The 70,562-nt window shown below is 49.4% G+C and overlaps 3 protein-coding genes across 4 annotated transcripts; 2 read left to right on the plus strand and 1 right to left on the minus strand.

The window, feature by feature from the left end:
* Positions 1 to 10,570: 10,570 nt before the first annotated feature.
* On the plus strand, positions 10,571 to 19,707 carry LOC100273036 (uncharacterized). The gene is made up of 7 exons (NM_001147485.2): positions 10,571 to 10,794; positions 10,973 to 11,124; positions 16,491 to 16,584; positions 16,676 to 16,747; positions 18,585 to 18,696; positions 18,949 to 19,091; positions 19,375 to 19,707. The coding sequence occupies exons 1-7, from the start codon at positions 10,726 to 10,728 to the stop codon at positions 19,423 to 19,425; spliced, it is 693 nt and encodes a 230-aa protein (NP_001140957.2). The 5' UTR covers positions 10,571 to 10,725; the 3' UTR covers positions 19,426 to 19,707.
* A 301-nt stretch (positions 19,708 to 20,008) lies between these two features.
* On the plus strand, positions 20,009 to 20,970 carry LOC100281148 (uncharacterized). Its single transcript, NM_001174200.2, has 3 exons — positions 20,009 to 20,254; positions 20,370 to 20,522; positions 20,638 to 20,970. Exons 1-3 carry the CDS (start codon positions 20,085 to 20,087, stop codon positions 20,729 to 20,731), a joined length of 417 nt encoding a protein of 138 aa, NP_001167671.2. The 5' UTR covers positions 20,009 to 20,084; the 3' UTR covers positions 20,732 to 20,970.
* Positions 20,971 to 24,629: 3,659 nt separating this feature from the next.
* LOC103649923 (DNA excision repair protein CSB) lies at positions 24,630 to 30,072 on the minus strand. Of its 2 annotated transcripts, none has more exons than XM_008675604.3 (7): positions 29,713 to 30,072; positions 29,421 to 29,613; positions 28,810 to 29,343; positions 28,312 to 28,714; positions 26,539 to 27,995; positions 25,751 to 26,185; positions 24,630 to 25,663 (listed from the first exon to the last, which is right to left on the minus strand). In XM_008675604.3, exons 2-7 carry the CDS (start codon positions 29,511 to 29,513, stop codon positions 24,989 to 24,991), a joined length of 3,597 nt encoding a protein of 1,198 aa, XP_008673826.1. In that variant the 5' UTR covers positions 29,514 to 29,613; positions 29,713 to 30,072; the 3' UTR covers positions 24,630 to 24,988. The 2 variants fall into 2 exon arrangements, with proteins under 2 accessions (XP_008673826.1, XP_035822069.1); XM_035966176.1 differs by having other exon boundaries at positions 29,810 to 30,011.
* Positions 30,073 to 70,562: the final 40,490 nt, after the last annotated feature.

Here is a 70,562-nt window from a genome sequence, read left to right on the forward strand (position 1 = left end):
GTGGCTTCTCCACAATCTTCTTGGAGAACTCGACGAAGACAATCACCCAAGCCGTCTAGGAGGCGGCAACCTCCAAGAGTAACAAGCCAATGACGCTTGCTCGGTGTACCACCTAGTGCCTCAAGAATCACCAATGGATGCAAATGCACTAGGAATAGGGATAAAAACGGTTTCGGAATTTTTCGGTTTTCCGAAAATCGTTTTCGATTTTTTTCGATCCGATTCACCGGTAACAGTATTTTTCGAAAACAGAATCAGTTATCAAAATTTTAAATCGGAATCGGTATCGAAATCGGTTTGACACTTTACCGTCCGTTTGCTTCGGTTACCGATTTTAATCGGAATTTACCGACTTTAGATCTCGGAATTTACCAAAAATAAAAATTAAATTAAATTAGTTTAAATAAAGAGTTGAAGGCCCACACTTGCTTCCCGCTCTAGCGTCCTTCGTCTCCTTATATAGATGAGCTTGTACCTCCATGTTGTTTGGCTCGACGAGGTGGAACTAAATGAATGTTGGACCTATGCACCTGTGCCTTACGCTAGACGCTACTGCCGAGCGCTTAATGGGCCATGTCCTAGCTGCTTAATGGGCCATGTCCTAGCTGCTACCCGTCGTCCCGCACATTTACAACGATCTTGCTTCCTTTTTTATTCTCACTAGCCTTCCACTGCTAATTGCTTGTTGGCTATTGCCTCCTATTTATTGGTTGGCCCATGTTTGATATGTGTCGTGCGTGTGTCTATATATATAATATATTATGTATTGTATTTGTTTATAATATTGAGCTACTTGAACGACTAGATACTTTTTAACATAGTTGGAGCAAGAAAAGGTTGAACCTTGACTTTGTGAACTTGTGATCTTCACGAACTTGTTATATTGTTTACTTATTATATTCAAATTGTGGAGTTGCCTCTTTGATGTATTGTGAACTTGTTATATTGATATCATGATATGTTTATCGATCGTATTTTAGATTCCGACCATTACCGATGTATTTTCGGCGCCGAACTTCCGTTTTCGATGTTTCCGAAATACCGATATCGTTTCCGTTTCCAGAGTTACCGTTTTCGATTTCATTTCTGATAAAAAAATATGAAAACGGAAACGATTTTACATTTACCGATTGTTTCCGACCGTTTTCAACCCTAACTAGGAACACTCAATCTCTCACTAGAATGCAATCTCAAGCAAAGAGTGTGAGAGAGTGAGTTGGAGGATCACAATTGAGCTCAATGTATGCAAGGAATAGCCAAGAGAACTCTCACACATGAGCTCCCCTTCTATTTATAGTCCTCCACTCAAAACCAACCGTTATGAGCAAAAGACACAAGTTCTGCGTACACGCAAACGATCCACGCCCTAGGGCCGGACGGTCCGCCGTACACATAACGACTATTTTTCCCGTTTGAAATCTGTCAGAGCTATCAGAAAAGTAAGGTCCGAATAGTCCGCCCACCTTGGCTGGACCGTTCGTGACTTGGCAACTTGGAGCACCCAGAGCTCTGACCAAGTGCAGTTAACACAAGCGGACCGTCCGCCTACAAGGCCGGACGGTCCGAGACCTGGAGACAGTACTGTCCGGGCTTATCCTCCGGACAGTCTGTAGTACAAATCCCAAAAACCACACAGTCCCTGCCCAAACCAAATTTGGCACCTGCGGACGGTCCGCCCATCAAGGCCGGACGGTCCGCACTATAATTCAGGGACTGTGCCGAGAGCAGCCTCCTCTGGTCAGGACTGTGGACGGTTTGGCCCTAAGGTCCGGACAGTCCACAGTGCAAATGAACAGGACCTATCCGAAGTGGACAGACTTCGGACCCCACTGGAGGATCGCGGACGGTCCGCCCTCAAGGCCCGGACGGTCCGCGCATCCCAAGACTTTGCACTTTTCAAACAAGCTTTTGAAAGGATTTTTAACTCATGAAATTTGAAGCGTTGTTAGTCCTCATGCAAATGCAACCACTAGATGCTCTATGAGGCACTAAGTTTTACACAGATCAAAGTCATTTACCCCTCTTAATAGTACGGCTATCTAACCTACTAATCCGGTCAAGTATCTTCTCTAAACTCCTGAAGACCGGCAAAACAAAACCTATGTTATACCTTTGCCTTCACTTGATCCACAACCAATGCTTATGACTCTCCAAGATTTCTTGTTCTATGTGGTCCAACCCTGTATTCTTATTTCTCCAAGAATCGTTAGTCCACAAACAGTTGTCATTAATTACCAAAACATCACTAAGGGGCCTAGATGATTCACAGTCTCCCTCTTTTTGGTAATTGATGACAACACTACACAATATATTCAAGAGAAGTTTTGTTTTTCCAAATCTCCCTCATATCTTGGGTATAAGAAGGATTTTGGAGATGAGTTTCATAAGACTTATCTTGATTTGAAGTTCTGTCCGAGAGATAGATAAATCTTAATAAAACTCAGAATGTAAGAAAAACTCCCCCTATGTGTGTGCATGATATTTTAAGCTGAAGATACAACACACATAATAGATCAAAGTTTTGATGGAGACCTTCCTACAGTCATGGTTATCGAGTCGTACAAGAGATAATATGTAAAGTAAGCGCAACAATTATAATCACTCCTCGATTAACCATTCATAGAGTAATTTGAACTAAACATAGTTCAACCCATAGAATATTACAAATAGTTGTCCACAGGCATAAGACATAGAGTTCAAAGTTCAAATAGTAGTCAATACCAAGTGCATAAGACATAAAATAATGCATGTGACATAAAATGGTAAACATGCAAATGCATGGTCTCAATGTCCACATAAACAAACTCCCCCTGAATATGACAACTTCTCTTCTCTTTCTTCTCTTCTCTCTCCCTTTGGCATCAATTGCCACAAAGGAGAGGTTTCACTGATCACTTGGTGGAGGATGCATGTTATAGTAGTGAGTGCTGAAGGTGTCAAAGAGAGAGGAGAACTGTCCAAAGTCTTGTTGGAGTTGCTGCTGCCTCTCACTGATCTCTTGCATGTTGTCATTGGTAGAGAGATTGTCAAATTGACTAGACAGAGCTCCCATGTTGTCCTGAAAACTCTGCTGCATGTTGTTGAGTCTGTTCATGATAGGATCAGTGACATTATTTTGAATGTGATTGCGAAATTCAGAATACTCAGTGTTTAGCGCATCCCAGTTATTATCAAAACTAGATTGCATGGCATACAGGCGTTGGTCCATATGTGTCACCATTCCCTGGAAGCGGCTATCCATGTGGGTCTGAAGCCCTTGCTGCATGTTTTGAAAATATGGGTCAAAGTAGCCTGGACCAAGCTGCCAATACTGCTGAGGCTGAGGAGGAGGTGGAGGAGGAGGCATCTACTCTGCCTCAGCTTCAGGAGCTTCTCCTGCATCATAACCAAGATCTTCCTCATCATCTGGGAAGGGAGTGAGTGGCCTGGTGAGGAACCCAATTTCATTCTTGAAGGGTCTAAAGGGTGTATGAACGATCTCACAGAGCCCCTCAAATCTTGTCTTTGCTTTGATGAGAGCCATAATGTAAGGAGCATAGGCTAAATTCTGGTTTTTGTCCATTTTTAGATCATTAAACTGTCTCATCATGAAAAGCAGAATATTCATTACCTCACCATTCATGACATGGTGGATAATGTTCCAGAATTTGTCTCGAATTTTGCTCTTGTCCCCACTCTTGGGAAGAATTGTGACTCTTGCAATTTTGTTGATCACAGCAGGATGATGCCTCAGTCCTGCTGTCTTTCCAAACCTCCTAGGTATGCCCAGCCTTGCTGGATCATAAAATTGCATAAAGTCTTCAAAGTTATCTTCAGTGTAGAGATCAATCCCAGCTGAAATAGTGCCATAATTCAGACTATTGGCAGCTGCAAATTCAGTAAATGTTGCAGAATATCTTTTGAAACCAGTCATCCAAGTGATGGATTCCTCATCTATATCAATCTCAGTTGTGGCCAGGAATTGCTTTACTGCCATCTCACTGAAATCAGTCCTCTGACCCATAAAATGGTACAGACCACATGTCTCAAACTTTGGAATCAGGTCCTCCATAACTGATTGTCCCAGCATGAAAGTCCAATCAATCACCTGATGTTTATGAAAGTTGGTATCCATCAATGTGCCACAAAAACATCAAATTGGAGCTGAGTGTGAAAGAATTGAACATTTGTGTCTGATGGCAGAGTATATTGATTGACAGTTCTCCTGGAGCAGTATTCTGCCATAGAGAACCTCCTCTTTGGAAATGTCCATCCTGTTATGTTAATTGGATAGTCAGGATGAGTATGCGGAATGTCTTCTGTGTCCATAGATACACTGCCCCCAGCTAAAGATTGGGCCTCTGAGTCAGTGGTTGGAGTGTAGTCGGCATCGTCTGCACGAGGACACTTTGACTTGAAGCGACCGGCAAGCTTCTTTCGAAGACCACCTAGACCACTACAATAAATGTGAGAAACATCCATAGGTGAATAGTTGATAACGCCACAATCATAGAGAAAGGAAGTGCAATTCTCTGTCAGGGTCCGGACTGTCCGCGCCATAGGTCCGGACGGTCCGCGACCGTCCAGGGGCGACTCTCTAGAACCCTAGTCGCCTCAATCATTCAAACGATGATTCCGCAGAAAATATCCATCCAAACTCGTTCAAATTTTTGCACAGTATCCATAGTGAGTAGCACTAATAATCCCACCAATCAGATTTGTGAATCTATTGCTCAATTCTAGATCAGAGAGAAAATCCGAATAATCCCCAAATTTGAAGAAAGTTGATAAAATCCATGAGATTATGAAATACCGGGATGAAGACATGTTTGTTGAACTTTCCACAAGCTTTTGGACTGTCAGTGCGCAACTTCTCTTCTCCGTCCGCGCACAATCGACGAAAGTGACTTTTTAGCGAGTGGAGAGCGTGAGATGAGAGGCAATGAGTAGAAATGACAAGTTGACTGCCTCTGCCCGTCTTATCTGCCTGTCGCGGACGGTCCGCGCCCTGATAACTTCAGACGGTCTGCGCTTCTGACCGAATTGTCCAGATCCTGTTACTGCAGACGGTCCGCGGCCTAATACTCAATTTTTCAAATTCTGTCCACTTTCTGATGTTGAATTTCAAATCTGATTTGATGCTCATATATGGACATTTCGACCAATCCAAGGGTTAATATGCATGCATATAAACATTATGTATTTGAGGAATGCAAATTTTCATATCAAACTACTTAGATCAATCTAAAATGAAAAATCCATCAAAAATACCCAATAAATAGCGTAGAGAGCATATTTAGAGCCGAAATGCAATACTACACATGTGCGATCAACCTCAAGCCACATTTGAGAGATCGGTCACATTCATCTCACTTCTTAGAGTACAAAATCTCGTTTCATCCAATGGCTTTGTAAAAATATCGGCTAATTGATCATCCATACCAATGGAATATATAGAGATATCTCCCTTTCCAACATGATCCCTTAAGAAGTGATGTCATATATCAATATGCTTAGTTCTTGAGTGTTGGACCGGATTTGTAGCCAATTTTACCGCACTTTCATTATCACACATGAGAGGCACATTCTTGAAAATAATCCCATAATCCAATAGAGTTTGTTTCATCCATAATAGTTGAGCACAACAATTTCCGGCCGATATATATTCCGCCTCGGCGGTAGAGAGAGCAACAAAATTTTGCTTTTTAGAAGACCATGAAACAAGAGATCTACCAAGAAATTGACAACAACCGGAGGTGCTTTTTCTTTCAACTTTGCACCCCGCATAGTTCGAATCCGAATATCCAATTAATTCAAATTGAGCACCTTTGGGATACCATAGACCAATATTGGGAGTATACTTCAAATATCTTAGAATTCTTTTTGCGGCCTTCAAGTGAATCTCTCTAGGTGAAGCTTGAAATCGAGCACACATGCAAACACTAAACATAACATCGGGCCTAGATGCGGTAATATAAAGTAAACTACCAATTATTGAGCGATAAAGTTTTTGATCAACCATAGTACCTCCCTCATCTAAGTCTAGATGACCATTTGTTGCTATAGGAGTCTTGATAGGCTTTCATTTTGAAAGTCGCCTAGAGGGGGGTGAATAGGGCGAATCTGAAATTTATAAACTTAAGCACAACTACAAGCCGGGTTAGCGTTAGAAATATAAACGAGTCCGAGAGAGAGGGCGAAAAACAAATCGCAAGCAAATAAAGAGTGAGACACAAGGATTTGTTTTACCGAGGTTCGGTTCTTGCAAACCTACTCCCTGTTGAGGTGGTCACAAAGACCGGGTCTCTTTCAACCCTTTCCCTCTCTCAAACGGTCACTTAGATCGAGTGAGCTTCTCTTCTCAATCAAACGGGACACAAAGTCCCCGCAAGGACCACCACACAATTGGTGTCTCTTGCCTCGGTTACAATTGAGTTGATCACAAGAAAGAATGAGAAAAAGAAGCAATCCAAGCGCAAGAGCTCAAATGAACACAAGTCACTCTCTCACTAGTCACCATTTGATTTGGAATGAACTAAGGACTTGGGAGAGGATTTGATCTCTTTGGTGTGTCTTGTATTGAATGCTATAGCTCTTGTAAGGTGTGGGAAGTTGGAAAACTTGGATGCTATTGAATGTGGGGTGGTTGGGGTATTTATAGCCCCAACCACCAAAAGTGGCCGTTGGGAGGCTGTTTGTCGCATGGCGCACCGGACAGTCCGGTGCGCCACCGGACACTGTCCGGTGCGCCTGCCACGTCATCCCGCCGTTGGATTCTGACCGTTGGAGCTTCTATCTTCTGGGGCACCGGACAGTTCGGTGGTGCACCGGACAGTCCGGTGGTGCACCGGACAGGCACTGTTCAGTGTCCGGTGCGCCACCCGTCTCTGCTCTGACTCTGGCGCGCACTGTAGCGCATTCAATGCGTTCTGCAGAAGATCGTTGGCGCGAAGTAGCCGTTGCTCCGCTGGCACACCGGACAGTCCGGTGCGCCACCGGACACTGTCCGGTGCTACACCGGACAGTCCGGTAAATTATATAGTGGAATGGCCTCCAGAATTCCCGAAGGTGAGCAGTTCGGAGTTGGAGTCCCTGGTGCACCGGACACAGTCCGGTGGCACACCGGACAGTCCGGTGCGCCAGACCAGGTCACACTTCGGCTGACTTTTGCTCTCTATATGTGAATCCTTTTTCGGTCTTTTTATTGGTTTGTTGTGAACCTTTGGCACCTGTAGAACTCATAATCTAGAACAAACTAGTTAGTCCAATTATTTGTGTTGGGCAATTCAACCACCAAAATCAATTTAGGAAAAGGTGTAAGCCTATTTCCCTTTCACATTTTCTAAGCCAAACTTCTTGAGCATGTCCTTCAAATATTTTGATTGGCTTATAAAAATTCCATCTTTCAATTGTTTGATTTGAAGACCAAGAAAGAAGCTCAATTCTCCTATCATTTACATTTCAAATTCTTTTGACATCATTTTTCCAAATTCCTCACAAAAATAATTCATTAGTAGATCCAAAAACAATATCATCAACATAAATTTGACAAACAAATAAGTCTTTACCAATTCTTTTAGTGAATAGGGTAGTGTCAACCTTCCCAATTTTAAAGTCTTTAGAGAGCAAGAAATCCCTAAGCCTTTCATACCAAGCGCGTGGAGCTTGCTTAAGCCCATAGAGAGCTTTAGAAAGCTTGAACACATGGTTAGGTCTTTTGGGGTCCTCAAAGTCGGGAGGTTGTTCAACATACACTAGTTCACTAATCTTAGCATTTAGAAAGGCACTCTTTACATCCATTTGGTAGAGCTTGATATTATGTGCACAAGCATAAGCAAGAAGAATCCGGATTGCTTCTAATCTTGCCATGGGAGCAAATGTCTCCCTAAAATCCAATCCCTCTATTTCAGTATATCCTTGTGCAACTAATCTTGCCTTGTTTCTTACTACTACCCCATCTTGTCGACCGTTAGAGCTGGCCAGTCCAGTGCACTCCGGACAGTCCAGTGCACCCAGCCGACCGTTAGAGCTGGTCACGTGTCGCGCGTTGATCGCGCGGACGACCGTTGGCCGCTAGCGCAGTTGGCTCACCGGACAGTCCGGTGCACCACCGAACAGTCCTGTGAATTTTAGCCACGTCGCCTTTTTCATTTCCCGAGACCGACGAGTTCGTCGCGGATGACTCACGAGACAGTCCGGTGAATTATAGTCGTACGACTTTGTCGTTTCCCGAGAGCGGCCGGTTCACCGTGGGCCAGCCTGGGGCACCGGACACTGTCCGGTGCGCCACCGGACAGTCCAGTGTGCCAGGCCGAGCTGGAGAGCCAACTCTTTCCCATTTCTTTTCTCCTTCTTTTGTCATTGTTTCTAGCACTTATACAAACACATTAGTATTCAAAAACAATGTACTAAGTCTAGAACCATACCTTGTAATATGATTTGTATTTCTCTCTTTGTTTAGCACATAAGAACTTAATCAATCGTGTTGGGCATTTAATCACCAAAACATTATAGAAATGGCCCAAGGGCACATTTCCCTTTCACAAACCCCCTCACTTTGATGGGGAAGATTATTCATGGTGGAGTCATAAAATACAAAATCATTTTTTATCTCTTCATCATAGCATTTGGAACGTAGTTGAGAATGGAATGCAATGCATAGATAGTGATGATGAGAATTTTAATGATATTCATGCTCAAGAAATGATTCATACAAATACCCAAACCACTACTGTGCTTTTAGCCTCTATATGCAGGAATGAATACAACAAGGTTAGTGATTTGGACAACTCAAAAGAAATATCGGTTCCCTCAAGATCTCTCATGAGGGCAACCACGAGCCTGTGTTGAGGAACAACACACTCCTCAGGTATCACCTTACAATCTAAGCAAGCACATCTATCATCCCTCCTTGCAAGGATAAAGTCGTCTGGATCGAGTGTTGTCCATTGTGAAAGGTCATTATATGTGATTCCCTCTTCATAAATAAGGTATTCGCAATCAACAGGTCATAGGCTAACACAAAGTTCAAAACATCCTCCCCTCTTAGTTCCTACTACCATACGTAAACCCCCCGTGCACTCGCTTGTAACCTACATTAGTCGCACCCACATGACCGTTGAGGTATCCTCCTATGAAAAGTCTCTCACTAATAGGTAGAATACTAACAATGCTATCCAGATCTTCCTAAAATTGTTTTTTGGTGCTCTCACTAAGACCTACCTGCGGGGCATAAGCACTGATCACATTCAAAGTCGCATCTTCAACTACCAGGCAGACTAGGATAATCCGATCACCTTGCCTCCTAACATCAACGACTCCATCCTTAAGGCTCTTGTCAATCAAGATACTGACACCATTCCTACCCCCAATTGCCCCTCCATGTACATAAGTTTGAAGCCAGTATCCTCCATCTCCTTCACCTTCTGACCTGTCTATTAAGTCTCCTGAATGCATAGAATATTTACATGCCTCCTAATTGCTACGTCCACTAGCTCCCTTAACTTACTTGATAGGAACCCTACGCTCCAATCGCCTACACGAAACCTAGTTGGTTCGACTAGCTTCCTTAACCTTCGCACCTGTCGAGAGAGACGCGAAGACCCTTGCACACTTTTCACTACACCCGGACTCCGATGTAGCGCGCCACTAAGGAAATGATGACTGAGTCCTTGCTCACTTAACATCGTGCCCAGACCCCGACATGACGTGTTCCCAAGGGGGATACGACCCGACCCTTGTCCATTTAATACCATACCCAAGTTTCGATATAGCGCGTCGCTAAGAGGGTTACACCCCAACGAATTTATCATGGGTTTCATTTCCATAGAATGGCTAAGTAGAGGTTGGCTCGCCAAGCCTAACACCCTCTCCTTTACTAGGGCTTGGGACCTGCTACGTTGAAACAAGTTCAACATAGGCGGAGTTTACAACTTTTTAATACTAAAATAACATACTTAAAAACATAGTTTTGATGTATAATGCTATAAAAATTATTTTTGCCTCAAAAGGGCCATATACTCATTTCAAAGAATAGTAGTAGGTGTCGCTTGTTAGACCGTTTCCAGCATTTCATCCACTGTAGACTGTACTGTTCGTAGAATAGAATTTGAATATATGTGTGGGAATGAATAAGGTGCTTAAGATAGCCTTTAAGAGGAACTCCAAAAGAACGTGTAAACTAACCCCAAAACAGATATTAGTCAAGAATAGTGTTTTTTCTTACTCCAACAGCTCCCTCATTCTTCCCCCAAAAATTAGCGTCTCGCATCCACAACCTCCTCTCCCTCATATTTTGGTGTATTTCATCTCTCTCTAATTCATTCTTCAACGTATCATTCATCCACAATCTCCCGACGACCGTACAGATTGCACGACATGTCACATTTAAAAAACTGTTGGAGTACTCATCATAATAAACTCTTAAAACTTTTTAGTCTACTCTTAATAATCAGTTTTAGGGATAAAATTTTTAATATCCTTTTGGAGTTGCGCTGAAGACATTTGGATGACCTGCCTTGCTCCGTTCCGGTTTGGCCCAATTTAAAAATGCTGGCCCGAGTGGCTGGCCCACTACCAACGGGAAGTTCGGCCGATGCATGAAAACACACACGGATGAAATCGTTTGATTGGTAGCCCCCTGTCAACATCTCGATTTCGAATTTCACCCAGCTCCGCACGCGCCTCAACCCTTCCTCTCGGGCGGCGGCGCCGGCAAGGCGGCAGCCAACCGGAGCGGGAGCTGCGATGAAGAAGATCTTCGGCGCCAAGAAGGACAAGGGGCCGCCCCCCTCCATCCAGGACGCCACCGAGCGAGTCAGTCTTTACTCTACCAATCCGCTGCTGTTGCAACCCTGCTCCTGTTGCCCCCTTCTCTATTGTAGCAGTAACCAGTAACTGCATTGGTTCATGGGCAACGGGCGGTAACCTAATTTAACCTTATTCTTCTGATGATCTGTTTCTCCAATGCCCTATGCATCATTCGATCCGTTAGATAAACAAGCGGGGTGAGACGGTGGACGAGAAGATCAAGAAGCTGGACGAGGAGCTAGCCAGGTACAAGGAGCAGATCCGCAAGACCCGCCCCGGCCCGTCCCAGGAAGCCATCAAGGCACGCGCCATCCGACTCCTCAAGCACAAGCGCATGTCCGTACCCTACTCTGTCTCCCTGTTTCGGCCTGAAAGAGTGGGTAATCACGTTGATGTATTTCCTTGAGCAGGGTTAGATTATATGTAGGCCAGCCTCTATCCGTTTATAGAAGTAGATCGGAAGGGCTCAAGGGCAGCCAATATTACAGCCAAGATTACAGCCAGGATTACAGAGGCAATAACTAAGATGCTATCCTGAGAATATACTGTCTAACACCCCCCGCAGTAGGAACATCGGTGGAACAGACGTTCATGCTGGACCGAAACTCCAAGAAGACACTCGACGTCAGGCCTTTGGTGAAGATGTCGGCGAACTGCGAGGTGGTCGGCACGTGGAGGACGCACACAACACCAGCGGCGACACGTTCACGAACAAAGTGAAGGTCAATCTCGATGTGTTTGGTGCGCTGGTGTTGCACCGAATTAGTCGAAAGGTAGACGACACTCATATTGTCATAGTAAACGACAGTGGCACGTTGGAGAGGCTGGTGAAGCTCGAGTAGAAGCTGACGAAGCCAGGTCGCCTCGGAAACGCTGTTTGCAACGACGCGGTACTCGGCCTCTGTGCTAGAGCGAGAGACTGTCGGCTGACGCTTGCTAGACCAGGAGATGAGGTTGTTGCCGAGGAACACAATGTAGCCTGACGTGGAGCGACGAGTATCCGGGCATCCAGCCCAGTCGGCGTCAGTGTAGACGGTCAGCGTGTGTGGCGAGGAAGCACGAGGTAGGAACAGCCCGAGGTCGACGGTACCGCGCAGATAGTGAAGGATTTGCTTGACGGCGGTGAGATGTGGCTCCCGGGGATCGTGCATGCAGAGGCAGACCTGCTGAACCGCATAGGTGATGTAGGGCGCCGACCAGGCTGCGTTACAATGTCAAGTCTAGAACCGGTGAGCCGTCGGAGGATAGCTTGGCTTGAGTGTCCACCGGGGTACTGCACGACTTGCACTCAGTCATGCCCGCGCGCTCGAGAATCTCGAGGGTGTACTGCCGCTGAGAGAGAAGCATCCCGACAGTGGTGCGAGTAACAGCGACCCCAAGAAAGTGCTGGAGGGGGCCAAGATCCTTCATGTGGAAGGAGTTTTGCAGAGCCGTAATCATCTGTCGAAGCAATGCAGCGGTCGAGGCAGTCAGGACAATGTCATCCACATACAACAGCAGGAAAGCAGTGTCCGACCCGTGCCGAAGGACGAACAAAGAGGTGTCGGACTTGGCTTCAATGAAACCTAGGGACTGTAGGTGAGCGGCGAAGCAACTGTACCATGCCCGGGGAGCCTGCTTCATTCTGTAAAGTGACTTGTTGAGCCGACAAATGTGGTCGGGCCGAGCCGGGTCAACAAAGCCAAAGGGCTGAGTGCAGTAGACTGTCTCAGAGAGGGTGCCATGTAAGAACGCATTCTTGACGTCGAACTGATGGATCGGCCAGTCACTGGAGAGAGCCAAGCTAAGGACGGTGCAGATGGTGGCGGTTTTGACAACGTGACAGAATGTCTCATCGTAGTCAATGCCAGAACGATGAGTGAAGCCGTGGAGAACCCAACGAGCCTTGTATCGATCCAGAGTACCATTAGACAACAGTTTGTGCTTGAAGATCCATTTGCCGGTGACGACGTTAGCATGCGACGGGCGGGGAACAAGTGTCCAGGTGTTGTTCTGGATGAGAGCCTGAAACTCATCGTTCATCGCTGCACGCCAGTGCGGATCATCGAGAGCGCGACGATATGTTGAGGGCACCGGGGAGACAGTGGTGGCTTGAAGTAGTCGAGGTTGAACGAAGCCACTCTTGGCGCGAGTGCGCATGGAGTGATTGTTGACGACAGGCGGTGTAGGGATGGCACCGACCAGGAGGTGCGTTATGCGCATGCCAGCCACCGGCTAATGGCCACTACGCCACGACAGGGAGGTAGAGCCGCCAGGTGGGCCAACATGTGTTGGCGAGGACGACCCAGGTGGCCTGGCTGGCGAGGATGGACCAGGCGGGAGGTCCGGCTGAGGTGACCAGTCCGCTGAGTGCCCGGTCAGTTGGGGTAGCCCAGCCGGCGATATCGGCCTGCCAGGGGAGCCAGTAACTCCAGTAGGCAGCCCAATAGCTCCAGTAGGTGACCCAACTGACTGGGATGAGCCGCCAGGATGGCTAGGAGCGCCATGGGTCATAGGATGTTGCTGAATGACCTGCACATAATCTTGATAGTGAAAGTTATCCAAGAAATCAAGGTCAGTGCTGACCACCTGTGGTGTGTCAGCAAACGGAAAGGAAGACTCATCAAAGATCACATGGCGGGAGATGATGACACGGTTCGTGGAGAGGTCGAGACATCGGTATCCTTTGTGATCCGATGAGTAGCCGAGAAAGACACAGAGAGTGGAACGAGGAGCAAGTTTGTATGCAGCGGAGGCAGAGGTGTTGGGGTAACACCGGCAGCCGAACACACGCAGGTGGGAATAGGACGACGGGCACCTGTAGAGAGCATAGTTGGAGTGGAAAACTTGAGAGTCTTCGAGGGGTGGTGATTAAAAAGATGGGTGGCAGTGTGGAGGGCTTCCACCCAATAGGGAGGGGGGAGATGTGACTGAAAGAGAAGGGAGCGAATGATGTTGATGGTGCGCAGGACACGCTCAACCTTGCCATTTTGCTGCGAGGTGTAGGGGCACGACATGCGGAGGGCAACACCATGCGTGAGAAAGAAGGTGCGAGCGGTGGAATTGTCAAACTCACGACCGTTGTCGCATTGTACACTTTTGATGGTGGTGCCGAATTGGGTGGCAACAAAAGCGAAAAATTGTGCAATAGTGGAGAATGTATCGGATTTAAGACGGAGAGGAAAAGTCCACAAGAGGTGAGAGCAGTCATCAAGAATAGCAAGGTAATATTTGAACCTTGAAATACTGGACACCAGGGAGGTCCATAAATCACAGTGAACAAGGTCAAATTTTTTTAAAGCTCGAGATTGCGAAAGGGAAAAAGGGAGACGGACATGGCGACCGAGTTGACAGGCATTACAGAGGTCGACATGTGAGTCATTATTACAGGTAATAGCAGAAGAGCTAGCAAGCCGAGAGAGAGCTTCATGGCCGAGGTGTCCAAGGCGACGGTGCCACAACTAAGATGATGCGCTGGCGAGGAGGCTAGGTGGGGATGTGGAGTCCGGAGGAAGCAGCAGGTAGAGCGGGCCGGAGCTATTGCACATGCTGATCACGTGTCGTGTCCTGAGGTCCTTCACAGAAAAGCCAAAAGGGTCAAACTCGACAGAGCAATTGTTGTCAGTTGTGAATTGGCGAACGGAAACAAGATTTTTGATGATGTTAGGGGAAACAAGAATATTGTTGAGGTGGAGGGAGCCAATATTTGTGGAGCCGATGAACACAACGGGAAGGGCAGAGCCGTCCCCCACGATTATAATGGAAGGCGTGGAACTGGAAGAGGGACAGGAGAAGGAAAGTATACCGGAGTTGGAGGCCATGTGTGCGGTAGCGCCGGAGTCCATGTACCACTCACCCGTAGAAGGGGGAGTGAGGGTCATGGTGTTGAAAGACCTTGCCAGGTCCTGATAGTCCCAGCCCGTCGAGACTCCCTGGAGCTGCCCAACATTTGTGCCAGCCTGGGATGACATATTGGGGGCGCTGTTCGGCCCACCAGGAAGCGTGCCAACCCAGGATAGGGTACTGGGCGTGCTGGCCCAGGGAGCACCGGCCCAAGGAGCGCTAGCCCAAGAGGGAGTTTGGGGAGGCAGGCCATTGCCTTTGGCCAACCCATTCGACCCTGGGGCGGAAGGCCAGGCGAGTGGCTAGACTGCCTGAGCGCATGACGAGAACGACGACGGGGCGACACTGCCGTCGGGGCCACCGAGGAGGGCATGGGGCCGAGGAGTGGCGGCGATCGGCGGGCGCGGTCCGGGCCACATCTGGATCGTGCCCGTCCATGGGTTGAAGAAGTTGGGCCAGCCGATGTTGGTGGTCGGAGGAGCGCCGGAGTTTGGGCGTACGCTGCTGCTGGCATCGCGACCCTCGCTCTTGCGGCGGCGACGACCCCCACCCGAGTGTGGCGCAGGGTGTGGAGGGCCGACGGTGAGAGACGTGGGAGCCGATGCCATGGAGTTGCAGGGAGGCGCGAAGGCGGATGGAGCACCGATTGAAAGCTCCTCAAGTTGGAGCTCGGAGCGAACCTCGGTGAAGGACGACAGCGGGCGCTGGCGCTTGATGTAGGAGCGGAGGTGGGCGAAGCGGCCGCTGAGGTCACGGAGAACGTTGATGATGAGGAGGCGGTCTGAAATCGGCTCGACAAGGGTGTCCGCGAGCGTCTTCATTCGACGGCAATAGTCCGTGACGGAGATCGTACCTTGTGTCAAGGTGCGGAACTTGGTGTCGACGTGAAGGACCCGAGTCTCGCGGTTGCCGACGAACTGCTCCTCGAGAGAGAGCCAAGCGCCGCGAGCGGACGGTTCGACGGTGGTGACGATCTCGAAGAGCTTGGGGGTGATGGAGCCGTAAATCCACGAAAGGATGTGGAGATCCATGCGAACCCAGTGGGGAATGGTAGGAAATGTGGCATCGCACAAAACATGGTCGGCGAGAGCGTAATTGCCAAGAGCTAGGAGGAGCCGACGCCACTTGGAGAAGGATGGTGTGGCGAGATCGAGCGTGGTCGGCACCAGGGCGCACACGTTGAGGATGGCGAGCGCTTGGGCATGCAGAGCAGCGACGCTGGTTGCGTCGGCATCGGCGCCAGTACCTCCTCCGGCAGCAGCATCGTTGTCGTCGGCAGCAGCCTCCTGGAGATGTCGGCCAGGGCGCGCTCGTGACGAGCGACGTCGTCCTGCAGCCTACGGCGTTCGGCGGCCACGGGGCGTCGCGCTTCGCTTGGAGGGCGACTGCTGCTTTGGCATCGCGGCGTCGCGCGGCATCAGCCTGCTCCTGCTCGAGGCGGCGGGCCTCGGCAGCACGGAGTTCGGCGGCGTTGGCGTCGGCCATGGCTGCAGCAGCAGCGGTGTTCATGGCGGAGCGACGGGTATGAGCGGAAGGTGAGAGAGGATCCTCTGATACCATGAAAGAGTGGGTAATCACGTTGATGTATTTCCTTGAGCAGGGTTACAGTATATGTAGGCCAGCCTCTACCCGTTTATAGAAGTAGATCGGGAGGGCAGCCAAGATTACAGCCAGGATTACAGAGGCAAAATAACTAAGATGCTATCCTGAGAATATACTGTCTAACACGGCCCTCTTCAATTTCAACTTTCACTTTTGTTATTTGCCTGTTCCCAATTCTTATTATCATGCTAGTTGTCATGTCACCGGAAATAGTGGCAGCAGGCAGCCATTATTCCATGAATACTATACCAGTTCGAGGTTGCTCATTTGCCTCTCAGGTACGAGGAGCAACGCAACATGTTGTACAACCAAACCTACAATCTCGACCAAGTTGGCTTTGCTGCCGATGGCCTCAAGGATGCTCAGCAGACTGTAATGCCCTTAAATCTCTCATCGAGCAAGTTCATTCATATTCACAATGCCCATGTCTATATGGAGTGTTTTTTTATTTCCTCTTTCATAGATGAATGCAATGAAGGCAGCAAACAAGGAGCTCAAGGGAATGATGAAAACTGTCAAAATTGATGAAATTGATGTATGTGTTGCTACCATTCTTGTGCTCCCACTACTTTCAGATTTTGATTTATCCATTTCTGATTCATTGTGAAAAATTTCACAATATTGCTAGATGAGCACTGTTGCTTTCCTTCTTTGTTCTCAGCACTTTCAGATTTTGTCATATCCATTTCTGATTCATTGTTTAAAGTTTTCTAAAATGCTAGATTGATTAAGGGGAAGGATGTTGTCTAGCTTTATAGGGGCACATCCTGCAGGCGTAGCGTCAAATAACTGAATAAACATATATACTACATGTAACATGTGCCCTGAAATATAAAGGCTTTTGAGTTTGTCCTATGCAACTATACCCGTCTACTTTTAGATTTTGTTATTATATCCGTTTCTGAATTCAGATTGATTGTCAAAAGTTCTTGGAAATGCTGGACCAATACTGTTGGTGTCCTTTCTATTGCTCCCAGCGCTTTAAGATTTTGTTGTGTTCATTTCTGATTCATCGCCAGAAGTTTCTGAAAAAGGTTAGATGGGGTAAGGGGACGCGGTTATTGTTTAGCTTCGTTTGAGCATATAATGCAGGGCACATCGAGTCTCTACTACTATTAAGAACGGAATGTGGGTACCTGGTGCTACCACAACTTCACCCCGCGCTGACACACTGGGCCCACCCCACACGCCCCCTGCCTCGGCGTCGTGCCTTGTTGGCCCCATGCTCAGCATGCTCTCAGCTACTGCCCTATGGACCCCAGCGTCTGCACAACCACCACCAGACCGCACGTACCTTAGTGTTTAGAAGTAAACAATAATTATATAAAAAAATAGTGCAAAACGAGCATTTGAACACACACCCCCTACTCTAGAAATTTAGGGCTAACCAACAGACTACACATACCTTAGTGTTTAAAAATAAACAATAATTATATTTGAATAAATATCTCAATACCTATTTATATGTTATATTTAGGATCCGTAGCAAAAGTACGGGCAACTGGCTAGTAACATAATAATTTATAACAAACTCGAGGATCCTTCTATACTTGGAGTTAATGATATGAATTGGTTATTTTAGGATCAGATGACTGACAGTGTCCATGTAAACAAAATAATTTTGAGATTCTTTTGTTCTCTTTTTTTGAGAGAACAGAATTTATTAGATTGCCTATCACTCTTAAGTTTACAGTCAACTGTTTCTTTGAAGCTTTTTAGGTGATTTAGTATCTATATAAAAAAACGTACAGTCGTTGAAGCCTGTAACATCACCCAGATGGTCTGTTTGCAAGGGTTCTTGCCCTGTTTTTCATTCTTAATATAATGATACACATTTGAGATTTTTTTATACTCTTCTTTTGATCAAAGGCAGAACAAAATTTATTAGGTTGCCTATCAACCTTAAGTTTACAGTCAACTGTTTCTTTGACGCTTTTTAGGTGATTTAGTATCTATATAAAAAACGTACAGACTGTAACATCACCCAGATGGTCTGTTTGCAAGGGTTCCTGCCCCGTTTTTCATTCTTAATATAATGACACACATTTTGAGATTTTTATTGTACTCTTCTTTTGCTCAAAGGCAGAACAAAAATTATTAGATTGCCTATCACCCTTAATTTAAAGTCAACCTTTTCTTTGAAGCTTTTTAGGCGATTTAGTATCTATATAATAAACGTACAATTGTTGAAGCTTGTAAAATCACACGGATGGGTGTGTTTTATAAGGGTTCTTGCCCCGTTTTTCATTCTTAATATAATGATACACAACTCTCCTATGTGTTAGAGAGAAAAAAGTACACCCAGATTATTGTGACTTACATCCTTTTTTTCAGTATCTTGAGTTGTACTTACACATTCCTGCTATTCATAGAATATGCAAGATGAAATGACAGATCTGATGGACGTGAGCAATGAGATACAAGAAACTCTTGGTAGAAGCTACAACATCCCTGATGACGTTGACGAGGAAGAACTGATGGGCGGTATGGAAGTCACAATTTCATCTTTGCAATATGACATCTATTTCTGGATTTAAGTCTTCCATAGTTTTTGGCACATCACTTGGTAATATGGTTATTTGCTAATGGTCTAAAACTCCAATTGTTCACATATATTTATACTCTATAAATGGCCTAAATTTTCTTCCTTGCCATCTAGCTAGTGATTTATCGTCTAATTTTTGGAGATGATTCTCGCTTTACTGTTCTTATTATTTGTTTCATTTGACGTTGCAGAGCTAGATGCTTTGGAGTCTGATATGGAATTTGACTCAGCTGCAGTCCCCTCATATCTTCAACCAGATTCTGACTTTGATGCTGACCTCAACTTACCTGCTGCACCAAGTCGCCCTGCAATGGTCCCAGCAGGCGGGCTGCAGGTGATTTATTTGCACAACATTCTTAACTTAGTGTGGTTCTGATTTTTTTTACCCATTGGGAACGAACCAACATTAAATTCAAAATATCTCTGACCTGATGTAGTATTGGTTTGAGTAAAGCACACCATGTAATTTACCAAGATTTATTTTGATGTTTCATTGCATTTGCCATCAAGAATTTGCTTGTTTGCCTAAAAAAAACACGCTTTACCACTTTATTCGGCTAGAAGTTTGCTTGGCTGAGGTGGTAATAAGGGTTATTTGCTTCTTATCTGATGTGCAGGAGGATGAGCTAGGATTGCCAGCGGTGCCTCGGGCATCACTTCGCAGTTAGAAATAATCTTGTGTTTCGATTTTAAGTTGGTGTGAAAACTCTGTAGTTTGTGTCTGAGTCTGAACAATCTAATGCTTTTCGTCATGGTAATGCTTCAGTTTATTGCACTTCCTGTTGCTGCTGACGTTTCAGGTTCCTTTTTTTTGTCATTCTGGAATTTTTCATCTGTCACCTGTCACTTGAGCCGTGTTTGTTTGCAAGTACACGTCACTATACAGCAATTATTCCAGGGGAAAAAATCACTGTACACACCAGTAATTCTCCAAGACAAGTCGGCAGAGTGAACAGAAGACTGAGGGGAAAATATCTTGGAGGCTGTTGTATTCTTGCAATGCAGTATCCTTTTTGCTAGCAATAGCACTCCCTTTTGTTTACAATAATTGAGGCAAGATAACTATCAGGATCAAAGGTGGAAATATCTTTTCCAAGGGGTTCAAAATATCAGGCAACAGGGGTGAGCGGGTCCCCCTTCTCCTTGGTCCAAGAACACCGGTAGAGGGGTACCACATACCAGAATCTTATCCAGAGCAGGGAACCCCTCCTGGCCCTGCAGTATATAACGGAGGGGGTCACCACACAAAATAGATAAGCGTTCCAGATCGTACTGGACCAATCTGCCACCACACTTTGATCACACACAGGAAGTTGAGATCAGAAAAATGCAGGCTGCCGCTACTGCCGCCGGGTTCTCGGCCGTGCTGCCCGCCAAGGGCAGGCCGGCGGCGAGGAGCAGGGTGGTGGCCCGTGTCCCCGCCACAAGGAGGAGCGTCCGTGTAGCTGCCGTCGTCGCGACCGAGGCCGCGCAGATCGACTACAGCTCAAGCGTCTCGTACGTGTTCCCTGGCCTTGATCAACAAACAACCAGTCGGTGTAGAGCTAAGTTCTGGATGGTATGGTTAGAATTTGGGTCGGTGACACTGACACGCATGTTGGTGACGCTGCAGGGTGTTCCCGATGGAGGCCTGCGACCTGCTTGGTGGCGACGCGTGCAACGGGCCCATGTTCCCGGAGGCCAAGCCCGCCTCGGCGGCGGCGGCGGCGAGCAGGAGTGTGGTCGGGGTGGACAGGGACTACCTGTCCTACGACGAGCCAAAGACGTAAGCAGCAGCTAGCAACTAGCATAGGATAACCCAGCTTTTAGCACCATCTGTTCTTGGTGATTCGTCGAGGCAGCAAACTAACTGTGGCCATGGTGAATCCACTGGACTGCAGGGTGTTCCCGGGCGAGGCGTGCGATGACCTTGGCGGCGAGTTCTGCGAGGCGCCGTACCAGGACGGCGTCTCCAAGGAGCTGGCGCACGCCTGAAGACCCTGATCCATCCATTTCTGTCCACCACGCTATGTACGTATGTGTAGCAGATGGTTTACATCTACGTGTTAGAGCCCGGAGAGCTGGAGAAGCTAGCTAGCGTGCTTACAGAATAACAGCAGCCAAGCAAAGCCAAGGGTGTGTATATAATAGGCATGCCTTGGGTTGTGTCAGCTGCGACTGTATGTATAGTTTAAACCAAGATGAAATGGTACTGATGGTGATATTCCGTGTTTTACGATACAAAGGCTAGAAAATAGATTTTGCCTGGATATCAGATAGCTTTCAACTACCACAAAATATTATTTCTACCTGAAACATTGACCGCGTTGATTTATTTCAACTACTGCACAATATTATCCTACAAAAAAAAGGTAAGCGCAGAACTAGGTTAGCTGTAGCCTGTGCCCTGTGGCCACCAAAGCATGAATTTCAGTACTGAATTACTAGCTCCAAGCAATGCCCAACAATACTGAGTTAGCTAGCTATTCGTTTTGTACATGTCAGCAATAGTCTTAATTATGTGGCAGAAAGAGAAAGCAGAAAAAAACAAAGAGCTAGTGAGCACTCCGTCGCTCGTCTCGCACAGAAAAAGAGGGCCAAATCGTTAATCTTATCGCTTGCTACTATCTATTTGGCACACGTTCTTGCTGCTTGAGTTTAGATCCACTTTGGACAGAGCCACCTCCCACCCTGCCTGTTGCGAACTGCTCCAGTGTCGTATTAGTTATCCTTTAGTACAGCGATATGTCTTCAAAATATAACTTTGACCAATTATTTTGTTAAAACCCAAATAAACTCTTAATACAATTATACTTTTATAACCTTGAGCCCATTAGAGGTGCGACTAAGTGTCACGCACGTCTCTAACCTCTATTTTAATAGCAGACACCACCACATTAGGATTTGAGTTTTGATTAGATCATATCTGTCATCGAACATTTCGTCGTTCATCGGTTTGTGAGACCTCAACTCGTAATCAACACAGTTTTGGTTGTGTTCTATCTGTTCTTGCTTGTGTTCTTGATTGCGTTTGCAGGGATAAGCCTTCGTGGCGAAGTCACTTATGTGTAACGGGTGATAACCAACGGGGTCGTGGTGTAGTGATTGCGAGGATTCGTTCGCTCGGAGCCTTGGATCATCAGTCGAAATCTCCGCCCAATCAAGTTATCATACCTCACGGAAGATCGTGCCTCATCCTCTATCAGGAGAGGCTAGGGACGACGTTTGAGGGGGCCAGGTCAGTAGCAGCGAGTGAAGTTGCTAGGGCTGCGGCTTCCGCTGCCCGGGAGGTGGCCAGGCCGTCGCCGGCAGTAGCCACGCCTGGGCTGGTCGGGGCGACAGTTAGGGTGGCAACGCCCACGGCCAGGGCCGCGTCGGCGTTCGGGCCTGTGGGAGAAGGGGAAGGGCTGGCATGACGAGGAGCAGCGGTGTACCGACGGGGAGGTATGGCGGCGGCTACCGGGGCCGGTGGCAGGAGGGAAAGGAGGGCCAGCAGAGGGGCAACGACGACTAGAGGTGAGGAGGGAGGGAGGCAGAAGAGAAAAATCTAGCTTTTATACCATGTGGGAAACCCTAATCCTATATTAGGTTGGATGTTGTATTAATAAACTTGAGTTAACTGGGCCTGGCCCATTACATGTGGATGAGGGAGTAATTACACAGTAAAAACCCCAAACCCTAAATGAGTATTCTAACATATAGTATATCTTGGTGTTGTCTATGCACTTGAAACATTAAAAACTACCTTCTAGACAATATACAGTAATGCTAGCCTTTTCTGGTAGCTCCAAGAGTGACGTTGGATCTTTCTAGCTAGCAGTTAACTAGGACCATTAATCACATCCTTATAAACCCAACAAAATACTTCCATTAGTTATTTCGCATTCTGTTTTGTCGGTTAAGACACAATGTAGTGCACGATCAGATTTAATATAGATAGTCATACAATTAAGATGTGAGTTTAATTGAACAACTTGGTCATCTAGTGCCACTAGATGCTAAATTTATATGCATCACATATAAGCGGCACACGTGAGAGCAAGTAAAAAAGGTTTATTGAGAACACTTTGAAAACACTAACTTGGCTCTAACATGTTTGGCAAAAAAAAGAGTTAGATGAGAAAGTACCATCGATGCAAATTTTCAAAGTACACCAGTGAGACACTGGATATGAAAATGGCCCAATTTTAGTTCACATCTTTCGGCCGAGCACCATGGTGTCTGTTGTGCACCAGATAGGATGTACCAGAGGTATTCGATGAGGCACTAGATGGCCTATCGGATAGGGAACTCAGAGAACATGTTGAACACTTAACTTTAGCCTTATAAGGCGCTAGCCGTGTTTAGTGTGGCACGAGGTATCACACTGGATAGGGCACTTCAAGACCATGTTCTTTTGTGCGGATCAGTCCAACACTCATTAGATGTGTCCGGTGAAGTATCCGATGAGTGCACCAGATATCTGACAAGTTTAATACTAGTTCGATTGAAAGGGCGCCGACACATCTGGTGTAGAGACCAATGAAGCATCAGACAAATTTGGGTCCCTAATCTCTATTTTCCAAATCATAATGACAGATTCCTTTATGAGGTTATAAGTAGATGGCATGGCCAACCTTAGCTGGCATCCTTCGACCACTAACACTTGCATATATTTCTTGAGCCTTGAGAAACACCCTCCACTCACTTGCAACACATAGTTCATGACTTGAGTGAGATTGGGACACTCCTAGTGGGACCAAGTAACTCGGTCCTAGTCGGGGAACTCAGACTCGGATTGGTCAACTCAGATTCGGTTGAGTAACTTGTACTCGGATTCCGGGAGACTTGGCCTAGATGTCAGAACTAGATCAGCGTACGTGAACAAATAAGGGAAGATATTGTTTCCTAATAAGAGTTATCTCTTTATGATACATGTACGTCCCGATTTATAACCCACATGTAAAGATAGATATAGATCTCCTAGATTATAGAGAGAACAAATTTATACAGATGTCGTTATGTGGTACAATACCAAATAAATTTCCTGTTATCGTCCCTTTCCTTGGACTATAAAGTGAGGGACGAGACGCCTCAAGAGGACATGAAAGAACATTAGATCATAAAGCAATAGCCACAAATATACAAGACGTAGGGTATTGTCTCGCGTCGAGAATCTAAACTTGTCTAAATTCTCATGTTTCATTGCGTTTGCCTTCGATTCTCGATTTCGTGATTCACCCGTATAAATTCACTACCGAAAAATCCTCGACAATATTATCGAGTTCTTCTATCTTGTGACACTAATTGAGTTGGGATGGTTACACACCTATTAGTCTTGGTGATTGTCATTGCCTTGATGACCCAAAGATTGTGGGATCGTTGACCGACAGTGTTTACATGTCCTAGTGGTGGCATGGTAGCGCGCGTAGGCACGGCTGGTGGCAGCGTGATAGCACGGTCGACGGGCGTGGATAGGCACATGTAGTTGCTGCTGGCACAATTTTTTCTCATTTTCTCATAAACTACCTAGATTCAAATAGCATCTACTTCTAATTAATTCAACATAATCAATCTATAGGTTTAAAGTAACACCGGTCGAATGGCAAGAGAAATTCGAAGGATAACATACTATAGTTAATGAGAAGCGATAGAGCGTGTTGATAATGTGTTAAATAATGATATCATCATATATTCAAATTCGGACGGCCAACATAACCCTCTTGTCAGCAATGAATGCACGAGGAAGATGTAGATCTGTTCCTAATTTTCTTCCCACAGCGGCGCTACCCTAAAGAGAGTCATGGGAAACAATTGTAGAGAAACTATTCTCTTATTATTTTCTCCTATTTAGATCCTCCATGGATCAAGTTTAGCAACTAGTTGTTAGTCTAGTTAGCCCATGATCCAGACATGCCAAGAATGACCGATCTTATATACCAGCTTCTGCTAAACAAGCACAAGATTCCAGATGGAAACGAATACTGGCCAACTAATCCAGAAGTAAGAAGCTACTAAAAAACTTGAGCACCAACCTTTGTGGCCTGCAAAGAATCTGCTATCCTTTCTCCAAGATCATAGCATGTTGGGATTCCTATTCTTGTATTCACAACACCAACACATCGCCTAAGATTTCTTCGTGTTAAGTCTCCTTAGAAAAAGAATCACTCAGTAAGCCACGAAAAAAAGATCTCCCTAGCAAAATTAAAAATAAAACCCTATCGAAAACGACTCCTATACCAAAATTTTGTTCCTGTGAACTACAGTTAAAAATCACGTGTAATCAGGTTTCAGCACCCACACAGAACCTTCCGCGCCTCTTTGCAAAGTTGCTATCTCCTTCAGCAGGTTCTTGAAGAGAAGCATATCCTTGGACTGAATGCGACTCTTGAAGTGTTCCGTTATGCTCGTGGAGGTGGCAGACCCACCGTTATGTTGAATGAAGGTGCACAACTGGCGGATCAGGACTTCAGGTTGCACGATCATGCTTCTGTTAGGAGGGTTAGATGCACGGCCACCATTCCCAGATGGACTTGATACAAGATTGGAAGATGATCCTACGTTGAGTTGATGCTCCAATGCATCTGAAGCAGATGCCTCTCGGGTTCCACGAATCTTAGCCAGAAGTTCAGCAGATGACAGTGCCTTGCCACTCAGAGCACCCACTGGAAGACTTCGATTCCTGCTGCTGGACGTTTCTGATGGCTGTGAGGAAGGGATCAACTGGCTGTTAACTGTGGACCCAAACTTCCTGCGAACAGAGGAGGGTGCCCCAGCAGCACCAGATCTTCCGGTCCATGTGGGAACAGCAAAACTGTCATGGCTTCTGAGCATTCGCGATTGACGTAAAGCTTCAGCTGCCCTTTGTGCCACTTGTGAAGCTTCTGCTTCTAAGCGCACTTTCTGGTCATCGTTAGCATCCATTATGGCATCATGATTGATCGCACTCTGAGTGAGATCAGAAAACAGGATGTTAATTCAGAAAACTGAATCACCGCATAAAAAAAATGTTAGGGGTGAGAAAAGGATGCTTACATGAATGCCTTGAGCACCAAAAAGACTCTTCAAAATGCTCGATTCTTCGTCTGCTTGGTCAGAGTTATCATCCACTTTACTGTTCCCACCATTAGATGGTTCAGCTTCACTGGTGCTTGACAAAGCCGAAGCAATATGTACCTGATGCTGTTGACCATCATTTGGAACTCCAACGTTCACATCTTTGGACAATTGGCCGAAAATATTTGACGTTTCAGTTGAACCATTCCCTTCATCATCTTGTAGTGTGAATAAATCCTTCATGTCTCTGGCTTTAAAGAATCTCCTCTGCTGAGGGTTTTTCAGTACTTTGTTGGTAAGGAAATGCTTGTATATCTGTCGATGATAGACTTTCTCCTCTATTGTCCCACGTGTGATCAGTCTGTAAACCATTACATCTCTAGTTTGCCCAATTCGCCATGCACGTTCTCTGGCCTGCATCACAAAAAAATTAATCAGATAAGTGCTGGTCAGATATTGATGCAAGCTTGCAGAGCACTTTATGAAGGAATAATGAAAGCGTGCACATAGCTTAGGAGTTAGGACATAATAAATGAGATATTATGCTTGTAAGACTATAAGCAGATAATGATTCAAAATTGTTCCTCTCTAAAGTCATCACTCAACTGGCATCCAGATTTTATGTCAGCCTTTTTAAGGTCCAGTACAACAATTGTACTGATTGTCACACTAATTGATGTACACAAATAAGTTAAAAGCTAATATGTAGTACACACCTATAAGAAGTACAAATAAGCTAGACACAAGATACTCAGAATAAACTGCACCTGCATGTCTGTTGAAGGGTTCCAGTCGGGGTCATAAATAATAATCCTGTTTGCGCCAGTCAAGTTTGTACCCAAACCACCAACTTTTGTGGTCAGAATGAAAACAAAGATTTCATCTGTGTTATTGAACTCGTCAATTAGTGCCATCCTTTGTTTTGCAGGTGTTAGTCCATCCATTCTTCGGTATTGGTAGTCACAGGCCGTCAGGAAGTTCTCTAAAATGTCAAGCATTTGTTGAGTTTGAGTGAACAGAAGAACTCGGTGACCTTGGTCCTTCCAGACTTTGAGAACTTGCTCAACTACTTTCATCTTTCCACTTCTTTCAGGATTCCCATAGTCAGGATTCTGAGCAGCATGTTCTCTCTCGAGTAGATCAGGATGATTGCATATTTTCCTTAGGACATCTATACCATACAGTGAATTTCTATTGCCATCAAATATTTGTTCCACCTCTGAACTAGCAAGAAAAGCACGATAAGTAGAACGCTGCCCTGCAGTTAGACTACAAAAAAGAACATGCTCTGTTTTCTTGGGGAGCTGTGCATTGACATCAACTTTCATCCGTCTAAGAAGATATGGCATGATAAGATCACGAAGAACAATAGCGCATCTGTATGCTGTTGACACTTGCAATGGTGTCGCATTAGCATAACCACCAACAGTAATTGGCACAGAAAATTCAGTCTCAAATACAGGCAGCACACCTAGTTTCCCTGGGAACACGAAATCGAAAAGAGACCAGAGCTCAGAAAGTTTATTTTGAATAGGTGCACCTGTCATGATTATCCTGTGCACAGTTTGCAGTTGCTTGCACACCAGCGTTATCTCAGCGTTAGGGTTCCTTATACGATGACCCTCATCCAACACAGCATATCCCCATTCTATATCAAGCAACTTCTCCCCTAAGATTCTTAGCTGCTCATATGTGGTTAAAAGCAAACCTGATCCCGAATTTACTACCCGTGAAATCAAGTCATCCCACTTCTTTGCAGGCTTTGCACGTCTAACCTCTTCCTGATCACTATCCCAAGAACCTTCGCTGTCAGAATCACTATATGCCTTGCTCTTTTTACTCGAACCATTTGCAGAATCATGTAAGATTTCCACCTTGAATTTTGGATACCACCTACTGGCCTCCCTTTGCCACTGTTGAAGAAGTGTTACAGGACAAACAACGATGCTGGGCTTGTACATGCCGCTGTTATGCAAAGAACCAAGAAATGATAGAACTTGCACAGTTTTTCCCAGGCCCATTTCGTCTCCAATAATTCCACCGGCTCTTTGACAGTGTAACTCCCACAGCCACTGCACTCCCACTTTTTGGTAATCAAATAGCTGTTCATAAATTGTGCCAGGAATTCTCAAACCACCTTCAAGAATAACAGGAGATAATCCACCTTCTGCTGCTTGATCATCATCCTCAGAAACTGATGTCGCAAAGTCCCCAACATCCTCACCTGTGAATACACAAATATTTCATTAGGAGATGTGTTCTATTCTGTTGAGTCATAGGGAACAACAAGAAAGGTATGGCGAGATAATCATTGATGATTTATTTTCAAAAGTTTTTTTCCCTTCCTGGTGGTGGTTTTGGGTTACCAATAAATAATAGGAAGAGGTTGCCAGGGCATGGAGCAATGAGTTGCCCAGGGGACTTATATAATAAGAAAACAACAAGAAAGATTACATCATTTGGTATATGCATACAGATTACAGAAATAGAATAATAGCAGAACCTACAGTCTAAGAAACTGTAAACCAAATTTGGCATACCATCAGTTTCCAATAGTGATTCCTTCCTTGAATTGGCTTTTCTCCATTTCTTGTCAGGCAAAGGCCTCTTGGTCTTATTCCTTTGTCTCTTCCTTTCCCGTCCTTCTGAACTAGGAGGTACAGGGCGTTTTAGGGGTCTTCCAAGCCTTTGAAATGGAGCAGTAGGTGCGTCCAGCCTAGGTAAAGATTCTGGATCAAGCAATTTTGTTGTAGGGCGACTTTGTGCAATTTGCTGCATTGACTGAGCGACTCTAGCAATCCTGGAAGCTTCAATTGCTTCTTCAGCTTGTTCGGAGGGATCATTTTGCCTATGAGAAGGTCCAGGTAATTCAACACGCTTCTCAAAGCCCTTCAATTTGTGAAATGGTGTCAGCAAGCCCTTCCTGATTAGTTCTTCCCTTTCCTACAGCAAACATAACATAACATCAGAATTAAAAGGCAGTGAAACATGGCAAATAAGACCAAAAAAAGAAGTAAGAAACCCCAAGGATAGCTCACTGTTTCCATAAATCCTGCAGAAGCCCCATCAAGCACTGCATCGAAGTCATCGTCGTCATCATAACTCATGGTTTTCAGTCTAGGAGCTGACGTTTTCTTAGGCCCTCGAGCCGGCATTAGCGACTTCTTCTTACGCCTTGGCTCCTCTTCAACCAGCATGGCTAGCATTTTATCTTTCCTGTTGTCCGAGCCAGATGGGTAGGGGTCCGACTGCAATATCTCTTTCTGAATCTGAGCTTTAGCTTTCTTGAGGCTTTTAAGGCGCTCAGTGGCAAGAGCCTGCTGGAGCGCTCCTCCATGAGGTTCATCCTGAGAAGTGTGATTGGCTTGTTTCTGCTTCTTTTTATCTTGTCCATCAACGCTGGCGTTCTTAGCTCTTTTAATGGTGGAAGCTACGGCATCGATCTCGAGTTGCACGGAACGCAGCTTCTGGTGCAGATTGGCCTGCGCATCAAACTCAGGCGCAACACTACTCCCGCTGGGGTCATCGACGGCTGCTCCTGGCTCGTCATCGCGCTTCGGTTCAGTTTGGACCTGCACACCACATACAGGAGGGCAACTTGAGCAACTTGGTGGTGCGGGGATTACTCAAAGCTGCGAGAGGACTTTGCCTGCGAGAGGATTTTCTTCTCGATGTCCTCGATGTTGGCGGACGTGACGCCGAGGCTGTGCAGCAGGCGCTGGTCGTCGTCCTCTTCGTCCATGGCGTCTGCCGGAGACGAGAGGCACAAGGCTCTCGCGGGCGAGCGCGTAGCAAGGGGCAAAGTAGCGGCCTTGTAGCCCCAGCACCCAGGCTTTGGGGATCTGAATAGCGAGGGGGCAGAGTAGGAATCCAGTCGAATTTGTCAGATGATATGCGCCAACCAAGCGAGGGCCGACGGATGGGTGGGATGGATTACTCACCACCAGTAACCCAATCCAATCCAATCCGTGTCGGCCGGCGGATGGGGGAGGGACGCCACGGCGGGGTAACAGCAATTCAACAGAGACGGCGGAGTACCGGCGTCCTCGCGTGCTGCTTAGTAGAGGCCGCGGCGGAGGAGGCTAAGAATTCCAGATGCCTCCCTCCAGTCCGCCCGTCCCTCCCCCTCCTCCCCGGGGCGAGCGCGATAGGGTACGGGGCTTCTTCCCCGTCTCAGCCCTCTCCGATGAACAGACCCCAACAGTAGCGGGGGCGGGGGATTCGTCGTTGTACTTGTATCGGTCGTGTACAGACGCCGCGCCGCCTTTGTGTTGGGTTTGGGTGTGTGACACACCTCTCACCACGTGCTTGATCCGGTGTCCGTTTAAATTAATAACACGATCTCAAATTTATAAAATATAAATAACTCGTTTAATATTTTTATACTTTTATAAGTATTTCATCTGTTCTTTTTTTTTCATGGTTTAGTTCAAAAATAAAAGCGATAAATATTCGAGAATGTAGGTAGTTATTTGTAAGACAAATAAGTGCATATAAATATTAGGGTTTAAAATTAAATAACAAGTAGTTATTTGTAGTTAAAATTTTATAAGTTTGATTTGAATTTTGTCCAAAATGACAAATAATAGGACATAGGAGGGAATATGCGGCAAGTTTAATTACTAGTAAAAACGTTGTCGGGTACCGTAATTAGGGGTACCCCCAATGCTTCTAAACGCGGCTCGAAAACATCTTTAGAGCAAACCATACACGACTGATAAGCACGATTCAAGTCAGGACCTCGACTACCAAGGGACGCGACCTCATCCGAGCCCAGCCTCGGCCTCGGACAGTAGTCTCGGCCGGATTCACGCCTCGCCCGAGGGCCTCCTCAGGCAGTAGGCGCACCCTCGGCTCGCCCGAAGCCCAGCTTGGGCAAACTTTGTCGTACAGCGACCTCGACCGGATCGCGCTATCAACCGACCGTATCGCATGCGCATTTAATGCGGGGATCGTCTGACACCTTATCCTGACACGCGCGCCTCGGTCGGCAAGGTCGAAGTGACTGCAGTCACTTCACCCTTTCACTGACCGATGTGACAGGAAAACAACGCTATTCACCCCGTTCCGACTGCTGTGCCAACCACCAGGGTAAAGCTGAGTCACGACCTCCCCCGAGTTCAGCCTCGGGCGCAACAGGGAGCTCCGCCTCGCCCGACCCCAGGCCTCGGCCTCAGGAGAAGTCTCCGCCTCGCCCGACCTAGGCCTCGGACCGACTACGCTACAGGGGATACATCATTACCCTACCCCTAGCTAGCTGCCTCAGGCTACGAAGGAACAAGACCGGTGTCCCATCTAAGGTTACTCCGGTAACAGGTAATGATGGTTCCCCGCGTGTGCCCATGACGTCAGTTGCTCTCAACCCCCTACGGAAGCAAGGAAACGTCAGCAGGATCCATGCCGCACCGCGAGCTATGCTTCTACAGGGCTCAAGGCACTTCTCCGACAGCCACGTTAGCACACGTACAGGGCTCAAGGCGCTTCTCCGCCAGCCACGTTAGCACATAGCTACACCCCATTGTACAGCTGGGCATCTCCGTGTATCTATAAAAGGGGATGTCCAGGGCCTTCCTAAGGCACGTTGAGACGTTGAGACGTTGAGAATAAGGGGAACGCAGAGACGCGGGGCAGACGAGACAGGCAGAGACGGACGCACGCAGGGACTCTCTCTCTCTCTCGCTCTCGTCCTCGCTCTCTCGCGACGCTTGTAACCCTACTACGAGCACCCCGGTGCAAGATAATATAAGCCTCATTCCCCCGCTTGTGTTCCATCTTGCATCAACACATCTGGGCAGGGGCACGCAGCAACAAATTCACTGGTCGGTTGACGGTCCTCGCGGGTCCGAAACGCCGACAGTTGGCGCGCCGGGTAGGGGCTCGCTGCGTGTTAACAAATACTTTCCCGTTGAGTTCCAGATGGGTAGCCTTCAGTAGCCTCTTCAGCCGGGGACGGTGCTCTGCTTCGGGAGTCTCGAGTTCATGTCCCGCGACGGCAGCTACGACATGGTACTCCTCCCCTCGCAGCGTGACAGCAACGACGGTCGTCGGCTCGCTCGGCGGCGGCGAACTCAACGACGACTTCCCCCCATGGCATAAGAGGAACACCCGAGTTTGCCCCCGCCACCCTCCTCGCCGGAGGAGGAGAAGACGGGGCAACCGTGGCCAGGCAGGAGGCGGCACCTCGTCGGCTGTCGGACCAGAGCGAGTCGACAACGCCGGCACCCCTGCGGGGGACATGTCAGGTGTTGTCCTCGCACCTGAGACAACGACAGGTGTCGCTTCCCCGCAACACGCCAACCCCAAGCGGACTGATGCCGCCAGCACCCTCACGAAGGACTTGCTGGGCGTTAGCCTCGTACCTGAGATGACGGTGCATTCCGTCCCTGACGCGACTTCACCACCGTCCATCAACCAAGAGGTACCATCCGTTTTCCACCCTGTCCCTTTTAGATTCAGCTTCGATCCACCAGGCGACCCTGCTTCGGTGAGAGCTTTCGCGCAAGGGCATATCCTGACCTTCCAGGGTACCATATGTGGTCATCTTGGGACCGACTGACGGCCGTCTCAACCTCCGGACCCATGGGTTCCGAGGAAGACGACGACCCCGACTTCGGTTGGGATTTCTCCGGACTTCGTGATCCTAGTGCCATGCGAGACTTCATGTCTGCATGTGACTACTGCCTCTCCGGCTGCTCTAACGATGACCATAGCTTTGACGACGAGGGTTACGACCTAAGTCGCGAGTGTTTCCACATCGATTAGGGGGGATCACGACGAAGACAACCACCTCGGCATGCTGGAAGATCACAACCCCATGTGCCTGCGTCTCGCGTTGAGATCCCGCGGGAGCTAGCTGTGGTCCTAGTCCCTGCGGGGGGGGGTCAGGACACACAGCTCGAGCAACTCCGTGAGATGCAGGCCAAGCTCGACGAAGAAGCGGGGCGACTTGTGCAGCTCCGACAAAACATCGAGCAGGAGTGGGTAGGACGAGCACTTGCCGAAGGAGCGCGTCATCAGGCCCGGGACGTCCAGCGCCGTATCGTTGACGATGCCAGGGCAGGGCTGCCCCCGGCCTTCAGCGGGGCCGGCCAGAACCTAGCTGCAGCAGCGATGCTACTCCGAACAATGTCGGAGCCATCCACCACCGAGGGGCGGCGTATCCAGGGCGAACTCAAGAATCTCCTGGAAGATGCCGCAGTCCGATGAGCCGAGAGCTCTGCCTCCCGAAGGCAAGGGTGCCCCTCGGAGCATCGCGCAATGCCCTCCCGACGCATACGGGAGGCCTCGGTCCGCACCGAGCGCACACGGGACGGGACGGGACGCCTGTAACCCCAGACCGCCTCGGCAGCGAGCAGTGCCGCCGCGACCGTTGAGCCCGCCTCGAGGAAAGGGTGCACCGAGGCTACCACCCCAGGCACGGAGGCCGCTACGACAGTGAGGAGGATCGGAGCCCCTCGCCTGAACCGCCAGGTCCGCGAGTCTTCAGCCGGGCCATACGACGGGCGCCGTTCCCGGCCCGATTCCGAGCCCCGACCACCATCACCAAGTACTCAGGGGAGACAAGGCCGGAGTTGTGGCTTGCGGATTACCGATTGGCATGCCAGCTGGGAGGGACGGACGACGACAACCTCATCATCCGCAACCTCCCCCTTTTCCTCTCCGACGCTGCCCGGGCATGGCTGGAGCATCTACCTCCTACGCAGATCTCCGACTGGGACGACCTGGTCAAGGCCTTCGTGGGAAACTTCGAAGGTACATACGTGCGCCCTAGGAACTCATGGGACCTCCAAAGCTGCCGCCAGCAGCCAGGGGAATCCCTGCGAGAGTACATCCGGCGGTTTTCCAAGCAGCGCACCGAGCTGCCCAACATCACCGACTCGGACGTCATCGGGGCGTTCCTCGCCGGCATCACGTGCCGGGACCTGGTGAGCAAACTAGGGCGCAAGACTCCCACCAAGGCGAGCGAATTGATGGACATCGCCACCAAGTTCGCCTCTGGTCAGGAGGCGATTGAAGCCATCTTCCGGAAGGACAAACAGCCTCAGGGAAGACAGAAGGGAGACGCCCCCGAGGCGTCCGTCCAGCGTGGCACGAAGAAGAAGGCCAAGAAGAAGGCACAAGCAAAACGCGACTCTGTTGACGCAGATCTCGTCGCTGCTGCCGAACACAGGAACCTTCGGAAACCTCTCGGAGGGGCCAACACGTTCGACAAGATGCTCAAGGAGTCGTGCCCCTATCACAGGGGTCCCGTCAAGCACACCCTTGAGGAGTGCGACATGCTCCGGCGTTACATCATCAAGGCTGGACCCTCGGCAGAAGGTGGCAAGGACCAAGGCGACAACAAGAAGGGGGCGTCAAGGAAGAGGAGTTCCCGGAGGTCCACAACTGCTTCATGATCTACGGCGGACAAGTGGCGAACGCCTCGGCTCGACACCGCAAGCAGGAGCACCGGGAGGTCTACTCGGTGAAGGTAGCGGCGCCGGTCTACCTAGACTGGTCTGACAAGCCCATCACCTTCGACCAAGGCGATCACCCCGACTGCGTACCGAGCCCAGGAAGGTACCCTCTCGTCGTCGACCCTGTCATCGGCAACGCTAGGCTCACCAAGGTCCTCATGGACGGAGGCAGCAGCCTCAACATCATCTACGCCGAGACCCTAGGGCTCTTGGGGATCGATCTGTCCACGATCCGGGCCGGTGCAGCACCTTTCCACGGGATCGTCCCCGGTAAGCGCGTCCTGCCCCTTGGGCAACTTGATTTGCCCGTCTGCTTCGGAACTCCCTCCAACTTCCAAAAGGAAACCCTCACTTTCGAGGTGGTCGGGTTCCGAGGGACCTACCACGCGGTGCTGGGAAGACCGTGCTATGCCAAGTTCATGGCCGTCCCCAACTACACATACCTCAAGCTCAAGATGCCAGGCCCCAACAGGACCATCACCGTCGGATCCACGTACCACCATGCTTACGAGTGCGACGTGGAATGCATGGAGTACGCTGAGGCCATCGCCGAGTCCGAGGCCCTCATCGCCGACCTAGATTGCCTCTCCAAGGAGGCGCCTGATGCGAAGCGCCGCGCCGGCAACTTCGAACCGGCCGAGGCGGTCAAGTCTGTCGCTCTCGACCCCAGCAACGACGCCGGCAAGAAAGTCAGGGTCGGCCCCGAGCTCGACCCCAAATAGGAAGCAGTGCTCGTCGACTTTCTCCGCGCAAATGCCAAAATTTTTATGTGGAGTCCCTCGGACATGCCAGGCATACCGAGGGATGTCGCCGAGCACTCGCTGGACATCCGAGCCGGTGCCCGACCCGTGAAGCAGCACCTGTGCCATTTTGATGAAGAAAAGCGTAGGGCCATAGGCGAGGAGGTCCACAAGCTGATGGCTGCAGGGTTCATCAAAGAGGTATTCCATCCAGAATGGTTAGCTAACCCTATGCTTGTAAAGAAAAAGGTGGGAAATGGAGGATGTGCGTAGACTACACTGGTTTAAACAAAGCATGTCCAAAGGTTCCCTACCCTTTGCCTCGTATCGATCAAATTGTGGACTCCACTGCTAGGTGTGAAACCCTGTCATTCCTCGACGCCTATTCAGGCTATCACCAAATCAAGGTGAAAGAGTCCGACCAGCTCGCGACTTCTTTTATCACACCTTTTGGCATGTATTGTTACACTACTATGCCATTTGGCTTGAGGAATGCAGTGCAACCTACCAAAGGTGCATGAACCACGTGTTCGGAGAACACATCGGCAGAACGGTCGAGGCTTATGTCGATGACATCGTTGTCAAGACAAGGAAAGCCTTCGACCTCGAAGTAACTTTCGGGTGCCTGCGTGCGAAGGGTGTGAAACTCAATCCCGAGAAGTGTGTCTTCGGAGTCCCCCGAGGCATGCTCCTGGGGTTCATCGTCTTCGAACGAGGCATCGAGGCCAACCCAGAGAAAATTGCAGCCATCACCAACATGGGACCCATCAAAGATTTAAAAGGAGTATAAAGGGTCATGGGATGCCTTGCGGCTCTGAGCCGCTTCATCTCGCGCCTTGGCGAGAAAGGATTGCCCTTGTACCGCCTCTTGAGGAAGGCCGAGCGCTTCACTTGGACCCCCAAGGCCGAGGAAGCCCTCGGAAACTTAAAGGCACTCCTTACTAATGTGCCCATCTTGGTGCCCCCCGCTGCGGGAGAAGCCCTCTTGATCTACGTAGCCGCAACCACTCAGGTGGTCAGCGCCGCGATCATAGTCGAGAGACGAGAAGAAGGGCATGCACTGCTCATCCAGAGGTCGGTCTACTTCATCAGCGAGGTGCTATCCGAGACCAAGATCCGCTACCCACAGATCCAGAAGCTACTGTACGCAGTAATTCTGACATGGCGAAAGTTGCGACACTACTTCGAGTCTCATCCGGTGACTGTGGTGTCGTCCTTCCCCCTAGGAGAGATCATCCAGTGCCGAGAGGCCTTGGGTAGGATAGCAAAATGGGCAGTGGAACTCATGGGTGAAACACTTTCATTCGCCCCTCGGAAGGCCATAAAATCTCAAGTCTTGGCGGATTTCCTGGCTGAATGGGTCGACACCCAATTGCCGACAGCTCCAATCTAGGCCGAACTTTGGACCATGTACTTCGATGGGTCGCTGATGAAAACAGGAGCAGGTGCTGGCTTGCTCTTCATCTCACCCCTCGGGAAACATGTGCGCTATGTGCTGCGCCTCCATTTTCCGGCGTCAAATAACGTGGCTGAGTATGAGGCCTTGGTTAATGGACTGCGCATCGCCGTCGAGCTAGGGGTTCGCCGCCTCAACGCTCGTGGCAACTCGTAGCTCGTCATTGACCAGGTTATGAAGAACTCCCACTGCCACGATCGAAAAATGGAGGCCTATTGCGACAAAGTTCGGCGCTTGGAAGATAAGTTCCATGGGCTGGAACTCAACCATGTTGCTCGGCGGTACAACGAGACTGCGGATGAGCTGGCTAAAATAGCCTCGGGGTGGACGACGGTTCCCCTGGACGTCTTTTCCAGGGACATATATCAACCATCCGTCAAATTCGATGACGCGCCCAAACCCGACGAGACCTCGGCCCAGCCCGAGGTACTCTCGGTCGCCGAGGGTGAGGCCTTGCGCATCGAGGGAGAGCGGAATGGGGTTGTGCCAAACTAAAACTGGCAGACCCCGTACCTAGAATATCTCCTCCGAGGAGAGCTGCTCCTCGACAAGGCCGAAGCTCGACGACTGGCTCTGCGCGCCAAGTCGTTCATTTTACTAGGTGATGAAAAAGAGTTGTACCACCGCAGCCCCTCAGGCATTCTCTAACGATGCATATCTGTCGCCCAAGGACAAGAGCTGTTACAAGAAATACACTCGGGGGCTTGCGGTCACCATGCAACACCTCGGACCCTCGTTGGAAACGCTTTTCGACAAGGTTTCTACTGGCCGACCGCGGTGGCCGACGCCACTAGGATTGTACGCTCCTGCCAAGGGTGTCAATTCTACGCGAGACAGACGCACTTGCCCGCTCAAGCCCTGCAAACAATACCCATCTCTTGGACGTTTGCCGTATGGGGTCTGGACCTCGTCGGTCCCTTGCAGAAGGCACCTGGGGGCTTCAAGTACCTACTGGTCGCCATCGACAAATTCTCCAAGTGGATCGAGGTCTGACCCTTAACCAGCATCGGGTCCGAGCAGGCGGTGGCGTTCTTCACAAATATCATCCATCGCTTTGGGGTCCCAAACTCCATCATCACCGACAATGGCACGCAGTTCACTGGGAAGAAGTTCCTGGACTTCTGCGAAGACCACAACATCCGTGTGGACTGGGCCGCCGTAGCTCACCCAATGACAAATGGGCAGGTGGAGCGCGCCAACGGTATGATTTTGCAGGGACTGTCGGTGTTTTGGGTCCGACCGCACACCCGGGGTTGCCCCTCGAGGTGTTTTTAGGAATAGGACGGTGTCGACGACTGTAGCAAAATGGTTCGTGCCGATCGCACGAGGGACAATGGACAAGATTTGCAGGTTCGGGCCGCTTGGAAGTGCGTAACACCCTACGTCCTGGTGAGTATATGAGCGTGGTTATTACAAGAGGACTCTCTGGATGGAGGGCGCCGAGAGTTTACGTGGGTGGCTAAGTAAAATAGGATCGATCGTTCTGAAGGGGTGCCCCCTAGGCCTTATATACTCGACCGTGGGGCAGTACACGTGGATATGATAGCTACAAGTAGCTGAAAGATAGTAAACCTCTCGAGTTTATCCCTACGTAACCCTTGCCGACTTATCCTCGCATGGCTCTGTTGCATGGGGGCTTCAGCGCGGGAAAGTCGGGTCTCTGTTGCGATTTACTCGTTCGACGTTGTAGGTCGTCCGGGTTTGCTCCAATCCAGTCTTACGTCTTCTCCGCTTCGTTGATTGTCTTTCCCCAGGCCCACGAAAGAACGACCTTACGATTTATTGGGCCTTTGGGCCTGTCGTGAGGTCTCTTATCTCTTTAGTGGACCCAGGGGATATCTATCCCCCACAAGCCCCCGATCTTTGGGTTGATTTAGAGGTAATCAACTCAAAGATCCAAGGTCCGAAAAATGACTTCCTGCTGTCTTCTTTTGCTCCGATCACTCGTTCGACCAAAGTTTAGTTTTGTGCTTGTGCCTTAGAGGTCGGCATTTTGAATTGTAGGATTCTGGACTTCATTGGGTGCACTGGAGGTGCACCCAATGGGTGTAGCCCCCGACCTTTGAGTAGATTTTAGAAGATAATCTACTCGAAGGTCTTCCCCAAAGATTATCTCCCTTCGCGCTCCTGCTTCTCGGTTGAGAATTGGTCTTTTCAATCTTGTCCCACGCCTTAGAAGTCGGCGCTATATCGGTTTAGAATAATAATCCATGGGGCTATATCCCATTGGAGGTCAGCATTATGTCATCAATATTTTGTTGCAGAGGTCAGCAAATATTTTGTCTTTAGCAGCCGAGTTTGCAATCCATCCATATCTTGCTAGGTAGTGCAATTTATTTGCTTCTGCGACTGATTAGACGTTTGATGGACGTTCTCTGTCTAGTCCTCACATCGCTTCTGTCGGTCATATCTTGTACTTTGCTGGCTATATTTGGCTTTCCTCTGATCCTTACTGATGTCTCATTTTTGTCTTGAGGTATTTACTGCGTGCCTTGCACGGATGTGACCGTTTTGAAAGATATACTGATAATTCTTGGGCGTCCCCCCCCAATGGGTGTGGGCAAGGGACGGCTTGGTACGCTAAGTGTTTTAGCCGGCTGCTTCTGAGTAGTAATGTGATGGGACGGCTAGTGTAATCATATCCTTTGTGTCGTTGACTGGAGTCCCAATGGGTGTAGCGCTGCATGAAACGGCGTTTGCCGTCTGACGTGTCTTCGGATGGGTGGGAGTGCTTATTGAATGCTTTGCGACTGTTCAGTGACCGCGGTTGGAAGTGAGCGGTTGCCTTTCCTTTCTATAAATAACGCCCTTGCTCCTCTGGTTTTTCACATCTCTTCGCTGTTCTTTACCGCGTCCTTCTTCTCCCCTCTGTCTGCTTCCACCATGGGCAAGGGTACCAAGCGCAAGCGTGAGCCCACTCCTCCGTCGGATGATTTCGGTGACTCGGAATACTCGGAGGAGGAGTTCTCCTCCGAGTCCGAGGGATCTCCGGCTCCCGTCTCTCCCCCGGCGTCGTCTGATGATTCAGACGACTCCCAGGGGATTGCCGCGGAGGTCTGGACGTACATCCGGGCCGTCGAGCGCTCTGGGCTCGAGGGCTCGGATGAGTCGGAGTTCTCCTCGGAAGAGGAGGACTCGGACGGCGACGAGGGGGAGGATGACGACGACGACGACGACGACGGCGATGGCGACGGCAGTGGCGGTGGCAGCGGCGGCGGCGAGGTGAGCAAGGGCGGCACCAAGGGCGGCAGCAGCGTGGGCAGCACCGGAGGCGGCGGCAGCAAAGGCGGCACCAGGGGCGGCGGCGGTGGTAGCAGCAGCAAGGCCAGTGGCTAAACGCCACTGGTCTTTAGATATTAGTATAGTTAGAATAATGTAGTAGTAATGTAGAGTAGTATAGTGTAGTTTAGTAGTAGTAGTAATGTAGAGTAGAAGTAGGGAAGCACCAACTCGCGAAGAGTTGGTTTGTAAACTTATTAACTTCCCCTTAATGAAGAACTGTTGTTGGCCCCATCTCGATGATTCGCTTTCTCTGATTGTTGAACTGGTTCTTTTGATATAGTAGATGAATAACTTGCGCATCACATTGACGCTTCCAGAAGTAGCTGCCGAGTAATATTGTAGTCGGTATCGGCATTTTAGAAGCAACGCCGAGCGATTGAAGGTTGACATCAGCGTTTTAGAAGTAACACCGAGCAATCGGACACGAGATCGGCTTTTTAGAGGCCACGCCGAGTGACTAAAGGTCGGTATTGGCATTTTTAGAAGTAATGCCAAGTGATAGAATGCAAGTTCAGCGTTTTGGAGGCAACGCCGAATGATTGGAGGTCGGCGTCGGCGTTTTAGAAGTAACGTCGAGCGATTGAACACGAGGTCGGCGTGTTAGAAACCGCGCCAAGTGATTGAAGGTCAGCATCGGCGTTTTAGAAGTAATGCCGAGCGATAGAATACAGGGTCAGCGTTTTAGAGGCAACGCCGAGTGGTTTGAAGGTCTGCGTCGGCATTTTAGAAGTAATGCCGAGCGATAGAATACGAAGTCAGCGTCTTAGAGGCAACGCCGAGTGGTTTGAAGGTCGGCATCGGCATTTTAGAAGTAATGCCGAGCGATAGAATACAGGGTCAGCGTTTTAGAAGCAACGCTGAGTACTAGCCAGCCGCACGGGTTATTTTGAGGATAACATCCGAGTGATGAGGTGGCACGCCGACTTTTTCGGAAATAACCGCCAGATGTCCATGTGGCATGCTGAGGTTTCGGAAATAACCGCCGGGTGATGACTGGGCACTTTTTAAAGCGGTATCTGGCTCAAGAATATCCCATAAGAGTTGCGCTTTTAGCCGCCTTTGCTTTCCGTGCCCTAGTTCTTGCATTTCCGCATCTGAATCTTCTCTGCCACTCGTCTCCTACTCTGTTCGCCAGTGAGAAGCAAGATGGCGCCCAAGAGGAAAACTGCGAACTCGTCTGCTGCAGTGATCCCCGCAATCGACCCCAACAGTCAGTTACCCTTCGCAGGTAACCATATGTCTGTTATTTCCGAAGCTGAGCTTCTCCGTCTTGTCTCCGTCGGGGTTCTTCCTCCGCGAGAACTCTGTTCTTGGCGAATTTCCCACGGGACTACTGTCCCAACCGAAGATACCCACGAGTCAGTAGTTTACGCTCCTTTCCTTCTCCGCGGCCTCGGCCTTCCCATCTCTCCTTTTTTCCGTGGCCTCCTTGATTTTTATCACATCAACTTGACTCATTTGAACCCTAATTCCATTCTCCAAATCTCCATTTTCGTTCACCTATGCGAAGCCTACCTCGGTGTGCTGCCGCATTTCGGTTTATGGAAGTATCTGTATCACTGCCGTCCTGGGATGGCCGGGGGCAACATCAGCTGGTCGGAGGTGCCAGTTTGGAGATGCGCCGTGGGCGGAAGACCGAGTATCTCGAGATTCCCCTCAAAGATAGCATTAAAGGTTGGCGTCTGGAGTGGTTTATAGTTGATAATTATGGAAATTCTCTCCCCTCCCGGTCAGGAAGACAGCCAGACGTTCGTACTCCGAGTTGGACTGAGTCTCCCACGGATCAGGAAGTGGCCGAGGCAGGCGTGTTGCTTACTGAAGTCGGATTACTGAAAGAGAGAGGTCTGACTGCTGAAGCTGTGGTAACAGATTTTGTTTTCAAGAACATTCAGCCGCTAAAAGACAGGGCCTATCCGGCATATCTGTATCGAGGGCTGGCCGACTCAACCCGGGTTACCAATAGGAGAATTCCTTCTGTTGACTTGGTAAGCCGACTTGAGATGATCCTCAGGGGTAAACTTTCAAATGTTGGTGCTCCCGTTGCATACTCGGCTTGGAACCTACCTCCTCCCAAAGATTTCACCCTTTTTGTGTCCAATCCGCCCGTGACTGATAGCAATTTGGGTCTTAGAGTGCGACCCTCTGCTGAAGAGGTCTGTACTTTAGTTGCTTCACTCGGGGAGATTCCTGATGATGAACGGCAGGTTTATTTTGAAGTGCCCCTAAACCCTAGTGATGCAGACATAAATGACATGCTTGATCTGTTAGCTGAAGATTCGTCCGACGCTGCTCCTGTTGGTACGTTGGCAGTGGTGCCCCTTCCAGAGGTTGATACAACTTTGGATGTCCCGAATCATGTCAGTACTCGCCCGAGGCGCCCCAGCCGGACCAGTCAGCCTGAGCCTTCCGCTGACGAGCAAAAGAAGAAGAGAAGACGCCTCCGGCGAGTATCCAGTTTTGATGAGGATGCCAGTACCTTAGCTCCTGCTGCTGAAGAAATGACTGCAACTGGGCTTGCTGACATTGACCCCAATGGGTGTGCTCCACCTGCTGCTGACCCCAATGGGGATGCTGCTTGCGCTGTTGCTGTGGAAGATGAGGAGGAAGAGAATGAAGCTCCATTAACTCGGAAAAACAGTCGGCAGTTCGTCGCCAGCGGTGGAAGTAGTGGAGTTCCTTCTCCTGCCTTGTCTGCCCTTATTGGTCTGCAAGAACTGTCCATGGCCAATTTTGATCAAACTCTAGAGGATATGGTCCCGGAGAATTTGTTGTCAGAGCCTGTGGATGTTGATGCAACAGAGACTTGTGCTGCCGCGCCTGATGTTGGGCTGAGGTCATCCCGTGCCTCGTCGACCTTAGAGCGCGATCTCGAGGGTCAGGATGCTGACTTGGATTGTCCTGGTCCCATGGAAGTGGCTGAGGGCCTGTCAACCTTAGAGGTGGTTACTGCAGAGAGCATGGGCCCCAAGAATGGTGCTGACACATGCCCAGCCCCCGAGGATGTCGCCAGGGATGACTTAGCTCGGGCGAAGAATGTAAGCCACTGCCCAGCCCCCGAGGGTGTTGCCGGGGATGATCCGGCTCAAGTGGGCAGTGCCAACTGTGTCCCAGCCCCCGAGGGTGCCCGAGCAGGGTCTCCTTCCTGCACTTCCATGGACGTTCATGCGGGTTCGCCTCCACACTCTGGCTGCATGGTTGTAGCCCAAACTCCGGACCTGGGAGTCGCTTTAGAGGGCAGCGTCCCCGCTGATCTGGCGTCTGGCTCTGTTGAAGGCACTGAGCTGATTCCTACTGGTCCGTTGCAAGCTACTTCGGATGGTGGTCTTGCACCTGGTTATCAGCTGATTTCTCCTGATTTGGGGATCTCTTCGTTCTTTTCCAACTTCCAGGTACTGTGCTGTACTTTAGCTTAATCTTTACGTTGCATGAATTTTTGTCATTATGCTCATCCGCTCTTCTCATCAGGCTTTGGTGGATGGGATGGCCAGCCAGCTGAGATCGCAGGGTGCTTTCATCCCAGAAGTGGCTTCATCTCTTGAGCGTTGGAATCCGGTGTCGCTTCATTGTCGTGTATCCGAGTTGGAGGCAACTAACGCTGGTTAGTGCTCTTATTCTTCATCCTTGCCTTTATTCGTAGATTGTTTTACCTTCTGACCTCCTTTCGTTTGATTACCTCTTGATAGGAATGACTCGGCAGATTGCAGCCCTTGAAGAGAAACACTCCCGAGATCGAACTGAAATGGCTCAACGGTGTGCTGACTTCGAAGAGAAGTATTATCAGAGCCAGACTGAACTGAATCAGGTCTCCGCTGCTTTGGATGATGCCAATGCTCTGAGCTCTTCTCTTCATGCTCGGCTTGACTCTGAAAAGGTAATTTACAAAACCGTGCTTTGCCTTATTACATGCTTGGATTCTGAATGAGTTGATTTTTGTTTGTAGGAAGAAAAACGTATCCTTGCTGCCTCTCGCGACAATCTGGACAGATTGTACCGAGACTCTAGCAACTCGCTAACTATCTTGGAGAGGAGCCACCGTTTTACGATGGAAGAACTGGACAATCAGCGCTGTAGGTTGCAAGAATCCGTGGATGAAGTGACCAGTCTTAGGCGATTGCTGTCAGCGAAGGATGCCACCATCAAGGAACTCCGAACTTCTAAGAAATCCATTGCTCAGGAGTTAGAAACTGCTCAGCTGGCTGCTAAAGTTGCCGAGGAAACTGCTATTACTCTCAAAGCTCAGCGTGATAAAGCCCTGGACAAGGCTATTCGGGCAGGACGAATCTTGATGAGAAGACCCGGCGTGGTTGTCCCTGAAGACATAAGAGCCGATGTGAATGCTGCCCCCGATTCTTCGAATCGGCCTTCTTCGTCAGTCGTTCCTGAGAAAGACATTGGAAAATAGAGAAACATTTCGCGTGCTATGAGCGCGCGGTTAGTATGATCAAGTACTTATTTAGAGGATATCAACTTATCATTCGAATGTCATGATTACTTTCTTATCGTATCAGAGTTTATTAGTTCGCAAGTTTGTGGTAATGCTGCACGATAATTATGAAGTTTGTTTGTGGGATATGGAAGTCATCCCCTGAATTGCATAAGCGCGAGTATGCTATATCGGCTTAAGTCATCAATGACTTTAGCCGATAACTCCATTAGTAGGGCATAGTGGTCGCCCTGGGTTTGAGTAAGCGTGAGCATGTTGCACCGCCTTAAGTCGTCGCCGACTTAAGTCAATTGCTCCGTTTGTAGGGCATAGTGGTCACTCTGGGTTAAGTAAGCGTGAGCATGTTGCACCGCCTTAAGTCGTCGCCGACTTAAGTCGATTGCTCCGTTTGTAGGGCATAGTGGTCACCCTGGGTTAAGTAAGCGTGAGCATGTTGCACCGCCTTAAGTCGTTGCCGACTTAAGTCGATTGCTCCGTTTGTAGGGCATAGTGGTCACCCTGGGTTAAGTAAGCGTGAGCATGTTGCACCTCCTTAAGTCGTCGCCGACTTAAGTCGATTGCTCCGTTTGTAGGGCATAGTGGTCACCCTGGGTTAAGTAAGCGTGAGCATGTTGCACCGCCTTAAGTCGTCGCCGACTTAAGTCGATTGCTCCGTTTGTAGGGCATAGTGGTCACCCTGGGTTAAGTAAGCGTGAGCATGTTGCACCGCCTTAAGTCGTCGCCGACTTAAGTCGATTGCTCCGTTTGTAGGGCATAGTGGTCACCCTGGGTTAGGCAAGCGTGCAAGTCAATCGTAAACGAGCCGAGTATCTTTGAAATATCTCTTTATTGATGACGTATTTCCATTTTACAGAATACATGGTCGCCCTAGCTGTTTTGAAATACGGCTAGGGGTAAAACTTTCTGAGGTGCTCTATGTTCCAGGAGTTCCCAACTTCTGTGCCATCCATCTGGGTGAGGCGATACGATCCGGGCCGAGTGACCTCTGCTACTATGAAAGGCCCTTCCCATAAGGGTGATAACTTGTGCCGTCCCTCCCCCGTTAGAATTCGGCGGAGGACGAGGTCTCCTATCGAAAAGAAACGTTGCCGCACAGCCTTGTCGTGATAGCGCCTTAGAGTCTGCTGGTATCGTGCTGATTGGATTACTGCGTTCAGTCGTTCTTCCTCAAGTACATCAATATCCTCCAGCCTGGTGGCCTCGGCTTCTGCTATGCTTTCGAAAACCAACCTTGGCGCCCCAAACTTGAGATCAGCAGGTAGCACTGCCTCCGACCCATAGACCATGAAGAAAGGAGTGTTTCCATGCAGGGCTCGGCTAGGTTGGGTTCTCAGGCTCCAAACAACATAAGGCAGTTCTCTTATCCATTTTCCTGCGAATTTTTCATTCTTATCGAAGACCCTTTTCTTGAGTGCCTCCAATATCATTCCGTTGGCTCGCTCGACCTGCCCGTTGGCTCTTGGATGTGCTACAGATGCGTACTTGATCTGAATGCTCTTTTGCTCGCAGAAGTCAAAGAATTCTGAACTGGTGAAGTTGGATCCCAAGTCAGTGATGATACTGTTTGGTATCCCGAATCTGAATATTATGCTTTGTATGAATTCCACGGCTTTAGCAGAGGTTAAAGAAGCAATGGGCTGGAACTCTATCCATTTAGTGAATTTGTCAATTGCCACCAATACATGGGTATATCCCCCCTTGAGCTTTCTTGAAAGGTCCGATCATATCCAATCCCCAGCATGCGAAAGGCCAAGTTACTGGTATGGTCTGTAGCTGCTGTGCTGGCATGTGCTGTTGCTTTGCCAGGTACTGGCAAGCTTCGCATCTCTGAACTAACTCGGCTGCATCGTTCTTCGCCGTCGGCCAATAGAATCCTGACCTGAAAACCTTCCCGACTAGTGTTCTGGATGCTGCATGTACTCCACACTGTCCTGCATGGACTTCCTCCAGAAGTTGCTTCCCGGTGGATGGGAGAACGCACTTCATGAGGACGCCTGACGCGCCCCTCCTGTATAATACCTCCCCAATGAGTGTATAGTGAGCTGATTGTCTGGCAATGCGTTCTGCTGAGTTCTTGTCATCTGGTTCTTCTTCATTCTTTATATACTTAATAATCGGCTGTCTCCAATCGTCAGAGTCTGACTCGGGTTGATCTATGATGTTGCACTCTTCTATTTGATCCGTCGAGATACTCGGCTGGAGAATTTCTTGTACGAAGACCCCGGGCGGGACCTGAGTCCGACCGGATTCGAGTTTGGACAGTACATCGGCCGCCGTGTTCCGATCTCTTTCTATATGATGAAACTCCAGACCCTCGAATTTATCTTCCAGTTTTCGGACGGCGGCGCAGTATTTTCCCATTGAATCACTTGAACAATCCCATTCCTTGTTTATCTGGCTGATGACTACCAGAGAATCTCCATATACCATCAGTCTCTTGACACCCAGTGATATGGCGATGTTTAATCCATGTATCAAAGCTTCATACTTGGCTGCGTTGTTAGAGGCCGGGAATAGCAGTTGGAGAGCGTACTTAAGGTGTTCGCCTCCAGGTGCGGTGAAGAGAATTCCTGCTCCTGCTCCCTGCAGCTTTAGCGAGCCATCGAAATACATTCGCCATACTTCTGCAGTTTCTGGATTGTCTGGTACTTGCTGTTCTGTCCATTCCGATATGAAATCAACCAGTGCTTGAGTTTTGATGGCGGTGCGAGGTCGGAACTCGATATCATGGGATCCCAACTCGCAAGCCCACTTGGCTATTCGGCCAATGGCTTCCTTGTTGTGAAGAATGTCCCCTATTGGAAAACCAGTAACTACTATGACTTTGTGGTCGTCAAAGTAGTGACGCAGCTTGCGGGCAGTTAGAAGTACTGCATATAATAGCTTCTGAACCTGAGGATACTTTTTCTTCGAGGGACCTAGAACCTCACTGATGAAGTAAACAGGATGTTGTACTGGATAGGCATGTCCTTCTTCTACTCGCTCGACTACCAACGCAGTGCTTACCACGTGAGTCGTGCAAGAGATATACAGCAACAAATCTTCAGCCGGTTGAGTTGGCGTAGCTCGCCGGTGTGGTTTCAATACTGGCGGTGTTGTTAAGAATTTCTTCAGTGCGTCTAGAGCTTCTTGTGCTTCTGAAGTCCACTGAAACTTATCCACCTTCTTGAGTAGTTTGTAAAATGGCAAACCTTTTTCTCCCAGCCGGGATATAAATCTGCTCAGGGCTGCCATACATCCAGTGAGTCGCTGAACCTTCTTTTGTGACCGAGGAGCTTCCATTTTCATGATAGCCTCAATCTTATCTGGATTAGCCTCAATTCCCCGTTGGCTGACGATAAATCCGAGCAACTTTCCTGCTGGTACCCCGAAAACACATTTTTCAGGATTGAGCTTCCATCTATATCTTCTCAGGCTATTGAAAACCAGCTGTAAATCTTCGATGAAGTTTTCCGGATTCTCTGTTTTGATCACCACGTCATCTACGTAAGCCTCCACACGCTTGCCCCAGTGATCGGCTAAGCATGTTTGAATGGCTCTCTGATAAGTCGCTCCAGCGTTTTTGAGGCCGAACGGCATGGAGGTATAACAGAAAGCACCAAACGGGGTGATGAACGCCGTTTTTTCCTCGTCTTCTTTTGCCAAACTAATCTGATGATACCCAGAATAGCAATCCAAGAAAGACAGCACAGAACATCCAGCGGTGGAATCCACCACTTGATCTATCCTCGGGAGCCCGAAGGGATCCTTCGGACAGTGTTTGTTGAGATCAGTATAGTCGACGCACATGCGCCAATCCACTTTATTCTTTTTGAGTACAAGAACAGGGTTGGCTAACCACTCGGGGTGTAATACTTCTCTAATAAATCCAGCCGCGACTAAGCGAGCTAACTCGGCACGAATGGCCTCTCTCTTGTCGGGCGTGAAACGACGTAGCTTTTGCCGGATCGGCCTTGCCTGGGGATAGACCTTCAATTTGTGCTCGGCCAGTTCTCTAGGGACTCCCGGCATATCCGCAGGTTGCCATGCGAATACGTCTCGGTTATCTTGCAGGAACTGGACGAGCGCGCTTTCCTATTTGTCATTCAAACTGGAGCTGATGATGGCCGTCTTGCGCTCATCAGCAAACCCCAGGTTGATCCGCTTAGTTTCTTCAGTCGGCCGCATAGAGGTCACGGCCTGAGCTTCGTTTGCCGGTACGGCGAGGTCTTCCTCAGGCTTAGAGTTCGCCGACGTAGAAGGAACCGTTGACGTCTTGGTGGTGAGGGCTGCTTGGATGGCCACTCGGAAACATTCTGCGGCGCCTTGGAAGTCGGCGCGCACAGTTATGATTCCTTGCGGTCCTGGCATCTTCAGTATAATGTATGTATAGTGCGGAATGGCCATGAATTTGGCCAGCCGTGGCCTCCCGATGATGGCGTTGTACCCGCAGTCGAAGTTCGCTACCTCGAACCTCAGGAACTCGGTTCTGTAGTTCTCCGGAGTCCCGAAGGTGACCGGCATGTAGATGTGGCCCAGCGGGTATTCCCCTTCCGTCGGCACGATGCCAAAGAAAGGAGTGTCTGACTTGTGGAGCTCTTTGAGATGAACTTCCAAGCCTTGGAGCGTACGGGGGAAGGTGACGTTGATGCTGCTCCCCCCGTCCACTAACACCTTCTTTACCCGGCTCTCTCGGATCACCGGATCGACGAGGAGCGGGTACTTGCCTCGATGGTCGAAGTTGAGCCATTGATCCTCCCGAGTGAAAGTGATCGGGTGCTCCGACCACCGGTATGGGGCGGGCGGTCCGGTGGTCGCCACCAGTATCTGGCGGTCGTTGAGTTTTTGTTGTCTTTTGTTCTCCTGCGACCCATGTCCACCGAAGATGACGTTGACCTCCCTATCAACGCGTGGGAAAGCTCCTCCTCTCCCCTCCTCCAGCTGATGGGGTTGTCGCGGTTCATCTGGTCCTCCCCTCGGCGGAGGAGGCGGTAGAGGTTGGAAGGGTCGGCCGTGCCCGACGGAGTGCTTGAAGTCCCGGCAATTACGGAGAGTATGGCGCATGTCCTTGTGGTATGGGCACTGGGCGTCGAGGATGTCGTCCAGCGTGCGCTCGCCTCCACGAGGCCCTCCTCGGGCACGAGAGGCAGGTGGTCCGGCGGCGTGCACTTCTTCGCGAGGCCTCTTCTCCCAGCGTTTGTCGGTCGGCTGGTTCGTGTCACGTCGCGGTGCTGCTGGTGCGGGCTTCGCTCCTCCGATGAGGTCCTGAGCTCGCTCATCGGCGGTGATGTAGAGGTCGGCTTCCCGGAACAGCTCCTCGGAGGTAATCGGCGCTTTTTGTAGTATGGCTCGGACGAAAGCCGAGTCATTGGATCCTCTGTAGAAGTCCTCAATCACGGCCGCTTTCGTGACCTCGGGGATGCGATTTCTCATGGTCTGGAACCTTTTGAGGTACGACCGGAGAGTCTCATCCCCTCGGCGCTTGATGGATTTGAGGTCCCGTGGTTGCGCCGGTTTATCGGAGAGGGACTGGAAGTTGGCGGTGAAGCGTCGACTGAAGTCTCCCCAGTCGTCGATGCAGTGTCGGGGTAGGTGTCGCAGCCACTGCAGCGCATCTTGCCCAAGGACAATGGGCAAATACGCGGTCATGACGTCCTCGGACGCTCCGGCAGCTCGAGCAGCGGTGGTGTAGACGGCTAGCCAACCCCCTGGATCCTGCTTAGGTTCATATTTGTCGACATTGGATACCTTGAAGTTGGGAGGCCATTGGATGGCCCTAAGGCGCGGAGTAAGAGCGGATACTCCGCACGTGTCCTCCTGTCGTCGGGGATGTCGTCTGTCCCGGGGAGGGGAGTGGTGATGGTGGTTCCTCGACCGTCCCCGGGTGGTACCGCCAGTTAAGCTGTTGCCGACTCAGTCCTGGTGGCCTGACTTTGAGTCGGAAAGCCATGATCTCGGTCATACTCCTCCCGACGGCGAATTTCGTTTTCATGCCGCCGTTCGCGCGAAGCATTGATAGAGCTTCGCGCGTCTCGGCGACTGTTGATGGCGTGTCGCAGATCGTTCGGCGGGTGAGCGAGCGGCAGAAGATGGTTGGCTGCCCGTGTGAACAGGCGTCGGTATCCCTCGGCGTCGGGAGTCCGAGGAAGTCCGTCAGCTATCCGAGCCAGAACGCCTCCGACTTCGCTCGACGTGTTCATAGCTCGGGCGAAGTCGGGGTTCAGGTTGCGCCCGAAGAGCGGATTCTCCCGGCGTTGCCTTGCGTCTTGCTCGGCCTGCTCCTGAATCCATCGGCGATCACGTCGTCGGGAGTTCCTTCGTTCCCTGAAGACGCGTTCTTCCGGAGTTTCTCCTACCTCCGAGACCTCGTCTCGCGAGACAGGCTGCTCCGGATCCCGTTCCCCGGCCGCGTGATGTCGTCGAACGTTCCTGCGTCGATTCCTCCGTCGGCGGGATTCTCGTTGAGGTGGTTCTTCTCCAGGTGCGGTCGGTTCGTCGTCAGAGACGGCGGGTGACTCCACTCTCCCGATGAAGAGGACGTCGGGGTAGAATGGTGCTGCTGTCGTGGCGAATTTCTTTCCGTTCTCCTTTGAGGCCGGAGGAACGGAAAGAACAACTTGCCTTTCCCTGGTCTCCTTCTTCCTCGCGATCCGTGTCCATTCCTTCGTCGGGGAAGTAGACAGCGGAGTTTTCCGGGTCAGCGAGCTTCCAGCTCCAGCCTTCCCGGAGATAATCTTTTTCCGAAGAGCCGGAGGTAGCGTCTTTCCAGCGTTTTCGGAGTTTGTTGGAGGAGACTTCTTTTCCGGCAGATCTGCGAGGCGGTGTAGAGTTCCTTCTTCATCCGCTACAGATGAGATTGTCCCGAAGCAGAATACAGATCCGGGACGCACGGTGATCTTGCTGTGGAAGGTAACGGCCATTGAGCTAGCTTGGATCGTCGACACACCCCCTACCTGGCGCGCCAGCTGTCGGTGTTTTGGGTCCGACCGCACACCCGGGGTTGCCCCTCGAGGTGTTTTTAGGAATAGGACGGTGTCGACGACTGTAGCAAAATGGTTCGTGCCGATCGCACGAGGGACAATGGACAAGATTTGCAGGTTCGGGCCGCTTGGAAGTGCGTAACACCCTACGTCCTGGTGAGTATATGAGCGTGGTTACAAGAGGACTCTCTGGATGGAGGGCGCCGAGAGTTTACGTGGGTGGCTAAGTAAAATAGGATCGATCGTTCTGAAGGGGTGCCCCCTAGGCCTTATATACTCGACCGTGGGGCAGTACACGTGGATATGATAGCTACAAGTAGCTGAAAGATAGTAAACCTCTCGAGTTTATCCCTACGTAACCCTTGCCGACTTATCCTCGCATGGCTCTGTTGCATGGGGGCTTCAGCGCGGGAAAGTCGGGTCTCTGTTGCGATTTACTCGTTCGACGTTGTAGGTCGTCCGGGTTTGCTCTAATCCAGTCTTACGTCTTCTCCGCTTCGTTGATAGTCTTTCCCCAGGCCCACGAAAGAACGACCTTACGATTTATTGGGCCTTTGGGCCTGTCGTGAGGTCTTTTATCTCTTTAGTGGACCCAGGGGATATCTATCCCCCACAGGGACTAAAGCCGAGGATCTACAATGACCTCAACAAGTTCGGCAAGCGATGGATAAAAGAGCTACCCTTGGTGGTTTGGAGTCTAAGGACGACGCCGAGCCGGGCCACGGGCTTCTCACCGTTTTTTCTAGTCTACGGGGCCGAGGCCATCTTACCCACGGACTTGGAATACGGTTCCCCGAGGACAAAGGCTTACGACGACCAAAGCAACCAGACCAGCCGAGAAGATTCATTGGACCAGCTGGAAGAAGCTCGGGACGTGGCCTTACTACACTCGGCACGGTATCAGCAGTCTCTGCGACGCTACCACGCCCGAAGGGTTCAGCCTCGAGGCTTCCAAGTGGGAGACTTGGTACTTCGGCTGCGACAAGACGCCCGAGGGCGCCACAAGCTTACTCCTCCCTGGGAAGGGCCCTTCATCATCGCCAAGATTTTGAAGCCCAGGACATACAAGCTGGCCAACGATCAAGGCGAGGTCTACAGCAACGCTTGGAACATCGAACAGCTACTTCGCTTTACCCTTAAAATGTTTCAAGTCGTTCATGTATCTCGCTTTCTTTACATGCATAAATAAAGTCTAACCATCAAGGAAGGATCAGCCTTGCCTCGGCAAAGCCCGACCCTCCCTGAGGGCTAGAAGGGGGGAACCCCCTCTGCGTCAAATTTTTCCTCGGAAAAGTCTTTTACCAGAATGACTTTCGCGCTTTTCGACTGCGTCGATAACAGAATCCTAAAGACGAGCGAGAGAGACCTTGAACGGCAAGGCCGACCGAGCCGAGGGACTCCTACGCCTTCGGGATACGGATACCTCACTCATCACCTTCCCTGAAAAGTAGCTCACGCTCGGATAAGCGATTCTGCTACCGAACAAGTCCTAACGCTCGAAAACTCTTCTACCAAAACGACTTTCGTGCTTTTTGAAAGGGAAATGTGCCCTTGGGCCATTTCTAAGTATTTTGGTGATTAAGTGCCCAACACAAATGGTTTAAGTATTAAAGTGTGCCAAATGGTGGATGAAGTGCAAATCAATACAAAGGTATGATTCTAGACTTAGTACATTGGTTTTTGTGTACTAACATATTTGTCTAAGTGCTAGAATCAGAGAAAATACAAAAGGAAAAAGACTTGGCTGGAGCAGCCAAAACTCTGCGCAGTCTGGGTGCACCAGACTATCCGGTGGTGCACCGGACAGTGTCCGGTGCGCCAGGCTGGCTTCTGGTCAACTGGCCGCTCTCGGGAATTCGTCGGCGGCGTACGACTAAAAATCACCGGACTGTTTGGTGGTGCACCGGACTGTCCGGTGAGCCAACTGTTGACCGCGCCAACGGCCGGCCGCGCAATCCGCGCGTGACGCGTGGCTGAGCCAACGGTTAGATGGGGGCACCGGACTGTCCGGTGCACATCGGACAGTGTCTGGTGTGCCAACGGCTCCAAATTTTCAACGGTTGGCTGTGCCAATTTAGGAAAGCAATCTGCACCGGACACTGAACAGTGCCTGTCCGGTGGCACACCGGACTGTCCGGTGCGCCACCCGATAGAAGGCAAGAATTGCCTTCCTGGATTGCTCTCAACGGCTCCTAGCTGCCTTGGGGCTATAAAAGGGACCCCTAGGCGCATGGAGGAGTACACAAAGCATACTCTGAACATTCTAAGACTCCCGCACTCCATTCTCGCACACTCGATTGACATTCTTAGTGATTTGAGCTCCGTTCTAGTGGTGAACTTGTTGTGTTTCATTTGAGCTCAAGTCTTGGCTTGTGTGAGTGCATATTGCTAGGATTTGTGTGTGTTGCTTCCCTCCCTTACTCTAGTGCTTTCACTTTGATATTTGTTGTAAGGGCGAGAGTCTCCAACTTGTGGAGATTCCTCGCAAACGGGAAAGGTGATAAGAAAAAGGAACATCGTGGTATTCAAGTTGATCATTGGATCACTTGAGAGGGGTTGAGTGCAACCCTCGTCCATTGGGACACCACAACGTGGAGTAGGCAAGTTTTGTACTTGGCCGAACCACGGGATAAACCACTGTGTCTACTGTGATATTTCTCTCTACGGTTTCTGTGTTTCACAAGTACTCCTCCGCAGCCACTTGATCCTATTGCACTAACACTTAACCAAGTTTTTGTGGCAATAAGTCTTAAGTTTTACAGGATCACCTATTCACCCCCCTCTAGGTGCTCTCAATTGGTATCAGAGCCGTTCTCTTCACGAAAGGGACTAATCGCCCGAAGGGGTGGATCCTAAGGGAAAGGGGATGGTGATCAACGAGAAGGAGTCCTTCATCAATGAGCCAAAAGACGACAAGCCCACTGACTCGGGCTCAAGTCACAAGAAGAAGGATGGGAAGAAGAAGAGGCGCATAAAGAAGATAGTCTACTACGACAGTGACGAGTCCTCTTCTTCCCAAAGAGACGACGACAACGAGAAAAAGAAAACGGTCAACTCAAACTTTTCTTTTGATTATTCTCGTATTCCGCAAAATTCCAATGCTCATTTGCTTTCCATTCCTCTTGGTAAACCTCCACACTTTGATGGAGAGGACTACGGATTTTGGAGTCACAAAATGCGTAGCCATTTCTTCTCTCTTCATCCAAGTATATGGGAGATAGTAGAAAATGGAATGCAATTTGATAGTATGGATAATTCCATGTTTATCAGTGAACAAATTCACAAAAATGCACAAGCTACCACTGTTCTATTAACATCCTTGTGCAGGGAAGAGTACAATAAGGTGAGCGGCTTGGATAACGCCAAGCAGATTTGGGACACCCTCAAGATCTCGCATGAGGGGAACGACGCCACCATGATCACCAAGATGGAGTTGGTGGAAGGCGAACTAGGAAGGTTCGCAATGATCAGGGGGAGGAGCCAATCCAAACATACAACAGGCTCAAGACCCTGGTCAACAAAATCAGGAGCTATGGAAGCACGAGATGGACGAACCACGACGTCGTCCGGCTTATGCTAAGGTCCTTCACTATCCTTGATCCTCATCTTGTAAACTCTATTCGTGAAAATCCTAGGTACACCAAGATAATGCCCGAGGAAATACTCGAAAAGTTTGTAAGCGGGCGAATGATGATCAAGGAGGCAAGATATGTTGATGAGGCGTTGAATGGCCCAATGCCGATCCATGAGCCTCAAACCGTTGCTCTCAAAGCAACAAGCAGCAGGGAGGGGCTACCTAGCAAGGTGGCGCAAGTTGAGGCGGCCGGGCTAAATGAGGATGAAATGACCCTCATCATCAAGTGATTCAAGATGGCGCTCAAAGGTCACAAGGAGCATCCCAACAAGAGCAAAACGAAGAGAAAGCGCTCCTGCTTCAAGTGTGGTAAGATTGATCACTTTATTGCTAACTCTCCCGACAATGATAGTGACCAGGAACAAGGAAAGAATGGGAAGAGAGAGAACAAGAAGGCTAAGGGTGAGGCACACCTTGGAAAAGAATGGGACTCGAATTGCTCTTCGTCTGACTCCGACGACGAAGGACTCGCCGCCACGGCCTTCAACAAATCGTCTCTCTTCCCCAACGAGCGTCACACCTGCCTCATGGCAAAAGAGAAGAAGGTAAGTACTCGAAGTACTATTACGTATGCTTCTTTAAGTGATGATGAATCTAGTGATGATGAAGTAGACTATGCTAGTTTATTCAAAGGCTTAGATAGAACTAAAATTGATAAGATCAATGAATTAATTGATGCCTTGAATGAGAAGAATAGATTGTTAGAGAAACAAGAGGATCTTTTATATGAAGAGCATGATAAATTTGTAAGTGCGCAAAATTCTCTTGCTTTAGAAGTTAAAAGAAATGAAATGCTTTCATGTGAATTATCTAAATGCCATGAATCTATTTCTAGCTTAAAGAGTATTAATGATGACTTGAATACTAAGTTAGAAATAGCTAATAAGTCAAGCTCTTGTGTAGAACATGTTGTGATATGCAATAGGTGTAAGGATTTCAATGTTGATGCTTGTAGTGAACACTTAATTTCCATTTCCAAACTAAATGATGAAGTGGCTAGTCTTAATGTCCAACTTAAGACTAGCAAGAATGACCTTGATAAACTAAAATTTGCGAGGGATGCCTACACTATTGGTAGACACCCCTCAATCAAGGATGGGCTTGGATTTAAGAGGGAAGCCAAGAACTTAACAAGTCAAGGGGCTTCTATTTTCAACAAGGAAAAAGGGAAGGCTCCTATGATTAGTAATAGTCAAAAGAATCATGCATTTATTTATGATAGGAAATTTTCTAGAAATGCTAATAGGAGTTGTAATGCTTATGATTCAAATGCCATGATTGCTTCGAGTTCTTCCTTTGTGCATGGTAGAGATATGCCTAAGAAAAATATTATTCATCGTAGGAGAAACTTTGTGTCTCATGCTCCTAGGAAAGTGTGTAATGGATCTACCACTGTCTTTCATGCTTGCAATGCTAAATTTGTTCTCTCATGCATTAATGAAAAGGTGATTGCTAAAAAGGTGGGGGGCCAAATGCAAGGGAGACAAGACTTGCATTTGGGTCCCTAAGGCTATTGTAACTAACCTTGTAGGACCCAACAAGAGTTGGGTACCTAAAACCCAAGCCTAATTTGCCTTACAGGGTTATGCATCCAGGGGCTCAAGCTGGATTATCGACAGCGGATGCACAAACCATATGACGAGGGAGAAGAAGATGTTCACCTCCTACGTCAAGAACAAAGATTCCCAAGATTCAATCATATTCGATGACGGGAATTAAGGCAAGGTTAAAGGACTAGGAAAGATAGCTATTTCATCCGAGCATTCCATATCTAATGTGTTTTTGGTTGAATCGCTCGGGTATAACTTGTTGTCCGTTAGTCAATTATGTAATATGGGGTATAATTGCTTATTTACAAATGTAGATGTGTCTGTCTTTAGAAGGAGTGATGGTTCACTAGCTTTTAAGGGTGTACTAGACGGCAAACTCTATTTAGTTGATTTTGCAAAGGAGGAGGCTGGTTAGATGCATGCTTAATTGCTAAGACTAGCATGGGCTGGCTATGACATCGCCGTCTAGCACATGTGGGGATGAAGAACCTTCACAAACTTCTAAAGGGCGAACATGTGTTAGGTCTAACAAATGTAACTTTCGAAAAAGATAGACCTTGTGCAGGTAAACTGGTGGGAAGCCCTCATCATAGCAAAAACGTGATGACCACATCAAGACCTTTGGAGCTACTTCACATGGACCTCTTCGGACCCGTCGCCTATCTCAGCATAGAGGGAAGTAAGTATGGTCTTGTTATTGTTGATGACTTTTCCCGCTTCACTTGGGTATTCTTCTTGTAGGATAAAACAGAAACCCAAGGGACCCTTAAGCGCTTCCTAAGGAGAGCTCAAAACGAATTTGAGCTCAAGGTGAAGAAGATAAGGAGCGACAATGGGTCCGAGTTCAAGAACCTTCAAGTGGAAGAGTACCTTGAGGAGGAAGGAATCAAGCACGAGTTCTCCGCTCCCTACACACCACAACAAAACAGTGTGGTAGAGAGGAAGAACAGGACGCTTTTGGACATGGCAAGGATGATGCTTGGTGAATTCAAGACGCCCGAACGATTTTGGACGGAAGCTGTGAACACGGCTTGCCACGCCATAAACCGGGTCTACCTTCATCGCCTCCTCAAGAAGACGTCGTACAAACTCCTAACCGATGAATATGATGTTCCAACGAACGCAATTCACACCATGGCGATTGGAGATGTGCGACCACAGGAACACCAAGAGCAAGATCAACCTTCTTCCTCAACAATGGTGCACACCCCAACTCAAGACGATGAACAGGTTCATCAAGAAGAGGCGTGTGATCAAGGGGGAGCACAAGATGATCATGTTATGGAGGAAGAAGCACCACAGGCCCCTCCAACTCAAGTCCGAGCGACGATTCAAAGGAATCATCCCGTCGACCAGATTTTGGGTGATATAAGCAAGGGAGTAACTACTCGCTCTAGATTAGTTATTTTTTGTGAGCATTACTCTTTTGTCTCTTCTATTGAACCTCTTAGGGTAGAAGAGGCCTTGCTAGATCCGGACTGGGTGTTGGCCATGCGGGAAGAGCTTAATAACTTCAAGCGAAATGAAGTTTGGACACTGGTGCCATGTCCCAAGCAAAACGTTGTGGGAACCAAGTGGGTGTTCCGCAACAAACAGGACGAGCACGGGGGGGGGGGGGGGGGGGGGGGTGACAAGGAACAAGGCGAGACTTGTGGCAAAAGGTTATGCCCAAGTCGCAGGTTTGGACTTTGAGGAGACTTTTGCTCCTGTGGCTAGGCTAGAGTCTATTTGTATTTTGTTAGCCTATGCCGCTCACCATTCTTTCAGGTTGTTCCAAATGGATGTGAAGAGCGCCTTCCTCAACGGGCCAATCAAGGAGGAGGTGTACGTAGAGCAACCCCTGGCTTTGAGGATGAACGGTTGTCGGTGTTTCGAGACCGGGGGGTCCCTAAGCCGACGAGTGAATGTCGCCGCGTGCCCCAGCTCAGATGGGTCGACGCGAGGCCGAGCGCGAAGGGGGGAAGTGAGGTGGCTGGAGACAGGCGTGAGAGAGGTGGAAATCCCACGGCCTTCGTGTTCGTCCCGCGCCCAGGTCAGGTGCGCTTGCAGTAGGAGGTTACAAGCGTCCACGCGGGAGAGGGAGCGAGCAGCTTCAAGCGAGCGCCTGCCTCGTCCTTGTCCCCGCGCGGCCAACCTTCTCTAAGAGGGCCCTGGTCCTTCCTTTTATAGGCGTAAGGAGAGGATCCAGGTGTACAATGGGGGGTATAGCAGAGTGCTACGTGTCTAGCGGAGGAGAGCTAGCGCCCTAAGTACATGCCGTCGTGGCAGCCGGAGAGATTTTGGCACCCAGCTAGTGTGATGTCGTGGCCGTCGGAGGAGTGTTGGAGCCTGGCGGAGGGACAGCTGTCGGAGCTGTTGAGTCCTTGCTAACGTCCTCTTGCTTCCGTAAGGGGGCTGAGAGCAGCCGTCGTCATAGAGTATGCGGGGCGCCATCATTGCCTATCTGGCGGAGCGAGCCAGATGGGACGCCGGTCTTGTTCCCCATGGTCCGAGTCAGCTCGGGGTAGGGTGATGATGGTGCCTCCTGTCGACGTGGCTGGTCTGCGCCCTAGGTTGGGCGATGTGGAGGCTCCTCCGAAGCCGAGGTCGAGTCTGTCTTCCGTGGCCGAGGTCGAGTCCGAGCCCCTGGTTCGGGCGAGGCGGAGACCGTCGGCTGAGGCCAGGGCGGAGTCCGAGCCCTGGGGTCGGGCAAAGCAGAGTTCGTCGTCTTCTGGGGCTGAGCCTGAGTCCGAGCCCTGGGTCGGGCGGAGCGGAGTTCGTCGTCTTCTGGGACTTAGCCCGAGTCCGAGCCCTAGGTCGGGCGGAGCGGAGTTCGTCGTCTTCTGGGACTTAGCCCGAGTCCGAGCCCTGGGTCGGGCGGAGCGGAGTTCGTCGTCTTCCGGGACTTAGCCCGAGTCCGAGCCCTGGGTCGGGCGGAGCGGAGTTCGCCGTCTTCCAGGACTTAGCCCGAGTCCGAGCCCTGGGTCGGGCGGAGCGGAGTTCGCCGTCTTCCGGGACTTAGCCCGAGTCCGAGCCCTGGGTCGGGCGGAGCGGAGTTCGCCGTCTTCCGGGGCTTAGCCCGAGTCCGAGCCCTGGGTCGGGCGAAGCGGAGCTTCCTATGGTGCCTGCGGCTGGGCCTGACTGCCTGTCAGCCTCACTCTGTCAAGTGGCACCACAGTCGGAGCGGCGCAGGTGGCGCTGTCTTTCTGTCAGGCCAGTCAGTGGAGCGGCGGAGTGACGGCGGTCACTTCGGCTCTGTCGGCTGGGGGGGGGCGCGTCAGGATAAAGGTGTCAGGCCACCTTTGCATTAAATGCTTCTGCAATTTGGTCGGTCGGTGCGGTGATTTGGTCAAGGTTGCTTCTTGGCAAAGACAGGGCCTCGGGTGAGCCGGAAATATGTTCGCCGCTGGAGGGGGGCCTCGGGCGAGACGGAGATCCTCCGGGGTCGGCTGCCCTTATCCGAGGCTAGGCTCGGGCGAGGCGTGATCGAGTCCCTCGAATGGACTGATCCCTGACTTAATCGCACCCATCAGGCCTTTGCAGCTTTATGCTGATGGGGGTTACTGAAAGGGAAATGTGCCCTTGGGCCATTTCTAAGTATTTTGGTGATTGAGTGTCAACACAAGTGTTTAAATGTGAATCTATGCCCATGGGTGAACAAAGTGCAAATCAAGAGCAAAGGTATGTTTCTAAGTCTTAGTACATTGGTTTTGTGTACTAATATATTTGTCTAAGTGTTAGAAACAGAAAGAAGAAGAAAAGAGAAGAGTTAGCTGTGTACAGCCAAAAGGCCGGTTCGGTCTGGGGCACCGGACTGTCCGGTGGTGCACCGGACAGTGTCCGGTGCGCCAGGTTGCCTCGAGCAAAGTGGCCGCTCTCGGGAATTCGCCGACGGCGTACGGCTAAAATTCACCGGACTGTCCGGTGTGCACCGGACTGTCCGGTGAGCCAACGGTCGGCCGCGCGATCTGCGCGGGACACGTGGCCGAGCCAACGGTCGGAAGGGGGCACCGGACTGTCCGGTGTGCACCGGACATGTCCGGTGCGCCAACGGCTCCCGCATCTGCAACGGTCGACTGCGCTGTTTAAGGAAGGAAATCAGGCACCGGACAGTGTCCGGTGTGCACCGGACTGTCCGGTGCGCCCGACGACAGAAGGCAAAGATGGCCTTCCAGATTTGTTCTCAACGGCTCCTAGCTGCCTTGGGGCTATAAAAGGGACCCCTAGGCGCATGGAGGGAGACACCAAGCAACCTTAGAGCATTCTTGATCATCCACACTCAGTCTTTGCGCATCCGTTTGTTATTCTAAGAGATTCGAGCTCCGTTCTTGTGAGAACTTTGAGATAGTCTTTGAGCTCGATTCTTGGCCGTGTGTGTGCGCATTTCGCTGTGGATTTGTGTGTGTTGCTTCCCTCCCTTACTCCGTGCTTCTTTGTGAACTTTACGTGTAAGGGCGAGAGACTCCAATTTGTGGAGATTCCTCGCGAGTGGGATAAAGATAAGCAAGGCAAAACACCGTGGTATTCAAGTGGGTCTTTGGACCGCTTGAGAGGGGTTGATTGCAACCCTCGTCCGTTGGGATGCCACAACGTGGAGTAGGCAAGTTTTGTACTTGGCCGAACCACGGGATAAATCACTGTGTCTTCTCTGTGTTGAATTCTTTGTGATTGTCATATTGTACAAGATCTCCTCTTTAGCCACTTGGCAATTATTGTGCTAACCCTTAACAAGTTTTTGTGGCTATAAGTTTAATTTTTACAGGATCACCTATTCACCCCCCCTCTAGGTGCTCTCAATTGGTATCGGAGCCGTTCTCTTCAAGAAAGGGACTAACCGCCCGAAGAGATGGATCCTAAGGGGAAGGGAATCGTGATCAATGACAAGGAAAAGGAGTTCTTCGTCAACGAGCCAAAAGATGACAAATCCAACGACTCTGGCTCGGGCCACAAACGTAAAGATGGGAAGAAGAAGAAGAAGACAAGACGTATCAAGGAGATCGTCTACTACGACAGCGACGAGTCTACTTCTTCCCACAAGGACGACGACTACGACAAACAAAATACGGTTAACTCAAACTTCTCTTTTGATTATTCGCGCATTCCGCACAGCTCAAATGCTCATTTGCTCCCCATTCCACTTGGCAAGCCTCCTCACTTTGATGGAGAGGACTACGGATTTTGGAGTCACAAAATGCGTACACACCTATTTTCTCTCCATCCAAGCATTTGGGAGATTGTGGAAAGTGGAATGAAATTTGATAGCTCGGATAGTCCGTCATTTATTAATGAACAGATCCATAAAAATGCACAAGCTACTACTGTGTTGCTAGCCTCTTTGTGCAGGGACGAGTATCACAAGGTGAGCGGCTTGGACAATGCCAAGCAGATTTGGGACACCCTCAAGATCTCTCATGAGGGGAATGATGTCACCTTACTCACCAAGATGGAGTTGGTGGAGGGCGAGCTCGGACGATTCGCGATGATAAGGGGCGAGGAGCCGACGCAAACATACAACCGGCTCAAGATCCTTGTCAACAAAATAAGGAGCTACGGAAGCACGCGATGGACGGATCACGACGTCGTCCGCCTAATGCTAAGGTCATTTACCGTTCTTGATCCTCATCTCGTGAACAATATTCGTGAGAATCCCAGGTACACGAAGATGACGCCCGAGGAGGTACTCGAAAAATTCGTAAGCGGGCGGATGATGATCAAGGAGGCAAGATACGTGGACGACGCCTTGAATGGACCAATCAACGAGCCTCAACCCCTTGCTCTCAAGGCAACAAGAAGCAAGGAGGCGCTACCTAGCAGGGTGGCACAAATTGAGGCAGCCGGACTTAATGATGAAGAGATGGCCCTCATCATCAAAAGATTCAAGACGGCGCTGAAAGGTCGCAAGGGACAGCCAAGCAAGACCAAAGCCAAGGGGAAGCGTTCGTGCTTCAAATGCGGTAAGCTTGGTCATTTTATTGCTAACTGTCCCGACAATGATAGTGATCAGGACCAAGGGAACAAGAGGGAGAAGAAGAAGAATTATAAGAAGGCAAAGGGCGAGGCTCATCTTGGCAAGGAGTGGGATTCGGACTGCTCCTCGTCTGACTCCGACAATGAGGGACTCGCCGACACTGCATTCAACAAGTCATCCCTCTTCCCCAACGAGCGTCACACTTGCCTCATGGCAAGAGAGAAGAAGGTAATCACTCGTAATGATGTCACTTATGATTCTTCTAGTGACGATGAGACTAGTGATGATGAAATAGATTATTCTAGTTTGTTCAAGGGATTGGATAGAAATAAAATTGATAAAATCAATGAATTAATTGATGCCTTGAATGAGAAAGATAGACTCTTAGAGAAACAAGAGGATTTATTGTATGAAGAACATGATAAATTTGTAGAAGCACAAAGATCTCATGCTCTAGAAGTTAAAAGAAATGAAATGCTTTCTTGTGAATTATCATCTTGCCATGAGACAATTTCAAAACTAAGGAGCATTAATGATGAATTGAATGCTAAGTTAGAGATTGCTAGTAAATCTATCTCTTGTGTAGAAAATGTTGTAACGTGCACTAGGTGTAAAGATATTAACATTAATGCTTATAGTGAACACCTAGCTTGCATTTCTAAATTAAATGAAGAGGTAGCTAGTCTCAAAGCCCAACTTGAGACTAGCAAAAGTGATTTTGATAAGCTAAAATTTGCAAGGGATGCCTACACAATTGGTAGACACCCCTCAATTAAGGATGGACTTGGCTACAAAAGGGAAGCCAAGAACTTGACAAGCCATAAGGCTCCCATCTCCGCCAAGGAGAAAGGGAAGGCCCCTATGGCTACTAGTGCTAAAAAGAATCATGCCTTTCTGTATCATGATAAGAGACAAACTAGAAATGCTTATAGGAGTTATAATGCTTACGATGATTTTTCTCATGCTATGTTTGCTTCTAGTTCTTCATATGAGCATGATAAAAATGTTGATAGAAGGAGTGTTGTTCATAATAAGCCTAGGAGAAATGCTGTTAATATTCCTAGGAAAGTTAATGAGCCTTCTACAATATATCATGCTTTGAATGCTTCCTTTGCAATTTGTAGAAAGGATAGAAAGGTGATTGCTAGGAAGTTAGGGGCAAAATGCAAGGGTGATAAAACTTGCATTTGGGTTCCTAAGACAATTGTGACTAACCTTGTAGGACCCAACAAGAGTTGGGTACCTAAGTCCCAAGCCTAAATTTGCCTTGCAGGTTTATGCATCCGGGGGTTCAAGCTGGATTATCGACAGCGGATGCACAAACCATATGACGGGGGAGAAGAAGATGTTCACCTCCTACGTCAAGAATAAGGATTCCCAAGATTCAATTATATTCGGTGATGGGAATCAAGGCAAGGTAAAAGGGTTAGGTAAAATTGCAATTTCTAATGAGCATTCTATCTCTAATGTATTTTTAGTAGAGAGTCTTGGATATAATTTGCTATCTGTTAGTCAATTATGTCATATGGGATATAACTGTCTATTTACAAATGTAGATGTGTCTGTCTTTAGAAGAAGTAATGGTTCACTAGCTTTTAAGGGTGTATTAGACGGCAAACTTTATTTAGTTGATTTTGCAAAAGAAGAGGCCGGTCTAGATGCATGCTTAATAGCTAAGACTAGCATGGGCTGGCTGTGGCATCGCCGCTTAGCACATGTGGGGATGAAGAACCTTCACAAGCTTCTAAAGGGAGAACATGTGATAGGTTTAACTAACGTGCATTTCGAAAAATATAGACCTTGTGCAGCTTGTTAAGCAGGTAAACAAGTGGGAGGAGCACATCACAGCAAGAATGTGATGACCACTTCAAGACCCCTGGAGCTGCTGCATATGGACCTCTTCGGACCTGTCGCCTATCTGAGCATAGGAGGGAGTAAGTATGGTCTAGTTATTGTTGATGACTTTTCCCGCTTCACTTGGGTGTTCTTTTTGCAGGATAAGTCTGAAACCCAAGGGACCCTCAAGCGCTTCCTCAGGAGAGCTCAAAATGAGTTTGAGCTCAAGGTGAAGAAGATAAGGAGCGACAACGGGTCCGAATTCAAGAATCTTCAAGTGGAGGAGTTCCTTGAGGAGGAAGGGATCAAGCACGAGTTCTCCGCTCCCTACACACCACAGCAAAATGGTGTGGTAGAGAGGAAGAACAGGACGCTAATCGATATGGCGAGAACAATGCTTGGAGAATTCAAGACCCCCGAGTGTTTTTGGTCGGAAGCCGTGAACACGGCTTGCCACGCCATCAACAGGGTCTACCTTCATCGCCTCCTCAAGAAGACTTCGTATGAGCTACTAACCGGTAACAAACCCAATGTATCTTACTTTCGTGTATTTGGGAGCAAGTGCTACATTCTAGTGAAGAAAGGTAGAAATTCTAAGTTTGCTCCCAAAGCTGTAGAAGGGTTTTTGTTAGGTTATGACTCAAATACAAAGGCATATAGAGTCTTCAACAAATCATCGGGTTTGGTTGAAGTCTCTAGCGACGTTGTATTTGATGAGACTAATGGCTCTCCAAGAGAGCAAGTTGTTGATTGTGATGATGTAGATGAAGAAGATGTTCCGACGGCCGCTATACGAACCATGGCGATTGGAGAAGTGCGGCCACAGGAACAAGATGAACGAGATCAACCTTCTTCCTCAACTATGGTGCATCCCCCAACCGAAGATGACGAACAGGTACCTCAAGTGGAGGCGCTTGATCAAGGGGGAGCACAAGATGATCAAGTGATGGAGGAAGAAGCGCAACCGGCACCTCCAACCCAAGTTCGAGCGATGATTCAAAGGGATCATCCCGTCAACCAAATTCTGGGTGACATTAGCAAGGGAGTAACTACTCGATCTCGATTAGTTAATTTTTGTGAGCATTACTCCTTTGTCTCTTCTATTGAGCCTTTCAGGGTAGAGGAGGCCTTGGTAGATCCGGACTAGGTGTTGGCCATGCAGGAGGAGCTCAACAACTTCAAGCGCAATGAAGTTTGGACACTGGTGCCGCGTCCGAAGCAAAATGTTGTGGGAACCAAGTGGGTGTTCCGCAACAAACAGGACGAGCACGGGGTGGTGACGAGGAACAAGGCTCGACTTGTGGCAAAAGGTTATGCCCAAGTCGCAGGTTTGGACTTTGAGGAAACGTTTGCTCCTGTGGCTAGGCTAGAATCAATTCGTATCTTGCTAGCATATGCCGCTCACCATTCTTTCAGGTTGTACCAAATGGATGTGAAGAGCGCTTTTCTCAACGGGCCAATCAAGGAGGAGGTGTACGTGGAGCAACCCCCTGGCTTCGAGGATGAACGGTACCCCGACCACGTGTGTAAGCTCTCTAAGGCGCTCTATGGACTTAAGCAAGCCCCAAGAGCATGGTATGAATGCCTTAGAGACTTTTTAATTGCTAATGCTTTCAAGGTTGGGAAAGCCGATCCAACTCTTTTTACAAAGACATGTGATGGTGACTTGTTTGTGTGCCAAATTTATGTCGATGACATAATATTTGGTTCTACTAACCAAAAGTCTTGTGAAGAGTTTAGCAAGGTGATGACGCAGAAGTTCGAGATGTCGATGATGGGCGAGTTGAACTACTTCCTTGGGTTCCAAGTGAAGCAACTCAAGGACGGCACCTTCATCTCCCAAACAAAGTACACGCAAGATCTGCTAAAGCGGTTTGGGATGAAGGACGCCAAGCCCGCAAAGACTCCGATGGGGACCGACGGACACACCGACCTCAACAAAGGAGGTAAGTCCGTTGATCAAAAAGCATACCGGTCAATGATAGGTTCTTTGCTTTACTTATGTGCTAGTAGACCGGATATTATGCTTAGCGTATGCATGTGTGCTAGATTTCAATCCGATCCTGAGGAGTGTCACTTAGTGGCGGTGAAGCGAATTCTTAGATATTTGGTTGCTACGCCTTGCTTCGGGCTCTGGTATCCAAAGGGGTCTACCTTTGACTTAGTTGGATACTCAGACTCCGACTATGCTGGATGTAAGGTCGATAGGAAGAGTACATCAGGGACGTGCCAATTCTTAGGAAGGTCCCTGGTGTCGTGGAACTCTAAGAAACAAACCTCCGTTGCCCTATCCACCGCTGAGGCCGAGTACGTTGCCGCAGGACAGTGTTGCGCGCAACTACTTTGGATGAGGCAAACCCTCCGGGACTTTGGCTACAATCTGAGCAAAGTCCCACTCCTATGTGACAATGAGAGTGCTATCCGCATGGCGGAGAATCCTGTTGAGCACAGCCGCACAAAGCACATAGACATCCGGCATCACTTTTTGAGAGACCACCAGCAAAAGGGAGATATCGAAGTGTTTCATGTTAGCACCGAGAACCAGCTAGCCGATATCTTCACTAAGCCTCTAGATGAGAAGACCTTTTGCAGGTTGCGTAGTGAGCTAAATGTCTTAGATTCGCGGAACCTGGATTGAATTGTAGCATACATGTATTTATGCTTTTGATCATGTTCCTTTTTGCATTTTGTTGCTTATTATGGTGCTCAAGTTGTACAAACACTCCCTGGACCTCACAAGTCCGTTGCAAAGTGATGCACATGTTTAGGGGGATATGTGTTACAACTTGACCCTTTGAGACTAACCATGTGCTTGAGTTTGATGATTTAGTCTCGAAGGAGGATTGAAAGGGAAAAGGTGGACTTGGACCATGAAAGACTTCCACTGCACTCCGATGAGAGGGTAACTTATTCCAAGTTCATCTTTAGACTCTTATTGCCTTTGTGTTCTCATTTGAAGATTTTGGTAAGGCAATGGGGTTAAAAGGGCCAAGATTGATCCCGTTTTGGTGCTTGATGCCAAAGGGGGAGAAAATAAAGGCCAAAGCGATAAATGGATCAGCTACCACTTGAGAGATTTTGAAAATAGTAGAATAGAGTTTTTGTTTTGTTAAACTCTTTATTGTCTCTTATTGTCTCTCTTGTCAAAAGTTGGCTTCTTGTGGGGAGAAGTGTTGATTATGGGAAATAGGGGGAGTTTTTGAAATCTTTGATCAATCTCTTTTGGAATGACTCTCTTTATGCTTCAACATGTGTGTTTGACTTAGAGATAGAGATTTGAGTTTGATTTGCAAAAACAAACCAAGTGGTGGCAAAGGATGATCCATATATGCCAAAATTGAATCAAAATCAATTTGAGTTTTATTTGAAGTGATTTTGCACTTGTTCTAGTTGCTTTATGTTGTGTTGGCATAAATCACCAAAAAGGGGGAGATTGAAAGGGAAATGTGCCCTTGGGCCATTTCTAAGTATTTTGGTGATTGAGTGTCAACACAAGTGTTTAAATGTGAATCTATGCCCATGGGTGAACAAAGTGCAAATCAAGAGCAAAGGTATGTTTCTAAGTCTTAGTACATTGGTTTTGTGTACTAATATATTTGTCTAAGTGTTAGAAACAGAAAGAAGAAGAAAAGAGAAGAGTTGGCTGTGTACAGCCAAAAGGCCGGTTCGGTCTGGGGCACCGGACTGTCCGGTGGTGCACCGGACAGTGTCCGGTGCGCCAGGTTGCCTCGAGCGAAGTGGCCGCTCTCGGGAATTCGCCGACGGCGTATGGCTAAAATTCACCGGACTGTCCGGTGTGCACCGGACTGTCCGGTGAGCCAACGGTCGGCCGGGCCAACGGTCGGCCGCGCGATCTGCGCGGGACACGTGGCCGAGCCAACGGTCGGAAGGGGGCACTGGACTGTCCGGTGTGCACCGGACATGTCCGGTGCGCCAACGGCTCCTGCATCTGCAACGGTCGACTGCGCTGTTTAAGGAAGGAAATCGGGCACCGGACAGTGTCCGGTGTGCACCGGACTGTCCGGTGCGCCCGACGACAGAAGGCAAAGATGGCCTTCCAGATTTGTTCTCAACGGCTCCTAGCTGCCTTGGGGCTATAAAAGGGACCCCTAGGCGCATGGAGGGAGACACCAAGCAACCTTAGAGCATTCTTGATCATCCACACTCAGTCTTTGCGCATCCGTTTGTTATTCTAAGAGATTCGAGCTCCGTTCTTGTGAGAACTTTGAGATAGTCTTTGAGCTCGATTCTTGGCCGTGTGTGTGCGCATTTCGCTGTGGATTTGTGTGTGTTGCTTCCCTCCCTTACTCCGTGCTTCTTTGTGAACTTTACGTGTAAGGGCGAGAGACTCCAATTTGTGGAGATTCCTCGCGAGTGGGATAAAGATAAGCAAGGCAAAACACCGTGGTATTCAAGTGGGTCTTTGGACCGCTTGAGAGGGGTTGATTGCAACCCTCGTCCGTTGGGACGCCACAACGTGGAGTAGGCAAGTTTTGTACTTGGCCGAACCACGGGATAAATCACTGTGTCTTCTCTGTGTTGAATTCTTTGTGATTGTCATATTGTGCAAGATCTCCTCTTTAGCCACTTGGCAATTATTGTGCTAACCCTTAACAAGTTTTTGTGGCTATAAGTTTAATTTTTACAGGATCACCTATTCACCCCCCCTCTAGGTGCTCTCAGTTACCAGCTGAGAATTAGGAGCCTTGAGGGTACCCCTAATTATGGTCCCCGACAGTAGCCCCCGAGTCTCGAAGGGAGTGTTAGCACTCGCTTGGAGGCTTTCGTCGCACTTTTTTCCAAGGGGACCAGCCTTTCTCGGTTGCGTTTTGTTCCGGTGGGTGCGCGCGAGCGCACCCGCCGGGTGTAGCCCCCGAGGCCTCGGAGGAGTGGTTTCACTCCTCCGAGGTCTTAATGCCTCGCGTAATGCTTCGGCTGGTCTGGTCGTCCCTCATGCGAGCTGGCCATAGCCCGGGTGTACGGTCGGGTCCCAAGTTCTCGGGCTGGTATGTTGACGCTGTCAATGGTTCGGCCGGAGCCGGGTTTGCGAGAGCAGCCCCCGAGCCTCTGCACAGGGCGAGAGGGCGATCAGGGACAGACTCGACTTTTTTACATACGCCCCTGCGTCGCCTTTCCGCAATGAGGAGGGGGGAAAGCGCCATGTTGCCCTCGATGGGCGCCGAACATGGTGTCTCCGGTGAGCTGCAAGCGGGTAATCCGAGTGGACGTCCGTGCCCCGTTCGTTAGGGGTCGGCTAGGGGCCCAGAGGCGCGCCCAAAAGTACCTGCGGGTGATCTGCCGGACCCGATCCCCTGGCGACGGGGTCCGAGGGCTCGATGCCTCCCTCTGATGGGATTCCGTTACAAGATCGTTCCCGCTGGTCTCGGAAATGTCCTAGGGTACCTCGGGAGCGCAGCCCGAGCCTTGGTTATGTATCGAACGTACCTATGGTCATCCCTCGCTCTGTGTCTGAGGCGGATGTGAACCCTTCGGGGGCCAGCCTTCGAACCCCTGATCAGTAGTGGGCGCGGAGCCCGGGTAGCCTGAGGCGGCCGTGGAACCCTTCCGAGGGGCCGGCCTTTGAACCTCTGACCAGTAGTGGGTGTAGAGCCCACGCGATCTGAGGCGGCTGTCGAACCCTTCCGAGGGGCCAGCCTTCGAACCTCTGATCAGTAGAGAGGCTCGGAGCCTGGTTCCTTCACGGGGAAGGATCCTTTTCAGGGTATCCCCCTTTCCCGGTCCCTGTTGCAAGAGAGAGAAAGAGGAAAAAAGGAAAAGGATACGAAATCGAACGACGCGGCGTACCTTTTTTGACGCGGTCATTATGGCGAAGGCGAAGCGTCGCTCGCTTCTCCTGCCAGAGGCGCCGCCTGTCCCGCCGTGGAGTTAATGCGACGGGGCGAGTGGTTCGCGAGGCGGTCGTTGCGCGTGCGCGAGCCGTTCGAGGAACGGAACACGGGCGCGTTGTCTTCACGCTGTGAGAGAGGGTTCTCTCGTCGCCCCTGGATGGGACATAGGCTTGGCTGACGACGTGACCACTGCTCCTGCCCGCCTGCCACCGCCATTACTGCCGGCCCATTTTTGGCCGTATTGACCGTCGCGCCAGGCTGGCGCTGCTGGGTCGTGTGCTGGGTCGCCTCGAGTCGCGGTGGTGGCGCCGAAGGTGTTGTCGACGCCGAGGGTGCTGCTGCTCCCTTCAATCGTCGCGATCCGAGCCTGCAGGATCGGATTGTCTTGTAGCGTGTGTTTCCTGCGGCCGCTGAGGCCAACACACACCCTCGCCGTGTTGTAAAGCTGCGTCTCTTTTCCTCTTGTTTCGAGTATCTGGACTTTTTTTTGTCGGTAACGGAATTGCTTGTGCGAGCGAGAGTTGCTTCTCACGGAAGGTGATGAGTGAGGTATCCGTATCCCGGAGGCGTAGGAGTCCCTCGGCTCGGTCGGCCTTGCCGCTTACGCGCACTCTTACCCGTCCATGGGGTTCTGTCAC

Source organism: Zea mays, chromosome 3 (genome assembly GCF_902167145.1).
Source record: "Zea mays cultivar B73 chromosome 3, Zm-B73-REFERENCE-NAM-5.0, whole genome shotgun sequence".
NCBI classification, from domain to species: domain Eukaryota; kingdom Viridiplantae; phylum Streptophyta; class Magnoliopsida; order Poales; family Poaceae; genus Zea; species Zea mays.

Bases quoted from the DNA above. Each gene is read 5' to 3' on its own strand.
- LOC100273036 (NM_001147485.2), top strand. From the start codon at position 10,726: ATGAAGAAGATCTTCGGCGCCAAGAAGGACAAGGGGCCGCCCCCCTCC. The intron at 11,125-16,490 runs GTCCGTACCCTA...TTTGCCTCTCAG, and splicing joins CTCCTCAAGCACAAGCGCAT to GTACGAGGAGCAACGCAACA. The intron at 16,585-16,675 runs GTAATGCCCTTA...CCTCTTTCATAG, and splicing joins TCAAGGATGCTCAGCAGACT to ATGAATGCAATGAAGGCAGC.
- LOC100281148 (NM_001174200.2), top strand. From the start codon at position 20,085: ATGCAGGCTGCCGCTACTGCCGCCGGGTTCTCGGCCGTGCTGCCCGCC. The intron at 20,255-20,369 runs GTACGTGTTCCC...GTGACGCTGCAG, and splicing joins GACTACAGCTCAAGCGTCTC to GGTGTTCCCGATGGAGGCCT. The intron at 20,523-20,637 runs GTAAGCAGCAGC...ACTGGACTGCAG, and splicing joins TCCTACGACGAGCCAAAGAC to GGTGTTCCCGGGCGAGGCGT.
- LOC103649923 (XM_008675604.3), bottom strand. From the start codon at position 29,513: ATGGACGAAGAGGACGACGACCAGCGCCTGCTGCACAGCCTCGGCGTC. The intron at 27,996-28,311 runs GTATGCCAAATT...GTGTATTCACAG, and splicing joins ATCACTATTGGAAACTGATG to GTGAGGATGTTGGGGACTTT. The intron at 26,186-26,538 runs GTGCAGTTTATT...TTTGTGATGCAG, and splicing joins ACCCTTCAACAGACATGCAG to GCCAGAGAACGTGCATGGCG.